The sequence below is a fragment of the Equus quagga genome, chromosome 18, assembly GCF_021613505.1.
Source record: "Equus quagga isolate Etosha38 chromosome 18, UCLA_HA_Equagga_1.0, whole genome shotgun sequence".
Lineage (NCBI taxonomy): Eukaryota > Metazoa > Chordata > Mammalia > Perissodactyla > Equidae > Equus > Equus quagga.
In genome coordinates, this window is record NC_060284.1 from 29,628,706 (window position 1) to 29,700,794 (window position 72,089).

The following is a 72,089-nucleotide window of genomic DNA, read 5'->3' on the forward strand; positions in this document are numbered from 1 at the left end:
TCTTTAATTGAAACACACCCCAAAAGGAGTGCTATATATTGTTCATCCATTAAATAAAAACCTCTCTAAGTTTTTAAAGGGAGCACTTGGGGAAAGTTTCAGAAAGATCAGTGCTATTCAAGAGTAATTCTCCATAAAGGAAATCCTTATAAAAGAGGAGGGAATAACGATCGAATACTGTTTAAGATAATGTCAATTTCATTTTACACGTTCTGTTGAGTTCGTAAGGATTTTTAAAAGCTTTATGGTGATAAGATCTAGAGAAATACTAACATAGGTGGGTTTGATTTTATTCATTGATATAATTGTGCAGTTGAAAGAAGCCCTCGGAATGAATTAGGTACATGATTGATTAACGATTAGTTTCATTCATTGTTGGTGTATCTTTCTTGGGGATAAAGCTTTCCATACTATGTTTGTTTGCAGAACTCCATTTAGCAAACCTTTCGTCTTGGTGACTATATAAATTGGCAGTTACATGCTCTTTAAACAGAGGAGTCTTGTGTTGAATTAAATTGTCCAGTGGTTTGGCATGAACTTAGTTCTTGCTAGCAAGTCTTTTGCTTATTAAATCTGTGCAATAGCTATAAAATCTTCATATTGTCTGAAGAGTTTTAGTCTTTTACAAAACAATCACATTATCAGATGGTTTCTCAGAGTGTGAAAAGAATAAGATATTAAAATATATTTGAATCGTGAATCACATTTGAGAGCACATGCTCTTTCCTCCTTGCTTTGTTTGTGCTCTGGGCTCAATACTGGGCAGTGCCTCTTGGTCGGAGCTTCCATCAACGTGTCCCTCATGTCAGAGGAAGGAGAAAGATGCTCGGGGGCTCAGGCCTTTGTCAAAGCTGCCTCCTGCAGGCAGAAAATATTTCTCTGAATGTTCATGTTTTTCTTTAAATTTCACAAGTATTTGCATTGTATTCTGAAATATTTTCATTAAAAATATGTATATTTAAAATGACTAGTTAAGTTAGTTCACTTTTTTATCCCAAAATTTTGAAGCAAAAGTGATACTCCAGGGAACATGAACCCTGTTTATTCTGGCATTTTGTTATGTTTCTGTGGGTTGATGGGAACACTAGAGTGATAAACCTTACTATAAAGTATTATGTTAAATTTTCAGAAAAGCTATATTTCATTGCTTATAATTTTCATCGCCTTAATCTATCTATCTATCTATCTATCTATCTATCTATCTATCTATCTATCTATCTAGTGTGTGTGTGTGTGTGTGTGTGTGTGTGTGAGGACGATTGGCCCCGAGCTAACATCTGTGCCAAATCTTGCTCTATTTTGTGTGTGGGATGCCACCACAACGTGGCTTCATGAGGGGTGTGTAGGTCTGCATCTGGGATCTGGACTCATGAACCCTGGGTTCACGAACATGTGAACTTAACCACTATACCATGGGGCTGGCCCCTGATCACCTTAATATTTCTTATAGTTATCTTACAACAGATTTAGGTTTTTTTCTTTAATGAATTTTTTTTTGTCTCTGTCTTGGTTTGTTCATTTATAAAATGAGATGAGGAAAATACTATGGGTTCCTCAGATTAAGGTAATCACATACCAAATTATATGAGCAATAGCCAACATTCACTGTGTGTCGAGTATGTGTCAGGCACTGTTCAATGGGCTGCCTGTGAATTCATTTTTTTATTTCTCACAACTGTCCCATGAGGCAGCCTCTTCTATCATATCCATGCTCAGATCAAGAGTCCACAGTGCTAGGAGGTCAGGAGACCACTTTATTACAGTACAGAATTTCTCTGAAATTCTCATAAATATGATCAAATATGTTTTGGAAATCCTGCATATTAAACAATACAAGAGAGCCACAATGGCAATATAATATAGGCCTTGAAATGTGTTACAGTGAAAAAGACAACAAGATAATCCTCCCTTAATTGTGTTTGATCAAAATTTCCTAAAATAATTTAATCGCAGGGTCTCTTTCCCCTGCCGCCTCTTGCAGAACAGCTATTAGTATCCCCTGGAATTAGTGTCTCAGCACAAATTTGGAGAATCAGCTGAGACAGCCCCACGGTTCTGGGAAGGGACACAGGGCTTGTGTGGTTGGGGCAGGAATTCTCAATTCTAAAAACTGAAGAAGACATTTGCTTGATCCTTGCCATAGCTCTTTGGAGAGAACGATAGTTAATTCAACACGGATGAGAATCTATCCATAAATTAATGATAGCTGAGAATTGGTAGAGATTTTTCAATTTAATCCAATAAATGTTGAGCACTTCCTAAGCACCAGATGCTATTCTAGATGTTTGGGATAGAAAAATGAGTAAAACAGACAGGTACCCCTGCCCTTATGGAGGAGCTAAACAATAAACAAAATAATTAAGTAAATTACCTATTATATGAGAAAGAGGATTTTCCCAAACCCAGCTTTTTAGATTTCTGATAAAATGCTTCGAGAATACTCTGTTAGATGAGAGCTGAAGCGTATTAAGGATAAGACAATGGGAAGATCCACCCCAGTGCAAGCAAAAAGGGCATGCACTGCCTGGAGAGTTACAAAACAGTGATAAATCCGACAGAAAGCTGGTCTGCTTGTAATTAGCACCACGGACTGCTACTTTTAAACAACGCCAGTGGTACAATATTCTTCCCTGGAAACACCTTTTGTTGGTCTAAGTTCTAAACAATTATTATGGTTACTGTTGAGTTTTAATACACATGTAAGATTTAAATTAGCATATTCTCATTATCTATTCATTAATAAACATTATATTCTATACGTGACAATTAATTCAGGTAACTCCTGAATTACCAAGTGTCCTTCCCTGCCCCTTGGCCAAGTAAATTCAGAATTATTAGAGTTTGCCTCAGGAATAGGACATGTGTCCTATCCCCAGCTTAGTATATGTCCTTGGGTTTAAATAGTAGATTTGACATAAACAATAATAGCAGATTGATGGGAGAGACGAAAAAACAGAACTTGGGTTTCTCAGTTCTGTCATCTATATGATCACTGGAAGATTTTATTTGTGTTTGCAATTTAAAACAATGAAACAGAGAATGAATAGTGCAGTGTCATATTTTTGCTTGGTAAGTGAAAATTTTAGTCCATACATGAGATATTTTATTACATTTGAATAATGTCTTTAAAATAGAAATTTATTTTTAGAAAATTCTTATTATTTGTCATTAAACTGCAATTTACTCATTGCTAAGACAAATATTATGTAGGTTTAAGTTTTTCCCTTTTTTTCCCCCAAAATACATAAAGGTGATGAAAGTTATTAACCCATTGCTTTTATTCCTTTTTTGCACTGTAATATTTATTTTGTCTTTTCTTTGTTCATTGTTAAATTTTATTACCTACGTGCTTATATGTGTGAAGATCAACGAAAAAAAGTGTTCACAGTTTCTGATTCTTCTCGGGCCATTATTATTATTATTTTCATAATTATTCCTAAAACTAATTCTATTGTAAGGAGGAGGGAGAGAAAAATGATCTGCTGAGTGTCAAATGTGTTAGTCGTGTCACTGGATTTGCACGAGATGAAGGTCCCCTTTTGGGAAGTTAGATTTATCTTCTCAGCTAATCATCCGTCTTGTGACAGACCTCATAGCTTTTAACCAGACATCCTTTACTGTACCTAGTCTAACAATATCATCTAACCGCTTCCCCTCTTGCTAGAAACGGGTCTAAACATGAGCAAAATCTTGGAACTGGCTTTCTCATGAGCCTTTGCCCATGTGGTAAGTTTGAAATAAAACTTGGTCTCAAGTTTACAATTAATTAGTCTGAAAAGTTGCTTTAGCATATGTTCAATAAGAGCTATTACTGAAAAAAAACAAAAAACAAAACAGAGGAGGGGAAGAGCAATTAGCAGCGTTGGTGGAGTGTTGGCGGGTTGCAATTTAGAATGGAGGGGTTAGGGTAGGCCTCACTGAGCAGGTTACAATTAAGCAAAGATGTGATGGAGGTGAGAGAGTTCACCATATGGATATCTGGGGGAAGAGTATTCCAGACAGAGGGAATAGCACGTGCAAATACCCGGAGGTAGATAATTACTGGTGAGTTCAAGAAAATAGTGAAAGGCTGGTGTGGCTGGTGTGGAGGAGATGAAGGCAGAGGGGTCCTGTGGCCACTGTAAGGACTGCGGAGGTCCTGCCTCTCTCAGATGTCACTCCTTGTTTAAAGCCTTCTTCAAAACCTTGTCTTTTCCCTTCACTTCTGAGATAGTTTCCTCATTTAAGTTCTGGTAGAGTTTTGGTTACAACTTTTTATATTCTGCTTTGTCTTAAATCCCTGGTCTCTAGTTTTATTCACTACCATGGATTTTTAGCTGTTTGAGGGCATGATATATACTTCATCCTCCTTTGTAATCTCATTCCTTCACTTATTTGTTAGAAATTTATTGAACACTTACTGTGTGCCAGGAACTAGGCCTTTATTAAAGAGCATAACCCTGAAGCTTGTGCCACCCTAAAATATGCCACCCCCAAATATGCCACGTTGGCATATTGATTTTATTGAGCTATAGGCATTTGAAAAACAGCAAATGCAGAGAAAAGCTTTCTCTGAACTTCCCTTATCAGCCTGAAGAAAGATCCTCCAAAAGGAAATGCCGTGCCCCAACCCCCCCCCCCCCCCCCCCACCAGGAGTTTCATCAACCAGAGAAGATCGGCTCTTATCACAGGAGAGGAGACAGGAGACTAGAGGTCGACACCACACCCAGACAAACTTTGTCACAAACTATCACACCTCCTGTCTCTTCTAAGGGCCCATTCATCTTTCCTAAAAGCCATTTACTCTCTCCTGGGAGGCCTGCGTCTCCCTCCTCCCCTTTCCCTGTTAGGATAATATTTAAGCCTGAATTCTAAGTCACCTCTTTGAGTTACTCATTTTCCCCTGTGTGTCTCTCATATACGTGGAGTATACGTGTTAACAAACTTCTGTTTGTTTTTGGTTATTAACATGTCTTTTATTGAACAGGATCTTAGCCAAGAACTGAGAGGGGTAGAGGAAAAATTATTTTTCCTCCCCTACAACCCTCTATGCTCAAGGAACTCATCACTTACAGGAAGACACATGAGTAGGGCAATATTTACAGTTCAGTATGAAAGGTATTACCGGAGCACAGAGAGACCCATCTAATGGGGAAACAATAGAAGAGACAGATGTGATCAGGGAAGACTCCCAGGAGGAGGTGATGATATGAACACAACAAACATCTGGTGCATTGAACTGCGCCTAGCATCCACTGGAGGAACCTTCTTTTATTGAGAAGATACATGTTTTGAGGTAACTCTCTTCTGCAGAGTAAGGGTTGTGGGGGGCGGAGGGAAGGTGCAGTCCCTTCACTTTTGAATAAGGCTACTTAAAACTGTCGAAGACCCTGTGAGCAGCCCAGGTGGCAGCAGCCCGGGGTCCCATCATTGCAAGAGACATGGTCACCGGACTCAGCCCAGGCCACTTGGCTCAGTTCCTTCTTTCCTGGTTGGGAAGTCCTTTTCTATTCAACCAATATTCTTCAGCGGTCTGACTTGGGCGGGTGAGTCATCTTGGGGGAGCTGGCACCTCTATGGTTTTGGAATGTCTTTGGTTAACAGTAAGATTTTTGTTCTGAGGGTGAGGAAGAGTTTTGAGCCACATCTCATGAATATTCATGACCTTTCTGTGAAGCTAGTGGGAAACTTGAAATTATTGGATGCACTGTTTTGCTTTTATAGATGGGAAACGGAGGTACAGTTTGGGTAAATGCCTTTGTTAGTGTCACATGGTAAGTTGATGCTTGAAGTGGGAGCAGATCTGCAGATTAATAACTTGAGTGCCACTCTCTGCCAGACGGTGCTGGCTGGCATGGAGCCAAAGACTTTGACTTATTGTAACTGCAATTTTCTAGACTTTTATGTTTCAAATGCGGAAAAGTAACGATGCATTAACTTTGCATTACACAGTTAATTTTCTTGTTGCTTTTGCGTGGGTGAATGTGTGTGTGTGTGAGGGTTTTTTTTTTTTTTTTTTGAGTGAAAAAAGAGAGCTCTGCATGCATGTAATTTTCTTGACTTGGAGACCACACGCTGAACAGGTTCATTTGAATGGCTGCATAATTAAGCAGTGTATTTAGTGCTTTGAGGTTTTTATTTTGTTTTAATATTTGAACACTCGTGACACCTAACAGCCAACAATAGGAAATTATTTACTGAGTAACGCATCTTAAAGTTCTTTGAAGGTATTGACTTATTCTTCACTCTCAGCTTTTAGGAGGATGAAGGCATGTCTCCAACATGCTATTGCTTATTTTCTTATGTACAGGGGAGCAAGCCCATGTAAATGCAGCAACTTGCTCATGGGGCTCAGTGAAGGGCCTGGGCAGTGCTTTGTAAGGCCCAGGACGCAGTACTCTCTGTAATAAATCATCCCACAGTAGAGTTCTCTGGCTTGTAACTTGGAGCCAGGAGAAGACAAGGGTAGAGAATTATCCAGAGCCTCTCCCCACCTGCTGGAGTTTGGGTGGCCTCAGGCTGAACGGAAACCTCTCTATCTCCTGCATGAACAAGAGCATGTCTGGGTCACTCATTTAAAAAGAATGCAATGTTTGCAATGTTTGGGGGAGAGAAGGTTTTATCTCGGATTGCCTTCAAAGTGTTGTTGAGCATGCTAAGTCTCCCTGATGAGAAAAAGATCTCCCAGCCAAGGGGCAGCACTATTTAAATCCCACCCAGGAGCTATACTCTTTAAATTTGAATTCAACTTCTCTTGAGCTCCCGGACTTAGGTACTCAAGAAGTGTCTGTAGATTTATTCATTTCTTTGGGTTAAGTGATTGCCCTCTTGATTTGGCCTCTTTAAAAGCAGACTCCCTGGAGAGATAGCACATTAAGCTGTTAATATTTACACCTTAGAGGCAGTAGATTTATAACACTCTTTTTCTTCCTTGATGAGGGGCCATTCAAGCAGCACAGGGGGATGACTTGATGCTTGCAGTGGGACGTGTTGAAACGGGTAAAACATTTAGTCCCACCCCCAGTTTTGGGCCTGGGAGTAGTGGTGTGGGTGGAAAAGATTGATTGGCTAGGTGCACTGATGCTGAAGCTGGGTGCTGGGGTCCTGAGGTCTGGAGGTGTAAGGTGAGAGAAAGAAAGGAACTAGGTAGGAGATTCTGTTTAGTCTGGGTCCTCTGAGGAGCATATGCCCGACTGGATTAGACAAACTAGACATTTATTAAAGGCAGTGTTAGGGAAGAAGCTGGGAGAGCCATCAGACCATGATACAGTTCTTACCGGAGAGAGTGAGAGAAGGAAGTGAAGGGGAACAGAGTTTGCTACCCCAAAACATGCCTTTTTGGGATATTGATTACTTTAAGAACAGAAGACTCAGGAAGTTTTTCTTTTATCTCTCCCTTAACTGCCTAAAAGAATTTAGATAAATGGCCTGTGACAGGAACAGAGCACCACCAGAGATATCTACAAACAATATGGGCTAGGTGAGGTGGGGGAGTCTTGGCAGGGCTGAGACATCACAGTCCTCTCCATGTCCCATTGTCTCCGTACGGCATGGCAAACACTTGTCGACCAAACACTTGCTTTTCCATCTCCATGTGACGTGCCTTCCTCACCTTCAAAGTTCCAAACCACTCCCCCCCAACAGTTTTTTTTGTCTTTAGCTAAAAATGATATTTAAGGTGGTGGCTTCAGCCATTTTGATGAGTTACTCGTTTTTGCTGGGTTTCTCCCATATATACAGGTTATTGAGCTATGTTTGATTTTCTCCTGTTCATCTGTCTCCTGTCACCTTACTTCTTAGACCAGCCAGAAGAACCTAGAAAGGTAGAGGAAAATTTATTCCTCCCTTACAAATAGAAGGAAACTCGGATGGAAGAGCCTCTGGCCATAGGCGAGCCAGGGATGCCTGTCTCTTTATCTTCCAGGAATGGCCCTGCCTTAGTGTCCCTGCTGTGGTCAGTGGTTGGCTGGGAGCAGGCAGGAGGAAGCATGGCCTCTTTGTGAATGTGGAGATAGATTTCAGAGAGCAGCCACTGGGGCTGTCACTCACTTATGTACCTTCCAGCAGAGATCCAAGGGGCACACTGTCATGCCAAAGTGTTTCCTATAGATGGGGAGCCTGCTTGGAACTATTTCTGGGTGCAAGCAACATGGTGTGGAGTGGAGCTATCAGGGTCACAGCCCATGGTGGGAGTAGCCAAAAGGGAGATAAAGAGTAAACAGAGAGCTCTGAAGACAGACATGTTCTATTGTGGGATGCAGTGTGGCAAGTGGAAAGAACGTCAGTGCATTATTATTGATCCAAACTTTAGCTCTGTTGTTTACTGGCCACATGACCTTGAGAAAGATACTTTGGATCTCTGAACCTCAGTTTCTCCATTAGTAAAATGAAGATAATTATACTCATCTTGTAGGATGCTGTGAAGATAAAATGAGATGATGTCTTGTACTACGCCTGCTGCAGAGCCAACATTCCATAAGGGGGCGCTGTTTGTGATTCTATTTTAGGGTTGACCTGGATTTTCTGTTTGCTCAACACCTTGTGTTTTAAAATGTGCTTAAATATGCTTTTGAAATTTCAAAAACATGCTTTTAGATACATCAGTTGTCATATTTTAGAAGACGACCCCAAGCATAGCTGCATTTGTGTGGTCAGGCCTGGCTGAAAATTCTAATAGGTGACCAAGTTCCTTTTCTACATCAGTACACCTTAAGGCTGCTTTGGTTTGGGATCTCAGGGAAATTTAGCAGAAGCTATTTTATTTGGTGACTGCTTTTATGGACACATGTTCTTGATGTCTTTTAACACATCAGGCTGACCAAGCTATCCCTGCTAAGAGGGGTGGCATGGAGTAGCAAAAAAGAGCAGGAATCAAAAGGGAATGACAAGTCATTTGTGTAAAGAGCTTCAGAGTTTATAAGGTACTTTTGCAAAAATTAGGCTTCAGCGTATGGGAGGTAATAGCAGTCCATTCCACACATATGGAAACTGAAGTACAGGATGTCTCTATATGCATAAGCATATCTGTGTTATGCATGCCTTGAAGAGCACATGAAGAAATTAAAAACTTATTATGAACGCTCTTCCAGGAGAGAATCAGCGCACTTTACAGCACTTTAAGGGAATAAGAGGCTTGAGTCTTGAGTGTAGGGATGAAAGGCAACATTCTTTGGGGATGGTCACTAGGAGGAAGCTAAAAAAGATAACAGTGTGGAATACTACCAAACATGGTTTTAATCAAATATGAAGTTCTTTTAAAGTGCTATTTCTTGGACTATAAGGATAATGGCTATGCCAATCATTTGCCCATTTGCTCTCAATTTCATTCTCTGCCCTTCTAAACCCTGACCTATATTGGAGGGAACTACATTTCCCAGGATCCTGTGTCTCTTAGCTTGAAAAGAAGTTTGGCCAATGGGTAACACCAGCAAAAGACTGGAGGGCAGGAAGAGGCAGAAGCCAGGGTATCTCTCCCCTTCTTTCTGCTTTGGGCAGCTTCTCTGGCAGCAGCTGAGTCTCCTTCATAGCTCTGGTTACCACTCAATACACTCACCATGGTTCCAGCTTCTGCAAGGTGGTCCTGTCTCTTTCTTTTGTCCCTCCAGATTACAGGTGGTAGCAGCTTCCTGTTGTTGCTAATCTCCAAGTTGCCTCTCTGTCTCTGACTCCTCATCTCTTCCATTATCTGTGTAATCAATTCCCTGTATTAAATATCCTTTATGGGAAATACCTAGAGCACGTTGACCGCTATATCACACTGTCTCTCTATGACAACCTCGGGAAATTCCCCACCTGCCACTCAAGGCCTCTGACCTGCCCTCTAGAGGCAATGTGGGCAAACACGGAATTGTACATTTCCTCTGTAGGTTTTAACTTTGCTTTTCATTTCTGATTTAAAAAAGCAATCTGAACACATGGCAGAGATCTCAGAGACAATAGAAAATAGAAGTATAAAAATAATCACACACAATAATGCCTTCATCTAGCCATCATTATTAATATCTGGGCATTTTTTTCTTTTATTCTTTTTTCCTATGGAACAAAATACCTTTGAAATTGTTTTTGCATAATTTGATTTTAAAGGAGAAAGTTGACTATGATTAGGGGATTATGTCTTGTAAATATAGGCATTTGAAAAGAGAAACTATAATAAAAATGTTGTGCTCTATTGACTGTTGCCCTGAAAGTTGGTTCGCATGAGGCACTGTAGATATCTGGCCAGGTAGACATAAGGTTAAAGAGGAAGTGTAAAATCAGCAAAACACGGGCTCTGTGCATAACCTGGAAATGCGCCTACTAAATCTTATTCAGTGAGTGTCAGGCTCCTTACGTTTCGGTTTTCCCAGAAGATGACTTCGGGATGAAATATTGGAGCTCTTTCAAGTGGAACAAAACATTCTCTATTTGTTATACCAATAATGCTTTAACTTCTTGCATTTTACTAGTGTTCTCCACCTGAATTCTCCCAATCCACCTAAAAAAGCAAAACCCAGCAATAATTCAAACGCCTGAGGTAGATTATGAAAACATGTGCGGCAGACTGGCTGCACACGAAGGTCGGCACCAGATGAAGGCTGTTTTATTCCCTGAGCTCTCTCTGCTACTCTGTCACATGGTGGGTGGTTCACTCCACTCTTTACGGTGCTCCAGTGTTTCCAACCAGAGAGAGGCAAGTGGACAATCTATCTGGCAGGTACTTCTGTAAAGGCATTGTGGGAACGTAGAGGGTTATAGGAGGAACACTGCTTGACCCTTGTTGGGCCCCATTTCCAGGGGCTCAAGTTCTAAGAGTTCTAATAATGAACTGTGATTCAGAGGCAGGGATTTGCAACGCTTTTGTGATCTTAAAGGTTTGACTCGGGGTTCTCCCTAAATTATAAATGTTTGTACCCATTCACCAGTCTTGAAAACTTCCTTGGAGTTGTCATTGTACATAGGTCAGTTTTCTTTCTATCCTGCAGTTTTTAGCTTCCTCCATGAACACCCTGTTTGCTCACTCCCCCTCCCCAAGGACTGTCCCAACAATCACTTTGGTGTGGGGGGTAAGAGAAAAAAGGGGATATAGGCAGGCAGAGGGACATGCCTGGATGGAGTATGAAATGGATCTCACCAGTAACACAGGAAAATGGTAGAGCCAGTTGGTCTTCCAACAGGAAGAGGATTTGAAAGACAGGAGGCAGGTGAAGGCGAGCGGGGCACAAAGACACCACGGAAATCTGCAGATGGGAGTCAGAGGCAGCTTTTTGACCTGGACATAACTAAGGGAGACTGATAAAGACTGCGGTATGCTTTGTTCCAAGAGGCTGCTTAATTGAAATGAAGAGGTCAGGGCTGGAAAAATGAAAGAACCAGCTGCGGTCTGTTTGTGGCAAATAAATTTCCTATGAGGAACCGTAATTAAGCCTGGGATCAAGGAATTGGAACAAGGAAAGGTCTTGATTCCAGCTTTTACTGTGTTAGTGCATTGCAATCTCTGGCACTAATAAAGATCTCTGGAGGGGATATGTATACAAATAAAACAATTTCATCATTTTCTGGGGTAGTAGAGGAAGAAACAAAAACCTGCTACTTTGTAAGACTGTAAGATCATCAACGAGAACATTCCTCAGGATGGCCCATCTGAATGTATGAAACATTTTCTTAAGATCCCCATTTTTCCTATTTTCCTTGAGGTTTTTCATAATTTCATGTTCAATTTTATTATGTGTCTATATCTTTTTTGTTTGTAGACTTTTTTCATGGATAATTGTTCCTTGGCGATTGTGCTACAGATTGATATATTATGTCCAGCATAATGGACACCTATTGTTTGGGAGACCAAGACACCCTAGCTTCCATCTCCCTCACTAGAGAACAGTACGTCCCTGTGATAAGGACTGCATATGTCCACCGAAACCCGATTCCTCTTTCTCCTGGGCACCCTGTGGGCAAGAGTCACCTGACCAGAACTGTGTCTGAGTAAGAAATAAACATTCATCATGTTAAACCACAGAGATTTGGGGGTTTATCAATTTCCAGTAATTAGTAACTTAAATCTCTTTTATTTTGGGAACTACTTTTTTTCTCCATTCCTGTAGGCAAAGACGTACTCTTAAAGTCTACAGCTCATTCTCATCCCCAGAAACAGTTTATTGCTTCAGGGGTGGCCACCTGACCCAAACTTGTGCCCTACTCCAGGATGTGAAAACTCAAACCAGGAAAGATAGTCAGCTCTTCTCCAATGGTGAAAGATGTAAGATGTTAACTCAGGAACCATCAAGAGTAATAGTGAGAGAAAATGGAGACAGAGAAAGAAAGAGCGTGGGGGGAGGGGGAGAGGGAGAGAAAGAGAGATGGAGAGAAAAAGAGAGAGACTTTCTTTTTGAGTCTCTGAGTCCACCTGACCTTTTGCCCATCTTATATTTCTGCCCTTTCCATGGTTTAGATGTGGTATTCTCTAATATCTTTCCAATAAATTCCCATTTGTTGCCTAAGCTAGTTTGGGTGGATTTCTACAATTTGTGACCAAAAAAGTAGTGGCTAATATAAATCATAGGAGGCTACTCACTGAATTGTAATAAAATGTTGAAGTCCATCATAACAGATGCCCAAAGAATTGATATCCAATGACTATTTAAATACCTAATATAACAGTGAAGGAAATACAGAAGCAAGAAAATAAAATCAGCAGATTTTGATGTTTAAAAGCTTGCCATCTAGATTGGGAATGAAATACACACTGTATAAACCAATGCCAGACTCCATGGTACAGAGAAGTAGAAAAAGACTTCGCAGAAATGGTTAGATATTTGGCATAGAGAACACTGACAAAAACAACTCTCGAGCAGGGAGAGAGATCCCAGCTAGAGGCATTGGGAAATGCTGGAGAAGAAAGGCTTGACTGGAGTGTTTCTTCCTTTTCTCTCATCTGAGACACCCACCACTTGATAATGTTTTTAAATAACGGGAAAAGAAAAACTAGTAAAATCTAACTTAAAAAAGGTTGAAATTATACAAAGATATATTTTTAAATGACTTAACCAATAGATAATTTATAGAGGTATCTAGGAATACTCGTCAGCCAGCAAAAAACCAGACTTCATTTGCACCATTCTCTGCCTTGTTCTTTAAGTTTCAGGAATACTGAGCTACTGAGAGTTCCCCTGTCCTAGATGCAATGAATTTGCCTACTTCTCTGTCCAGCTGTCTTCCTCCCTCAGGAGTTCCTGAAAAAATAGACCGAAGTGCCCCTGCTCACAGTGGAACACATCAGTCACAGCTGATTGGACTAGGGCTAATCACCTGACCCAAGCTGAACCAATCAGATTATTTTCTAGGCTACATAGTTTGCGAGATGTTGAAGCTTTAAGGCCTGTGGAATTAAGGCTAACGTTTCCAGGTAGCCCAACCCGTATGGCTATCAAAATTGTGAGAATAGTCGTAAAACAGCAGGCAGAGGAAGCTGATTACCAGAGAGGAGAATGGGGCAGATGATCAGGTTGAAGCGGAGATGAGAGGTCGTGTGACACTAGTTTTGGCATACTGCCTGAAATTGGTTTAATTACTATTCCCTTAAATGCTAATAATAACCTTCCTTTTTATTTGAGCTTCTTAGAGTTGGTGTCTGCTTCTTATAGACAAATAATCTCTGATCAGGATGTCCCCAAACGCATGTTTCACGCCTGCGTACATGTTCCTCCGCTTGCAGTGCTCTGCATGTTCCGGTTCTTGGAAAACCCAGCTCAGCAGCCAGTTCCCTTCCAGGGAGGGTTTTAAGCTGTTATTGAAGAGTGGATAGGTGACAGTGAGGAAGCACAGGGACGTTCAGGAGCCCAGCGACAGACAAGGGGTAGGCAAAGGAACAGGGCAATGAGGACAAGGATCAAAACAGAGGTTTTGCTATGTTGGAGAATGGGGGCAAGAACAGCCTTAACGTGTTTCTGCAGGGCAGATGATGTTTGTGGTTTGGCGCCATTTTGTTTGAAGGCAGAGGCTCACCACGTGCTGGATGCCATGGAAAGGTCACGCTGTACTTTGTCCCAGCCAAGAGAGAGGCTGTAGCTATTCCTAGGTATCAGTAATAACCTATTTCTGCAGCATGGCAAGGTTCGGCTCGGGACAGGGGACCACCCAGATGTACCTCAAATGTTTCGGCTAGAATTCAAATAATCACATTTGAAGACGCTAGACTGCTTCACATCAGGGGTGAGAAGTGTATGTGCAAAATAGTGGAAACTCTGAGGGGCTGGGAGGAGCAGTTCCCGGAAGGAGGAGTGTCTTCCTGCTGAGAAGCCCGAGAACGTATTTATTGATTGGAGCAGAACGCCGTGAATGTAAAGTTGGGGAGTTTTGCAGTTTAATCTGACATCTGTCATTCCTGGAAGAATGAACAGTTCAAAGTAAAACCTCGTCCATATTGATGTGTAAGAACAACTCTGGGTTAGTAAAAATGGGGCCCATGAGATCAGGACCGGGAGAGCTAAGACAGAGCAAAGGTCTTCCCCGCACCTGCTCCTAACACGTGGACCAAGCGAATTGCCTTGTTGGCAGGATTAAGACAATGACCTACTGAAAGCAGCTAATATATTGTCTGGCTCAAAATGGAGACTCAAAAACATTAGTCTCTTCTCCTTTCAGAGAGTAGGGGAAGATTTGAAAGCAGATTCCTGACTCCTAGAGAGGAAAAATGGGTTGGAAAAACACGGATGTGTCGTTCTGGTGTGCAGAGAAGTTGAATTTTCTGTTTTGGGGAGAGGGTTTTTTTTTTTTTTTTTTTTAGGGAGAGAGCAAAGCCAGCGTGGCTGCACTGTTTTTCATCCCTTCAGCTGTGCAGAGACCCAGCTCTCTGATCTCCCTAGGCCCCCGTGGTTTTAGCGGTGTCACTAGTCAGCCTGGCAGCCGGATGCGCATGCGCGGTGTCCGGCTCTGTAGAGTGCCGCGGGTCTCGGGCCCTGTCTCAGGTAAGTAATGGGCACTTTGGGCTGCAATTTCTATTCCTGAATAGGCCTCCTATCTCAGAGTCATGCTTCAACAAACACTCAATTAAAAGGAAAAAACCTCTGGGTGATGGAAGGCACCCTATTACAGAGAAGCCGGGGATGTTTACTGAAGAAAGTGACTTCTCCCTAGTTACTAGTAGCCTACCGAAGATTTATGAGCCAGTTTGTCCAACGGCGATCAAACCTGAAATGTGCATTTTTTTAATCAACAAAACAAACTAGGTCATGAGAGTTGCTTAGAATTAGGAATTAGGCAAAGCAATGAAGTGTTAAGACCATGGCTAAGAAGGAGCGAGGCCTGCGATGAGTCTGTTGGCAAAATGCACTAATTTTAGCATCAGACACCTAGAAATGAGGAGTCAATACTGTTTTTTATTAAATGCCCACTCATGGCTCATGACCATCCCAAAAAATACATTTTCTCTTTGGAATACGGAAGTAATCAGAATTTATTCATGTGGGCTGACTCTGAGAGTTTTGACATTAAAGGGCAATTGTGTCTGATTGATACCAGTCAAATGGCAATATTGTTTGAAGAAATGTAGTTAAAGACATGGCCATTTAAAGGCTGGAAAAAGTTACAGGCAAAGTGAGTGTACCATTCTATACTGATTTCTGACACGCGATACCACACAGTACTGAATTGCCAGTAACTTGTCAATTAGCTTTTCCAGAAATTGAATATCTAAAAGCAAAGGGAGGAGGGAATGTGGTTGTCAGGTGCGGCACACCACAGTTAACTATTCATTTTTTCCCCAAAGTACTCGTTGTGGTAAATGAGAGCTTTGGGATCTAAGACTCTGGAATGTTAACAAACTGTGGTTGTTTCTCTCATGTGCTTTACTTTGAAAAACTTTTTTTCCTTCAAACAAGGTTTTGTGAATGGAGCCTTTAAAGCAGTCCTCTCTCCTTAGCCCCAAAGAGGGCTCTGCAGATGGAAAGTTGCCTGCATGTCACTGTGCATGTTTCTGAGGAAGATGTTACTCGTCACTGCTCTGTCACCAAGAATCTAGTGGTGCCTGCGGCTGCCCTCTGAGGAAAGCCTTAGGTGTTAAGAAATTCCAAAATGGAGGGTGGAATTAAAATTTGTTCAATCACTTTAAATTTCTCAACATGTTTTCTCATTGGCCAAAACCAAAACAAGATAGTGCCTGGTAAGAGTGACCCACCTGTGGCTGTGCTAAAAATAAGGGGCCCAGACGCCATGCCCTTAAAGCATGCAGGTCACACAGTGGGGACATTCCTGTGGGTACAGCCTGGGAGACTAAGGGGAAGAGCCGTGGAGGAGTGGAAAGCAGCACAAGCTTCCTGAGCAAGAGGCCTGAAAATCCAAGATGAAACTGTCAATTGAAAATGGTCTTCTCAGAAGGCCCGGATTTGCGGGGTGCGGCTGGGAAGTTCCTGCAGGAATGTGGAATCCGTCAGCCCCCTCGTTATCTCTCTCTTCTCTTCCACGCATCTGCTCAGATCACCATCAGTCCCACACTGGTGCTGGGTTCTAGGGATAAAATGGGGAACGACATCCACCCAGTTCCTCTTCTTAGGGGGCTTATAGTCTAATGGGGAAGAGAGATAAACCCAAGTAAATTGCACAAAAATAAACTAATTCCAAATGCTGATAAAGTGCTATGAAGAAAACAATGAAACTTCTGAGTTAGGGGGTTACAGGAGAGTAAACTGCCTTCACAGGGTGGGCAGGATATGCATTCCGAGAGACTGGCACGCAAACAGAGGTGGGAGGCTGACAAAGCTTGCAGGGGGGAAAGAGTCTGGTGAGGTATTGAAAGAAGGCAGTGTAGTGGAGACCAGTACACCTCTGAAATGAGAAAAGAAAATGGAAGAAAAAGAAAAGAAAACCCAGACGTGGTGACAAGTTCTGTTTTGGTCACTCACCCTCTGTTATCATGGTATCTTTGGGCCTCCTAGGCTTCCACTGGAAAGCCCTTTTAAAGAGTCTGGCTTCTTTAAATTACAAGGGACAGAAACCCAGCTCAAACTAACTTGAGCAGTAAAGGGAAGTTGCTGAACTGTTAGCAAGTCAGGATGCGGCTGACCTGATTGATGGCTGGGCTCTGGGATAAGGGTCATTGAGGGCTTGGCTTAGGTCACATTCCTCCAAGAGTTCAGAGTGCCATGAGAGGCAGAGTGGGAGAAAGAGCAGCTCCCTATAGATGTGGGAGGTGTGTGTGCTTACATGTGAGTGTGTGAGTATGTATGCATGTGTAAGTGCATTTTGAGAATATGTGAGTGCATGTATGAATGTGTGGGAGAGTTTGTGTGTGTATAACATGGATATGTGTGGGAGTACGTGTATGAATGTGAGTGTGTCTGTGTGGTTACGTATGTGCATGAGAGTCCATATATGTGTGAATTTATGAGTGTATATGTATATGTGAGTGCTATGGGTTGCATTGTGCCCCCCACCCCTCAAATTCACATGTTGAAGTCCTAACCCCTAGTACTTTAGAATGTGACCTTGTTTGGAGATATGGGCTTTACAGAGGTAATCAAGTTCACATGAGGTCATTAGCATGGGCCCTAATCCAGTATGACTGGTGTCCTTATAAAAGGGGGAAATTTTGACACAGAAACACTCATAGAGAGAGGACAATGCAAAGAAACAGGGAGAAGATGGCCATCTACAGGTGAGGAACAGCTCTTTCCCTCATAGTCCTCAGAAGGAACCAACCCTGCCAACACCTTGCGTTCTGACTTCTAGCTTCCAGAACCAAGAGACAACACATTTCTGTAGTTTACGCAACCCAGTCTGTGGTACTTTGTCATGGCAGCCCTAGCAAACTAATGCAATGAGTGTGCGTGTCACTGTGGGCACCTGAGTGGCAGTGTGTGTGCGTGTGTGTGTAGACTGGGAGGTGGCTCTAGTCCCAAATCAAAAGGCGTCCATAATGCCTCTTCCTTTTCTTCGCTTATCTAATCCTACTCACATTTTAAGGCCCATCACAATTCGCCCTCCTCCTTGACATCTTTCCCAGGTTCTCAGTTGTCCAGGAGCAGTTCATGGTGCCACCAATTCTTTATGAGATTCACAGTAACCTTGAGGGAGTCTTCATTCATCTTTGAATCCCTAGTATTTGTCATATGTCCCAGCACATAGTCGTTACTCAAATAATATTTGTTTTGTTTCCTTGACCTTCTATTTGAAATTTTAATGTGGAAAAAGGTCAAGTATAGAAAAGTGTACAAAATGAGACTTTATAGTCCAATGTGTTATCACAAAGTGAACACTGTGTAACTTGCACAGAATAAGAAATGCAGTGTTGCCAGCATTCAGAAGGCCCCTCAGGGGCTGGCCCGGTGGTGCAGTGGTTAAGTTTGCATGTTCCGCTTCTCGGTGGCCCAGGGTCCTCCAGTTCAGATCCCTGGGGCAGACATGGCCTCGCTTGGCAAGCCATACTGTGGTAGGCATCACATGTATAAAGTAGAGGAAGATGGGCACGGATGTTAGCTCAGGGCCAGTCTTCCTCAGCAAAAAGTGGAGGATTGGCAGTAGTTAGCTCAGGGCTTATCTTCCTCAAAAAAAAATGTAAAAGAAAATAAGGCCCCTCACCCTCTGCACGTCCTCTTCTAGTCTTTTATCTTACAGTCTCCTCAAGGGTGACCATTCCCCTGTTTTTTTATGGTAGTCCCGTCACTGATTTTCTTTATAGTTTAACCACCTGAGCTTGCATGCTTAACTATCATAGTTTGGATTTCTGTGCCAGTAATGAAGTGGTGTTCAACCTCAACAGTAATGAAGAAAATGCAAATTAAAAACATGATGTCATAACACTACACACATAGCAGAATGATGAAAATTATCATGACTGGCAGTGGTGACAAGGATGTTAAAAACAGGAAATTGTAAACACGGCTGGGAACATATAAACACTTTGGAAAAATTTGGCTTTATCTCAAGTTGAACTTCTGCAGGCCCTATGACCCCACAATTCCCAGCAGAAATGGGTGCTCATGTGCACCAAAGACATGAACAGGAGTACATATGGCAGCATAATTGGTGAGAATAATGATGAGATGGGAAAAAATGCTTTTTGTTTGCCACACCTAATTACTAGTGAAGTTAAAGACCTTCTTATGGCTGTTGGCCACTGGTGGCATGGATTCTTTGATTGGTTTGAAGTACGACTGCAGAGATTCCTGTTAGATACCCAAGTGAAGATGTCATGAAGGGAGTGGAATATATGTGGAGTCTATGGGAGAAGTCGGAGGATGCATATGAATTAGGGGCCATAACACATAGATAATATTGAAAGCAATGAAGGGATAAGATCACTTAAGGGAAATGGGTGTTGACAGAGAAGAGGTCTGAGGACTGAGCCTTGGGTGGGAGCGAGGAATCCAGTAAATGAGATTGGGAAGTAACAGACAGTGAGGTAAGAAGAAAACCAGAAATATAGGATGTCCCAGGTCCAAAAAAAAAAGTCTTCCAAGAAAGAGGCCTTGGTAAATTATCAGATGACCCTGGAAAGCCGAATTAGATGAAGTCTAAGAAAAGACTATTAAATTTGGCAATACAGAGGGCATTGGAGACATTGAAAGGAGCAGTTTTAGTGAAATGGAGGGGATATTAACCTGAATAGAAGGGATTCAAGAAAGAATGGAAAGTGAGAAATTGGATACAGAAAGCATGGACACTCTTTTGAATAGTACTGCTGTGAATGGGAGCCAAGAAATGGAAAGCGGAGTTAACAGGACGAGGAGGAAGATGTCGGGTCAAGGGAGGGCTTCTTTTTTCCAAAAGGAGAGTGTTGCAGTGTGTTTGCTGTTGTGTGTGATCTGGTAGCAAGCCCAAAATGCTTATTCAGGAGAGACTGCAGATAACTGCTGTGCCAAAGTCCTTGAGCAGGCAAGTGAGGATGTATCCACTGCATGAGTAGGGGGGATGGCCTTAGAAAGGACAGGGTATTCAGTCACCAGTATAGGGGGGCAGGCAAAGTGTGGGCCCAGCAGGAGAGAGGATGTAAGATTTGGTTGCAGGATGAGAAAGTTCTCTTCTGAGTGTTCCTTTTTTCCTAGTAAAATAAATGATATTATCACTCAAGAGAGGAATGTATAGGAAATGTTGGAGCTCTGAGTGAAGAAGAACGTGTGGGATATGCTAGTCTCAGAGGGCAGAAGAGTGAATTGGCTAGGACAATATGCTGGAATTCCTAGTTGATATTGACGACATAGTCGAGGTTTGTGGTCGTGATTCTAAAGTGAGATTAGTTAGAAGGATTACAGGTTTTTCTTCAACCTTTAGTGTTGGTTTGAGTGTAAGCACAGAGTAGGCAGAAAGCTGAATATAACCAGGATTGCAGTTTTGTTGACTGAGTATGTGGTTGGAGAGATGAGCAGGAGAGTTGAGAGTGTGTATGAAGGAGTGATTTTAGAGATAGACCATGGAATTTAAGCTGGGGAAGGGGGTAAGTCAGAACGTGATGGACAAAACAAGAGTGGTAAGGCCAATGATTTGTATATTCTGGGGGAGCCAAAGCATTGTTGGAGTTGAGGTAAGAGAAGAATTAAGCTGAAGAGATCATGGGTTGTAATTAGGGAGAAGCTTACTTGAAACTGAAAATTTGAAGGAGTGAAATGAGTGGTGATGAAAAGGGAGGAGGTATGATTGTGAAAGGGAGTGGCTGAAGTGGGATACAGGATAGTTTCAGTGGCAAGTGAAAAGGTCAGTGATCTGACACATCTATGTGGCTATTGAACCCACCAAAAATTATTGCACAAACAGAAGTGGAGAGAAAGACAGTGAGCAAGGGACAAATTCTTTCATTTAGTGAGAGCAATTGTCAGAGAGGAAAGTAGATTATTGCAATGAGAAGTACAGGGTGGTGGAGCTGAAGTTTGCAGGGCAGAACCAAGAGTATTAGTCTGGCAGTGGCAATGAAAAATGAGACCTACTCTCTCCTTCAGGACAAATGGTCTCAGGGAACAAAGAACCACCACTTGAAACAGCTGCGGAAGAAGCAGTGCCTTTAGGATGCACTGGAGATTTCAGCTGCAGCGAGAAAGTAATGTATTCAGAGAAGTTGAGTATATAGATGCTTTTACTCCTGATGGACCATGAGTTGCAGAGGACCCAGGGGAAGGGTTTGGAGGGTGGTAAAGGGAAAGAAGATTGGGGGATAGAGAAAAGTATATGGGGCTGAGAAGGTGACAAGGATGAAAGGCACTGAAATTCGTTCCTAAGTCTTCTAAGGAAGGAGCAGATAATTAATTTTAAGCAGAGTCTCCTTGAACTGGTCTCTGTCAGCGAGCAGTGGTCTGAGAGCAGAGGTTGAGTGAATGTGAGCATGGATGTCACACTAAGAACGTGAGTGTCATACCAGGACTTCCTTCAATTCTGCTGTCAGTCGGTCCAGGCCAGGGAAGGGGGATTTTTACCAGGGGCCCATCTATCCTACCAGTGAGATAAGGCTGGGGGAGGGGACAATCTCACCAGTATGAAGTAATCTCTTATGGGCACAATAAAAGAGAAATAAGACCATTTAGGTAAAGAAGTCTTTGGGTCAGTACACTTACAGATTTTTGTTTCCTGATCTCAGAAGAAAATACTGGGACAGGATCTTCTGCTGAAAAAAAATTTGTTTAAATCACAAGCAGATGAAAATGCTTTGATACCCAAAGAATATTTTCATCCTAGATGTTTTTAGCAGCTTATATTTAACGAGCTATAATTCTTCTTGAGCACCATTTTGTTCAGTCTTTTGAAACTGAAGATTAGTCTTTCAATGAGAAATCTGCATTTCATTGTAAAGATGAAACACAATGCCTTTGGCTCACTTAGTCTGTGGCGGAGCAAGCTTATTTTGGTAATATATCTTTAGCATATTGTAAAAACAGTGATCATAGCAAATATATTTCAGGCAAGACATACTGAGACATGCACATGTATAGCTCAAGGGGCATGAAAGATGTATCCCCCATTTTCCATACTTCGAGTAATGAAAATTTCAGAGGTGATGTCATTTATCTTTGATCTCAAGTTGGGTGTCTGTGATGAAAGAACCAGTGAGGGGAAAAAAGTAATTTCAGAATGAGAGATTATTGTAATTAGAGTCAGCAATAGATATCTGTGCTATGAAGATGTTTCTTTACTTCCTACTTCCTTTGGGAAAATACAAAATCTTAAAATTTTTCCCATTAGATAAGACCAGTGGTCTCTTTCTCTCTCTTTTTTTGGTGAGGAAGATTGGCCCTGAGCTAATATCTGTTGCCAATCTTCCTCTTTATTTTTTCTCCCAAAAGCCCCGGTACATATTTGTATATCCTAGTTGTAATTCACTCCAGGTCTTCTATGTGGAATGACACCACAGCATGGCTTCATGAGTAGTGTTGTAGGTCTGTGCCCAGGATCTGAACTGGTGATCCCTGGGCTGCTGAAGTGGAGCACATGAATTTAAGCACTTGGTCACTAGACCAGCCCCAGACCAGTGGTCATTTTTGTCTCAGATTCTAAATACTGTACCTAGAAGAAATCATATGGGAGAAGGTTGATATTCTTTCCGTAATCTCAGCCTCAGTCTCAAGCAGTTTTCTGGCAAATAGCTTCCATAATTATGTCTACCATCAGCCATCCAGCCCTGACCGTTTGACCACCATTATGGATTTTGAATCTATCCTCTTTTGTGCAGTTTACTGCCATTGTCTTAATTTAGACCCTCAATGTCTTTCAGCTGTGTAATTACTGTTTAATTACTGCATAATTTGTGAAAAGGTGAGTTTGATAACTTCAGTCTGGATCAGTTAAGGGGAGGCTTTTTTGGAAGAGTGAGGTTTGAGTTAGGCATTAAGGATAGTCAGACTTTTGAAGGATATTCTAGGTGGAGAGGATGTTTTGAGTGAAGGAATCATGATGAGAAAGGATAGGACCCATTTGGAAGGTACTGAGCTGCATAGTTGACCAGAAATCCCCCCTGAGGAAGATGAGAAGGGAAAGTTGGGTCAGGACGTGGTTCAGCTGCGCCCTGATTACCCTGTGAAAGAGACTGGGTTGTGATTGGAGGGTTGAGAACCACTCCTCTCCTTTATTTTTGGTAAAAAAGAGCTAATTTTAAGTTCCATGATGTCTTAGGTGACCCTTGAGGAAGAAATTGGGACAGAGGTTATAGGGGATGGTAGTTATGGTAAAAATCTCTCCTGGAAGAGGACTCTGCAAATTGTGATGGTGGGGAGAGGGGACAACAGCAACCAAATCTGCCATGGAGATCCACCAGCTAATGTGGCTCCCAGTCAGCGCCAGTGGGAAGGTATTTCGAAGTCAACTGAACACTGCCTCTGTACGCCATCAGCAGGATTTGGAATATTTTTGTCATAATAAACTTTTTGTTGTAATTGTAATTGCTGTAGATGGATCTAGCCTGAGGACTCAATTTTGCTGCAATAAAATGTCATAATTTTTAAAAACGCCAAGTCTGATAGAAGCCTAAGTGGAAATGCAGGCTCTAACAGAAGTTCTAATTTTGCCTAGAAATAGGACAGCAAAACAGTCTATACAAAGAAGACTTTATGCTAATGAAGGAGATTGTTTCACAAGGCCAAGATGGCCAGTGGCACATTCAAAATGCTAAAATTTAAAAATCCTTCATATGCCCATTTTACTGTTTCCTGTATTGTGCCTACTACCAGGCCTGATAGGAAGTACGTGCCCAAGGAATGTCCCTGGAATGAATGAATATGAAATATTATGGCCTTGGGAAGTGGTGCATATAAAATTTATGTGGCTTAAAATTAGGTTTTTATTGTCATGTTCAAAGATTATACCATAGAAACAAAGCAAAAATACTCCACCATCTCCTCCAGCTTCTAAGCTTCTTCAGAACAGGATGAAGAATAATTTGACTGAAGAATTCATAAAACGAATAGATTCTGGACTCTCGATTCTGGCAAAACTATCACAAACTTATTGAAAGCATCATAGCAAGAAGCAAAAAGGAGGAGATCAACTAATAATTTAGTGTTTTGAGTTCATGGCAGAGTGTGGATTCTGTTTGTCCAAAAGCTTGATTTGATTTTAAAAATGCAAATATTACAGCAGAGTGATTTGCACGTCCTGTTGGCCTGCCCTAAAACCTATACCTTTGGAATTTCGAAGCCTTTTTGTCGTTGGCAATGTCAGTAGGGAATATAATGCTCTGTATTAAACCAGTTTGACTGTGGGTCGGGACTAAATCAGGGGAGAATTATATATATTAGCAGCTACAGAAGTTTGAGGTCTAAGGGTCTCCCTCTAAAGTCCCAGTCCACACAGGCAGAATCAGAGTTTTGGATAGGGAATCGAATTGTGGCTGTAAATACTGTGTCGCCTGCAGGGACCACAGTATTATGACAACATCCAGCAAAGCCAAAGCGTTGTGCACAAAGGCTTGGTTTGCCAGGGGAGTGAACAGAGGCTCCTCTTTAGCAGCCTCAACTTGAACCTGCTCGAGTCTGAGAGAAAGAGAAAAGACGAAAGGGCTATGGTGGGAGAATTTTCTCCCTTCAGTGATTGGGAGAGAAAACTACCAGTGCCTTCCAGCATCCTGGAGAAGGGAATTGTTTTTTTAAAAACCAAATTTGTAGTTGTTATAAAAAGATTGAAAATACTTTGCCCTAAAAAGTGCATTGGGATTCTTCTCCTGGGAGAGAATGCTCCTGCTTAGGTGAGGGGTGTACCTCGGATTATAGGTTGAAGGTGCAAAATGAGAATAAGCCTTTATCTGTGGTTTCTTTATGTTTCCTCCAGTGAATTCTGACTTTCGATCAGAAAGAGAGGATGGATTTTCTTGCCTTACAGCTTCCGGGGAGACATGCTGTGGGAGTCTCGCTGCTTCGAAATAATTCGTGGATGTTTTGTGAAACCTTTTGACCTGGCTGGGAGCCTGGGGCTTTTGAGCATTCAAGAATAATAGGCAGCATTGAAAAGGAGTGGATAGAATGTTTTATTAACTGTAGCTATTTTTATTAACTGGAGTCAGGGGAATATCAGAAAGGATCAAAATTTAGGAATTCTTTGAAAAGCCTTTATTTTACATTGGCTTTATTTTACATTGCCTCGATGCTTTACTCCGTGGTATAGCAGACACTGCATTTTCTGCCCTAACAAATGAGAAGGCCAGGATGGGGCTTTGAAATTTTTATTTGTTGTTGAAAGTGGAGGGAATGTGGAGTGGGAGAGAGTTAGAGGGAGAGAGAGAGGTGAAGAGGTAACAGCAACTTTTTTGAGAAACAGTATCTGTTTCTTTCCTCAAAAATTTATACTATTCACAATAATGGTTTACCACCTTTGTCCCTCTCTCTCATTAGCCATACTCACTTTACAGTAAGTTTTATCTATTCTTCAATTCAACAGATATATTTTGAGTACCAACTATGTATAAAGCATATGCTAAGGTATGTAATGATTTAGAAGTTAGGTATAGAGGGTTTTGGCTCATAATCTCTTGGTTGGGCTTGGTTATCTGCTGATGGTAGGCTTATTACCCTCCCCAGCCTCCATCCCCCAATCCCAAGACTCCAGGCCTAATCTTTGTCCTCAGTACATGAAACTGTTAGGAATTTTTGGTTATAAGCAATAGAAACTGATGCTGGCTAATTTAAGTAAAAGAGATGTTAATAGAAAGATATGAAATTTGCTCGTGAGATAAGAGAACCAGGTTTGAAACAGACGGGAAACATGTAGCTCCAGAAGTTCTGGGTAGAAGGAACTACCCAAATGTCTTGTCAGGGTGAAGGGCTGCCCTAGTAATAAGGGAACTATATTTTACTATTATGCTCATTATTCAAATTCTAGGATGGGAGCATCTGATTGGCAATTAAGGTCACGTGCCTGCCCCCTTGGCTGGGGATGATGGGGCCTCTTGGTTAATAGACATAATGTGCCGTAAGATGTGTCAAAAATTGGGATCTATTACTAAATTAAGATGGAATAGAGTCTGGGCAGTCAGAAAACCAACAAATATACTTTACATTAGAATAAAATAGACCAGAGACTCTTTCCTAACTCCAACCTGTGTTAGATTCTGGCCTGGGTCACAGAAGGTATAGGACCTTGGGAAAAGCTGATGCTTAACCAAGAGATGGGAGGAGAGCTGAACTCACCTCTTCTACTCCCCAACCCCCACATATGAGGGGAGGGACCCATATCCACCCAGGGGAAGAAGCATTGTCTCCAGAAATTGGAAGAGGGGAATCCTGGGTGGAGAATCACACGGCCTCTGAGAGTGGAACACACACTCTCAGTTTGAGGCACCCTTTATGGAGTGGGTTGTACATTGGAGAGGTAGCAGGCCAAATAAGCTAGAACTGACCCCAGATCAAAAGGATTCCTGCTATTCCAAAGTCAGATAGGTGTACTTTAGAATAGTCCATGGTGCTGACCAACAGACAGCACACTCTGTACCTGTTTTTCTGGAGCATTGTCTGGCCTCAATACCCAGGATCCAGACAGATCATTTTGTGGTGATAGGTATCCATATGGCACATGCCCAGATATGGTCCTTGAGGTGACTGCAACCTGTGCTACCAACACTGTTTCACTTGGGTGAACATCCCAGACCCTCCTCCACCACAGTCAATGGGCCTGACTACCTTGGAGAGCTCAAGATAGAGCCAGAAAGAAAATTATGGATGTTGACACTGTCTTAGAATAAAAAAATCCACTGATGGTATGATTATAGACTTGAAAAGCCAAATTTTCCAGAAGCAGAGCTAGTGCCTGCTTTATTCCCCTCTAACTGAGTCTACTCCTTAGGGACTGAATTTCCTGTTTGTAATCTCCAGACTTTTAGGGTGGATCACTGATGCTTGCAATGAAAACTCTCCAGTGGATATAGTATTCTTGATTGGATGATTTAATTGAATTGGTTTACATACATGTAATGTGCATGTATAATGGACAAGCCCTGAGATGAGTGCCACAGGGATGCAGAGTGAGTTCAGGTCAGAGGAAACAGGGAGCAAGGACAGTCAAGCTTGTGGTCCAGCTTCTATGCTCTGTTGTAAGGAAAAGCCATGGGACAAAATGAGCAAGGACACACATATATGTGATGTGTAGAGCTTAAGTGACAAAGCATGTCATGCTTGGATGAGCTGTAACTGGGAGAGAAATTGTGTAAGCAGTATGAATATTGGGGTTCACCTATGGTTTTGATGTCTCCTTACATCAGAAGATGTCTGGCTAGATATATGATGAATGGGCTATTTGTGAGACAATATAGCAAAACCCACAGTGTTTTAAAAAAACATTTTTGATTATAACTCACAGTAAGAAATACAAGAAATACATTTTACATTGGGGTACATCTACCCCTCCAAACCTCCCCACTATAACTCGCAGTAAGAAATACATTTTACATTGGGATACATATACCCCTCCAAACCTCCCCACACACTCCTGGAATAAAAGTTTTGTTAAAAATTACTATCCTTTCTACATGACATACACTCCAATATTTTCTATTCTATTCTATATTTGTCAATTTAATTTCCTAAAAAAATGCTGATTGTGATCTATTAGATTTAATTCAGGGCCCACTGAAGGATTACAATAGATAGTTTGATAAGTACTGTAAAGCAGCTGAGTAAAATTTCTGGGATCTGTTAATCTAGGTTCAAATCTTGATTCTTCCATTTCCTAATTGCCCTAGGTAACTTGATGTATTAGTCAATTTGGGCTGCCATAACAAATACCATAGGCTGGGTGGCTTAGACAACAAAAATTTATTTGCTTACCATTCTGGAGTCTGGAAATCTGAGATCAGGGGGCCAGCACGGTTGGGTTCTGGTGAGAGCTCTCTTCCTGGCTTGCAGATGGCTGCCTTCTTGCTGTGCCCTCGCATAGCCTTGCTGTGTGCATGTGCGTGGAAAGAGAAAGCTCTCTCTCTCTCTTCCTCTACTTATAAGGCCACCAATCCTGTTGGGACTCTTATGACCTCATTTAACCTTAATTACCTCCTAAAAGCCCTGTCTCCAGATTTAGTCATATTAGAGTTAGCGCTTCAATAAATGAATTTTAGTAGGACATTATTCAGTCTATAACATTTGTAAGTTATTTAACTTCTTTACATTTCAGTTTATCAGTAAAATGAAGGTAATAATATAGTGCATATAGTATCCATTGTTTAACGCTATTTATTGTTCACCCAACATGTGCCAAGTCCTAGACTACAGAATACGAAAGCACAGAAAAATCCTCACCCTATAGGACAGTTGTGAATAATAAATAAAACAATGATTGTGAAGCGTGCAGCAAAATGTGCCGCTCAATAAACAGTTGTTGTCATTGCTAATTGGTAATAGACACGCCTGGTTGAACTTGAGTCATCTCCTGGATGTAGAGGAGGTGTCTCCTCTTCTCGTGTTATGGGTGAGATTCTGGGTACTGTTGTGGTTAATGTGGGTTCAATAAGCCTATCCACCTGGCTTGAATATGCCCGCCTGTGTATTCTTCACTCCACCCAGAGACTCAGGCCCAACACTGCGGGGAACTCAGCTGTATCAAGATAAATGGTATGATTTTCCATAACTGAGATGGATAGAAATCACAGGGACTCATAATTGAGATGGATAGATAGATGTAAACACTGCTCTAATGCATCAGATCTGTGCTGTAATAAAGTTATAAACAAAGAGCTGTGGGAGCACAGAAAAAGGAGATGAGTTCTGCTTGAGGGTGGGAAAGGCTTTTCAGAAAAGTAAGATTTGAGCTTTTCCCTCAATTTTCAGGTAAAACTTTGGGGAGGTGGTGAGGGTGTTTTAAGCAGATGGAATAGCGTAGACAAAGATGCATGCACATGCCTGGGGAAGGATAAGGAACCCCAGGTGACTGGAGCGAAGTTTGAATTCTGTCTTTGGAGATACAGAAAAGAAACTAGGGGAGGGGTTTAAGTAGGAAAAAGTCCAGCAGTGCAGAGGAAAGAGGCAGGCATTCCAGCTCGGAGGCTATTGTAATTCTGGTGAGAGATGATGAGGGCTTAGGAGTTGACGTGGGAGGGAAGTGGACACATGTGAGAGACATTTATTAAGTTGAATTTATGGGACTCAGTGGCTCATTGGATGTGGGAGATGGGAAAGTTGTAAGCGTTAAGATGACTTTGAGATTTTTCACTTTGGTCATCAGAGGGGGCCATTGTCTGAACAGGAAGTACAGACAGAAGAGTGAGTTTGGGGAAGATAATGAGTTCATGTTGGATATCTTGAATTTGACTTTTCTACATGGTTTGAGTAAGCAATAACTTCGTGACAGAGAGAGAAGTAACCACACACTGATTAATGATAGTGTTCAGCCTCAGTTAGCTCCTGATAAACCTGTTAACCCCACTTCCAAAAAAAGAAATCATGTTTGAAAAAGTTGCCTTTGAAAACTAATATGAATTGCCAAGAAACTGGGAGGACAGAGTCCGACGTGTTGCCTGTCTCTGATAGTGCGCACACTATTTCTTTATTTAGAACGTCTCACCAGTATCAATTAAACCCCAGTAAAATTTGACATCTCTTAACCCTGCATTGGATCAAATTCATTGCTACAGCAGAACCCATATGGCGCGGAGACAGTCGTAGGCATCAGTTCATTGCTTATGTGGAGTTACTGGCCCAGTGCCAACCAGTAATCACTACTTTTTGTTAATAGACATGTTTGCTTTGCAGTCATTTCTATACACAGGGCTCTAGATTAATTAGATCGAAATCTGCCATCCATCTAAGAAACCACAAGAACTTACTCTCTGTGCTTCTGGGGGAAAGGGAAGAGCAGATTTTGGTAAATCCTAAAAAATGTATTTGCTTGTTTCCATAAGAACTTAGCAGACTATCTAAATAACCAGTGTATAAGTAATTTTTGATAATTAATAAGGAGCAGAGAGTGGGTTGGGGAGTAGAATAGATGAGTCCTCAAAGGAATCAAGGTGAGATTTTTCTCAGGATATGAATTAGTTGATTTTCAAAAAAAAAACAACAACATTTTGCTTTTGTATTTGTTTCCCCGAAGGTTGACAGACAGATTTTGTTTGGGCGTGAAGATTTACAAAGAGAGCCCCCTAGCCATCAGGTCAAAGGTTTGTTCAAGTTGAAGAAATAGCCATCAGGTTTCTTTGCACTTAGATTTGAGTGGGAAGAGAGGTGACCTTCCAGGCCGTTCTGGCGGAGTCCTGCTGTAACTCTGCCTTTGGGGTCTACAGCGCTGAGCTGCCTCAAGCTGAGACCCCTTCACCTTGAACACCTCCCGCTACATCACTAATGAAGCCCCCTTAGACATGCCTATGCTAAATCTTTCTCTGAAGTCAATATATCCAGGCCAAGTTTCGCTTACAAGAATACAGATATTGTTTGTTGTTTCTCATTTGGAAGCACGCAAAGATCCAAACAGTATCTCAGAGTTTCCACTCTATGTATGTGGGTCATGTAGCCTAGTGCCTGACACATATTTGTTGAATGAATGGAAAAGGGGTAGAAAGCAGAGAAACTAAACTCACATCTGTGTAGTGGTCTCTGATTTTCGATATATCCGCATTAGAAAAGCCCCCAATTTCCTATATACATTTGACCTCTTAATTGAAAAACAAACCTGTGCCATCCAGGGTTAAAAAAAAGAATTGATCAGCCTGTTATTTAAATCATCCAGGTTAGGGCAGCCGTGAATCTGGCATTTCTAACAATTTCACCTTTCATGTTTTTCAATACCACTTTATATTTATCAATCACTCATTAATTGGTTCACTATCTAGTTGTAGTGGGTACTTAGAGACTGGCAGGTTGAAGTTAACAGATCTTTTCGTGCTTTCCATGATGGTTTCCTTAAACAGCTGTGTAGTGGTAACACAGTGAACAATGCAAGGTCAACAGTGTTAGGAAGTCCTTCTAGTGCACAAGTCTCGTTACCCACCCTGATCACTGCTCCCCAACCTCTCCAACAAGAGAGGAGGATCTCAGTTTCTTTACTCAGTACTAAATGAGACCTTAGTTGAAGTGTAAAGTTACCAGTGAAACTGACCAGGGAAAGGAAGCAGTGGATGTAGGACAGACTAGGTAGTGACAGGATGATGGGAGAAAAATGAGCAAAGATGCTTAAGATAGGGTAGAACAAAGAAGATATCGGGGCTGATCCCTGAAGCCATCTCAAGGGCTCCGATGCCCGCAGTGTGTCAGGGAAGGTAAATTACAGCCTGTAGAGAAGGATCCATATACTTTCGATATCTGTTGCTGTGTCTCATGTCTAAATAGCTGATTGTCATGTAGACAAGGGCAAATGGCCAAGCAGTATTCATGCAAAGGCTGTTGGAGGCGTGTTCATTGGGGTAAACTTTCTGAGCTGCAGCAGCAGCAGGGTGCAGGTCCACCCCTGTCCATTGCATTGCAGGGTAGCACAGAGAGATGGAGCAGCACCAGGTGAGACTGTGGGCTGTGAGGCTGAAGAACTGCTGGATCGGGAAGCACTGGGCCCTCCTGTGACAAAGTCAGTGGTGTGGATGCAATAGTAAGATGACATGGCAGAACCTTGGCTCCAGCCCCATCTTGCCAGCTCAGTGTTAGTGAAATATGTGGAGGGAGATCCGGGCTCTGCCCTGTGGGGTCAGGAAGCTGAGTTCCAAGCCTCGCAGTTGAATCTGTATCTCAGGGCAGTCTAGGGGAAGGATTGGCCAAATCTGCTTCTCTGATGCCAGCCTCTTCCTTGGTGTATTGTATGTGAGAGCCAAGCTTGAGGTTGACCAGGAATGACTGTCTTAAGCACTAGGCTGTAGCTATCATCCGTGGAATTGTAGGAGCTAGCTTCTTTTGTAGAAGGCCAGAATGAAGGGTGTCAGTCTTGGGCAAGCTACCATTTATCTCTCACCAGCTGATCAAGGCCTTGTTTTCCTAAGTGACCAACATGTTCTGAGAAAGACCATGTGATGCAGAAACAGTAGAAACTATTATTTATTGAATGTTTACTATCTCCCAGATACCTTATTAAGGACTTCATCTACGAATTATATCAGTAATTGACTGTGACCCTTAAAGTACAATAACGTTAGAGGTAAGGCAACTGAGACAATCTGAGAGTAAGTAACTGGCTCAAGAACATTCAGCTAATCAGTGACAGAGCTGGAATTTATATTCAGGAGGTCCACCTCCTAGTCCTGCGCTTATGTGCACTGTGCCATACTGCCTCATTGCCTTTAGTGGATTCAGTCTCAAGACTATGGAACCCAATGGCATGTTCTAGTTGTTCTGTTCTGGGGAGAATCTTTGTAGTTATGAAGATTAATAATAGATATAACATCACAGTAAGAGCATACAGGTATGCTATGTGAAATATAGAGAATAACAAGCAATTTATTTATTTAAACTTTTTATCAAACACTTTCTGTGCGTTGGCTCTGTGCTAAAGAGACTGCTCCTGCTGCTTATTCCTTTGGTAGTTATCTCTACATTTTGATATGAATGCTTAACCTAACAAGGTACAATTAATCAACATCTTGTGACCTCCTGAATAGCGTGTGGAATTTATGGTAGTATACTGGTGGCCTTTGCCCTCCTGGTTTGCATGTTATTGTTACTTAGCATTTTAATTCTATCATGTTTTTGACCATTCCATATCAGTCACTGTTTTGGCTTTTTTATTCTATTTCAATCAATGCTAATTTAGAATTACCAACACATTTGCCAATTTCTTTGTTCATCATTGTTTCTTGCAACACACTCATTTCTTCAGTGTTTGATTTCTTTCTTATTGAAGGATACCCTTTAGCAGTTCTTTCACCAAAAACTTTTCTTAATCTTGATCTGTAATGCTTTCTTTGATCTTAATTTTTTTTGCTTGAGGAAGATTAGCCCTGAGCTAACATCTGTGCCAATCTTCCTCTATTTTATGTGTGGGTTGCTACCACAGCATGGCTCGTGAGTGGTGTAGGTCCATGCCTGGGATCTGAACCCAGGAACCCATGCTGCCGAAGCAGAGCATGCCAGCTTAACCACTAGGCCACAGGGCCAGCCCCTGATTTTAATAATTTAGCTGGATATAAATTTTCTGAATTGATGATTATTTCCCTCATTACTTTTTATTTTTTGGCTGAGGAAGATTAGCCCTGAGCTAACATCTGTGCCAATCTTCCTCTATGTTATATGTGGGTTGCCACCAAAGCATGGCTGATGAGTGGTTTAGGTTTGTGCCCAAGATCTGAACCTGAGAACCTGGGCTGCCAAAGTGGAGTGTGCCAAAATTAACCACTAGGCCATGGGACTGGCCCCTCCATACTATTTTTTTTCCAGTTTTATTGAGATATAACTGACATATAACATTGTATAAATTTAAGGTGTACAATGTGATGCTTTGATACACATATATTGTGAAATGATTACCACAATAAAGTTAGTTAACACATCCATCACTCATAGTTACAATTTTTCTTTGGGGTGAGAACTTTTAAAATCTACTGTTTTAGCAACTTTCAAATATACAATACAGTATTGCTAACTATAGTCACCATGCTGTACATCACATCCTCAGAACTTATTCATCTCTCCCCACCCACTTCCACCATCCCTAGCCAACTATTGCTCTGTTCTCTGTCACTATAGAATACTTTGCATTTTCTACAGTTTTATATAAATGGAATTATATAATACATACTCTTTTTGTCTTGTTTCTTTCATTCAGCAAAATAATTTTTGAGATCCATCCATATTTTTGAGTGTATCAATAGCTTATTATTTTTTCTTTTTGCTGAGGAAGATTCGCCCTGAGCTAACATCTCTGTTGCCAATCTTTTTTTTTTCTTTTTTGCTTGAGGAAGACTTTCCCTGAGCTAATATCTGTGCCTATCTTCCTCTATTGTGTATGTGGGTTGCTGCCACAGCATAGCTACCGATGAGTGGTGTAGGTCTGTGCTTAGGAACCAAACCTGGGCTGCCGAAGTGGAGTGTGCCAAACTCAGCCACTAGGCCATGGGGTCAGCCTGAATAGCTTATTACTTTTTGCTGCTGAGTAATATTCCATTGTATGATGTGATAGCTAATTTTATGTGTTCACTTGACTGGATCAGGGGATGTCCAGAGATCTGGTGGGACGTTGTTTTTGGGTGTGTCTGTATGGGTGGGCCAGATGAGATTTAGCATTTGGGTTGGTGGACTCAGTAAAGTAGGCTGATCTCTCCAGTGTGAGTGGAGAGGGCCTGAATAGAACAAAAATGTGGAGGAAGGAAGTATTCTCCCCTTTTTTTCTTCCTCATTGCTTGAGCTGGGACATCTCATCTAATCTTATCCTCAGACTGAGATTTATGTCATGGGCTCCTTTGGTTCTGAGGCCTTTGGACTCAGACTGAATTACTCCCCTGGCTTTCCTGGGTCTTCAGCTTGCAGATTGTGGGGCTTCTCAGCCTCCACAATCGTGTGAGCCATTTCTTCACAATAAATTTCCTTCTATATTCTATTGGTTCTGTTTCTCTGGAAAACTATAATACATATGTCGGTACCACAATTATTTATCCATTCACTTGTTGAACATCTACGTTGTTTCCAGTTTTGGGCTGTTACAAATGACACCTCTATGAACATTCATGCACTAGTCTTTCTATGGAAATATGGTTGAATTTCTCTTGGGTAAATACCTAGGAGTGGAATCTCTGAGTCATATGGTAGGTATGTTTAATATTTTAAGAAAATGCTTAATAGTTTTGCAAAGTGGTAGTACCACTTTTCTTACCCACCACAAGTGTGTGAGAGTTACAGTTCTGAATACTCACCAACACTTGGTATGTCGATCATTTTAATATGTACCTCATAGGGTTTTAATTTGCATTTTCCTGATGAGTAATGATGGTCAGCATTTTTTTATGTGCTCATTTGCCATTGCTATATCTTTGGTGAGAAGTTTGTTCAAATCTTTTGTCCATTTTTAAAATTAGATTGTTTGTTTTCTTATTATTTCTTTAAAGAGTTCGTTATGTACAATCATGTACTCTGAGACGAGACAAATTTCCTTTTTCCCTTCCAATCTCGATGTCTTTTTTTTCCTTGCCTTACTGAACTGGTTATAACTTTCAGTACTGTCTTGAACAGAAGTGGTGAGAAAGGACGTCCTTGCTTTGCTCCTGACCTTACGAGGAAAGCATTTAGTCTTTCACTATTAAGTATGTTGTTAGCATTACTTTTTTCGTAGATAACCTAAATGAGCTTGAGGAAATCCCTTCTCTTCCTAATTTATTGGGAGTTTTAAAAAAAATCAGGAATGGATGTTCGATTTTGTCAAATGCTTTTTCTGTATCTTTTTAGATGATCATATGGTTTTTCTTCTTAGCTGTTGACATGGTGAATTACATTGATAGATTTTCCCATGTTAAGCCAACCTTACACGCCTGGGATAAATCCCATTGGTCACAATATATTATCCTTTTAATATATTGTTAGATTTGATTTTATAAAATTTTGTTAAGAATTTCATCTATATTCATGAGTAGGAGAGTAGGTTTTTTTGCTTTTTTATTCTCATAATGTCTTTGTTTGATTTTGTTGCTAGTATAATGCTGATAAAATGAGATAAGGAAGTATACCCTTCTCTTCAATTTTCCGGATGAAGATGTGTAGAATTGGTGTTATTTCCTCCTTAAATGCTTGGTGTAATTTACCAACGAAGCCTTGTGGGTCTGGAGTTTTCATTGTGGGAAGGTTTTTAACTACAAGTTCAATTTCTTTAACAGAGGTAGGACTACTCAGGTTATTTATTTTTTCCTTGAATGAACTTTGGTAGTTTGTATCTCTTAGGAAATATGTCCATTTTATCTAAGCTGTTAAATATATTGGCATAAAGAAAAGCATGCTAGAAGTTGCAACTCTTTATTTTTTTAAGTAGTTGATTTAGGATTTAGAATGTACATCTTTATCTTAAGTGATATTATACTAATTCATGTATAATAGAAGAACCATACAGCAGTATACTTCCATTTCTTCCTCCCAGGCATTGTGCTTTTGTTGTCATAATTTTACTTCTTCATGGAGGAGTTAACTCTTGCTTAATGCTCTGACCTTTTTTATTCTTTAACAGCTCATTTTTACTTATGCTCAAGGATGTCCCTTTTTCTTTTTTGAGTTGAAATAGATATTTAATCCAGCAGTTCTGTAGTTTATAGTAAGTGGGGACTGTCCATATAAACACAGACAACAATGTCGTTGGAAGTTCTTCAAAGAGCTAATAGACTAATGAGAGAAACCAATAATAAATATAGTTATAATTATTCAAGTACAATTATGATAAGTACTGTGGAGGCATTATGGCAGTAGGAGCTCCTAACCTAGTCTTGGAAGTCTCTAAAGAAAGACTTTTAAGCTGAGAACAGAAGGGTGATTGGACGGAAGAAATGAACCTTGGAGTGGAGAAATTGTGTTTCAGGTATAGAAGGCAATCTGTGCAAAGCTGCATTCAGGGAGTTGAAAGTAAGTCAGCATGACTAAAACATGTTGATCAAGAGATAGACAAGTGAAAAAGGACATTTTAAGGATTTTGAAAATTTCAATTTCAACTTAAATATTAGCAAAGAGAGGGTAGGGATTTGCAAAGAAAAAGATGAGGAAAGAGGAATGAGATGTGAAGTAGAAAAAGAAATGTGCTGACCAGGAGTGGAAGCTGTCAAGACTGACAGATGTGCTATGACTAACATAGCCAGCTATTCATTTACTTTATGCATTCTTTCACCTAATGCTTATTATATGTCTACAAAACAGGAACTATGTTTTAATATAATCTAAGAACAGGTATATAATTAAAATACATTTGATAAGATGAGAGAGAGCACTTATTAATTTATGTGTTAAAACTGGCATTTTTTGGATTCTTTTCCTTTTGATTTCTAGATTTTGGGCTAAAAGGTAGAGGAACATGGGAGCTTACAGTGTTGGAAGTACATTTGAGAGAGCCCAGCTGTCAGCCCCGCGAAGGGAAGGTTGGAAGGAGACAGTGAAAACAATCATGCCCATATTTAAGAGATGTAAAGCCTGGGGCAAAGCAAAATGTATTCCCATAACCCTCACATTTTCTTATGCAGGTGAGATTTGGTTAAAATGAACACAGAGGTCACTCTTGAGCAACAGGTATAAGAGGATCAAGGAGAGCCTTTGGTAGGCGCCAGAGGGGCCAGGAATAGCTCTTCTTAAGGATGAAGGCCAGTGAGTGTTAGGTTATTTTTGCATGCTGAGATCTTAGCTGCCAGACACTAGTTCTTCATCTCTACTTCTTTCTACTGTGGCTATGAATCTCTCCAGAATGTAGGACCTGAGGAAGCACGACAATGTGACAGCTCTGCAGATAGGTGGTGAATGTGAGAAGGTAAAATGGGTTGTATGAGAAGAACAGGAGTAAGGATGGCCTTGGTGGTGGGATATGGTCTTGGAGAGGAGTGTGGTTCAGGAATACATACTCGGGACAGATAGTCACTTTTTCTTTAAATTTGTCCAAATGACTCCTCCATGTGACATGATGATATAGACTCACTGAGATGGCCAAAACATAGGATGCACTGGTGTTCATAAAGAGAATAATAGTTTTTCTCTATTCTTTTGAATTTGTGCTTTATCTACTATTTTCTTAGGGGTTGATTGTCATAAAACTGGACATGAGTCCTCAGTAGACTTTACTGATGTGGAAAAAATACATCTCCCTCCCTCCTTCCAAGGAAGTGTGTGGGGGGTGTGTGTGTTTGTGTGTGTGTGTATGAGAGTCAGGGGGATGCATATGTGTGGTGTGTTTGTGTGTGTATGTGCCTGATTGCCTCCTCTTATCATCATAGAAGGACATAGCATTGCATTTTGCAGAACCGGATGGGGGAAACTGGGCTGGTTGTATGTTTGGATACTTGCATGTGGAAGCTACAAACCAGAACTAATTGGTGACAGCTGTGGTTCGCTGTGACAGAAACAAGTTTTATGGCCAATGGATTTTAGTTCTAAGAGTGCTGCATAGCTTTAAGAAAACTTGAAGACACAAGCCCTGCTAGCTAGGAAATTGTGAACACCTTTGCACATGGCATTTCTGTGGGATACTCACTATATAGAACATCTCCTATCATTTTAAAACAGAATATTTATCACATATAACTTGACTTGCTGCTTGTCTTATTAAAGGCTGGAGGCCTGAACGTTCCCATCGATTATGTTCATGCCCTGCCCTAGTGACATATGTGTAAATTACTATGTTCCAAAGCTCATTTTCTGGCCTGTTGTTGTCCTATAGAGGTTTTTAGTTTCTGCCACAAATAAAGGATCTATGGCTCACACAGAGTGCAGTGCTGCTGAGAGTGATAGCCATGTTCCAGAATCTGTGTTTGGCCAACAGTGTCCAATATGCAAATATGTTCCAAGAGGTTCCCACCGTGATACTGGATATACAAATTTTCTGTAAGGACAAGGTTTAATAAGCATTTTCAGACACCAGTTAAAGGCCACAAGGGAATCTGGCCTTAATGGGGCTGAATGTGTGTAACTAATGTGTTCAGACACTGTGACAAAGAACTCAGGTGTTTAGAGCACAGGAGTAACTAGCTTAAGCCTATATATCTTTAATCATCAATTGCACTAGTTAATCCTACTCTAATTCCTGGTTAGTTACTGCTTACAAATATACAAGGCTGGTAATCAAATTGTTCAGTATGACAGAAACAGCACAAATCCATAAGCAGGCTTGGGAAAAATGATGCAACACACACACACAGTGTATGTATATAAGTATATATGGAAGTAGGTGTGGGAGGAAGAAATGCTAGTGGATTTAAAAATTGGGAGGATTTTTTCTGGCTACCAACAGCATAGCCTTTCATTATATGAACATAGGATTACGATTCAAACAAAACAAAGAGATAGTTAAAGTTTGAATACAGGAGATTCTGTAGAGTTTCCAGGGGCAAAACGCCTGGAAGTTATTCCTTCTTGCACAGAACCACGGGACATGATAAGCAGCTGAGATAACAGAGCCCAGAGATCTGCACCGTGTGGAAGACCTTGAAGAGAGTGCAGACGCCTGGTTCAGCAATTGAGCTGAGGCCAGCTCTGCCCTGAGGAGAGTCTGGGCAGCGACAAAGGGGCCAGAGTAATCAGAGAAGTCAGAATGGCCTAAAAGGCATAGGTGACCAGTGGAGATGTGGCTAAACGTGGTGGTCCTTAAGAATCAGAGGGCCAATTTAAAAAAATCACCTCCTTATCTGATTCTCCCCCCACCATCTTCCCGGTAACTGTGGTTGCAACTCCTTTCTCTCCTCCACCTCCTCATCTAGAATGCTGAAAATTCAGCCATCAGCAGTAAAATTCCATTTGGGAAGCATTGCTTAGAGGGCTTGGAGACCTAAGCAAATGACCAAAGAGAAATGTTCTCTTTACAGCAGATGTGCAGCATAGTTTCCTAGGAAGCTTTCTCTATCTACTTCCATGGTTGGATGTTGTCACCTTGACTATCCTTCCCAAACTCTACCTCATCCTCGCGCCATTTCCATCAACAGATGACACATCTTCATGGAGAAATAGAAGCCATAAGACATAAGCTCCCATAATTTCTTTGTGCTTTGCTCTAACTCCATCCATCCTCATCTTCCCTCTTGACTCGAGTTAGGGAGACTCAGGTCACCCTACCCCATGTCCTCTTGATCTGCTCCCTTTCACTCCTCGGACTACTACATCCACTGTACTGAAACTGGCTGGCCATTGTCACCACTCACCTTATAACTGCAAAATCCAATGGCTGTGCTTTACATCTTTTATTTTGTAGCATTCCACATGATTGAGTGTATTCTTGTTTTCAAAATTTCTCTTTTGCATTGGATTTCATGGCACTATTTTCTTCTAATTCACCTATCTATTAGTTTTGATTAATCTTTTTTTCATTTTTTTCTTCCTTTGACTGCTTTTAAATATCCGTATATTCAGCCATCTGTTGATTACAAAGGGAGAAAGAGTAGCTTCAGTGGAGAAGCCTAGCAGATACCAGCTTAACCAAGTGATCAAAGCTGGATCATTCATGAGACAAATCAAAATTGTGTGCCACCTGATAGGTTGCAATGTGAGGAATACAGCATCACTTCCATGATATTCCTGTCAAAGATGCATAACTTGTTTCAGGAGAAAAATTAGAAAAATCCAAATTCAGGGACATTTCTGAATAACTGGCCAGTAATCTTCACAAATGTCGAAGTATTAAGAGTCAAGGAAAGACTGAGTAGCTTTTCCAGATTGAAGGAGGTAAGCAAGACATGACAAATAAATGCCATGTGTTATTCTGAACTACATCCTTCTGATCTAAAGGACATTATTGGGACAATTAGTGGATCTTGAATGGAGTTCTGAGGATTAGATGGTGGTGATGTATCAATGCTAATGTCCTGATTTTGTGGAGAATATGTTTGTAGGACACAGACACTAAAGTTTTCTGAGGTGATGGAGCATCAGGTCAGCAACTTACTCTAAAATCATTCAAGGAAAAAGTTATTTGTATTTGTAACTTCTCTATGAGTTTCAGGATTTTTCTCGAAATGAAAAATAATTATATAAAAAAATTATATCCTGTGGTTTGGATCAGAGCATCTAGGTCTGAAAACAGAGTAGAAGAGGTTGATGTGTAGTATGGGGCACATAGGGTGAGACAAGCCTGCTTGGATGGATTGGAATCTTGGACAGAATCCAAGTTCTTGAGTTGTAATAATTCCACACTGAGAAAAATGCAGAAGGAATCTTAGGGACCCTACATCCAACCATTGAGAGTCAATAGAAAATCAAAGAGAAAGAAAAAGGTATAAATCAGTACAAAGCATGATCACATGAGAATGCCAGAAATGAGATTACTTTTCAGTGGCAATGATTAGAAATGGACATCTCTATCTCTGTCTCCTTTCTTCTCTATTCCTATCTCTCTATGTCTATGTCTATCTCCATACACCCTCTCCCTACCTTTTGATTGTTTTCTAAAATTTTTATCTTAAGAAAACCTCTTTAGTATGCATGTAAAACCACATTCTTGAACTGGGAAGATTTGGCTGGTCACCCAATTAAAATTTAGGTGTTCTAAGTGGATACTCTTCGTTTTGGATTCCAGCAGCTCCTGAGTTACTTAAACATGTTACCTATGGGGACCCGAATAGGGACAGTCTGCTCTTTGATTCTTTCCAGTGTAGAAAGTCTATAAATGGCATCCGTCAGGGACTGTTCCTGTTTTCGTCAGTCAGGCAGGACGTACCCTTGTCTTACAGAGAGCGGGCCTATAGTCTCCTTGCCTTATGAAGGGCAACTTTTTACTAAAAAAGAGAGGATAGTCTTCTTTTATCAGGTATGGCCCTTAGGTCACATTGACTCATTTCTGCTGAATGGATGTCTGCACACACACATTTGTATGTATCTAGCTATCATGTATCTGTGTATCTATTTAAATTTCACGACTGACTAAAAATATAAAAAGTAATAGAAATAAAACAACCAAATCATCTGAAATCTCATCCAAAGAAAAGCACTGTGGCACTTTGTTGTGTGTACCTGGAGACCTTTTCCTGGGCAAATGTATACATGCATATATACATATATATTTGTGGATATATGTATTATTTATGTGTTAACAAAATAAGATCTGTAACTTGCTTTATTTCACTTAATAATATTTTGTGGTTATCCTCCCTTGTCAATAATTATAGATCTGCATCTACTTTTTTGATGTCTGCCTATTATTTCATTGTGCATCATTCCACGCTGTTAAATGCTTGTATTATTTTCAGTTTTTGCTATTATAAACATTAGGTTGACAGATATTCTTATACATATATCTTTGTGTATTTGTTTAATTATTTTCTTTGGATAAATTCCTAGAAGTGGGATTTCTGAGTCAATAGTTTTGGGATGCTTTTGATATGTATTGCCAGACGGCATTCCAGAAAGCTTGTACCAATTTATATGTCTGCCAACAATTTTACTACAATTTTTTTTTGAGGAATAATTTATGCAGAGTAAAGTGCACAAATCTGAAGTGTATTGCTCAATGAATTTTTACAAGTGTATATACCTATGTAACCATCAGTCAGATCAAGATATAGAACATTTTTTGTGACCCAAGAAAGTTCCCCCTTGAGGTAACCACTATTCTGACTTTTGCTGTCACAGATTAGCTTTGTTCTTGAATTTCATATAAATGAAATCATATAATACATCATTTCGTATGTCTGGCTTCTTTTGCTCAACATAATATTTTGGGAATTCATTCCTATTGCTGCCTAGATCAGTATTTTTTTTTTTTTAATTTGAGGGTAGTATTTCATTGTATAAATGTGCCACAAACATTTTTAGTCCATTCTCCTGTTGATGGGTATTTATATTGTTTCAAACTTGAGACTATTATGAATTGAGTTGCTGTGAACATTTTTCTACATGTCTTTTTGTGAATATATCCATTCATTTTGTAACTCTGGGCCCTCCAGGACCAGTTCAGCTGACCCCATCTCTTATCAACAGAATGGTTAAGAATTTCCTTTCAGAACATCTGCAAAGTCAGATAGCCAAAGCATGCGCAAAAGAAGAAATCATGACCTGAAGTGACCTCGAGACCAAAGATCCTCCTTCCCAGGGAACCCAAGGACCAAGATATGACCAGAACTTGAAAGTCGGACTCATCAGAAGTGAGAGGTCCCTCGTTCAGGAAGATCCAGTGTTAAAAATTCCTTCCTTACCTCATCAAAGATCTAAACATCTATGATGGGATTTAGATCTCTGTCACAAGTGTTTAAAACCTTACCATAAAGGCTTGAAGCCCACCAATCAAAACCGGTCTCACCAGTGTTTCCGTGTGCCAGCCTGTTCTCCATAACCTCTTAAATTTCATCCCAAATCCTTAATCAGGGAGATAGATCTGAAGGCACATGCCCCCTGTCTCCCTGTAGATGGATCTCCCAAAATCAAAGCTGATTTCTCCCCCAAGGCTGACGCCATCATTAATAGGCTTATTTTTGCACATCAGGCAGAGAGCCCCAATTTTGTGTGGAACAATTCCCACTGGATGTATATTATATAGTGGAATTGCTGGGCCGTAAGGTAGGTATGTATTTAGTTTTATTAGATAGTGCTAAATAGTTTTCTATAGTTATTGAAGCAATTTACACTCTCACCAGTGTTAAAAAAGAGAAAACAGGCCCAAAATGGAGTCACTTGTACTAAGCCCTGTAGTACCAACCAAAACTTCATATCTAACCTAACTGCAGCTTCAGCCTCTCCCGGAAATGTAGTCTTAACCCAGTCACACTGGAATTACCTGAGCAGCACTAGGGACGCATTCTGCCTGGTACACACACCCCTGCTATCTCCTAAAGGAAAGTGGTCTTGCCACCAGCTGTTTGCTCTTTCCTTGTCTCACAGCCTTCTGCCTATAAAAATCTCTCATTTTGTACAGCTCTCCAGAGCTCCTTTCTGTCTGCCAAGTGGGATGCTGCCCAATTCATGAATTGTTGAATAAAGCCAATAAGATCTTTAAAAATTACTCAGATGAATTTTGTTTTTTAATGTCAACCATGTATTAAAAGTTTCAGTTGCTCCAAATCTTCCTCGACACCTGAAAGTCCTTTTTCACCCATCTGTAGTCATCTTGCTATACAGTCGTGCGCTGTGTAGTGATGTTGCAGACAATGACAGACTGCATATATGATGGTGGTCCCATAAGATGAGTACCATATGGCCTAGGTGTGTAGTAGGCTATACCATCTACATTTGTGTAAGTACACTCTGTGATGTTTGCACAATGACCAAATCACCTAACGACGCATTTCTCAGAATGTATCCCATCATTAAGTGACGCATGACTGTATTTATGGTGGGAAACATTTATTTCCTCCCTGTATTGTATTATGTGCTTAACGCAGCTCTTACTAAACCCATTCATTCATTAATTCTTGTATTTGGTTAATAAATATTTATTAAGCAATTATTGTGTGCCTGGTACTGTATTAAGCCTTGTGGAGACAAAGATGAGTAAGAATAAGCTCTTAAGAAACATATAGTCAAGTGGAAAAGACTGATAGAAGCACCTAATTAAAATATGTGATGAATGCAACAGCATAAGCATGTACTTGTGCAGAAGCACATGGTCATATGGAGAAAGAATAATTAATATTAGAGAGTGAGAGAGAGGAGATGGAAAATAAGAGTCTTGAGGTTCCACCAAAGAGATGATAATCATAGCTGACATTTATTGAACATGCGTTATCCTAGATACTTTGCTAAGTGCTTTACATGTCTCATCTTAGTTGATCTTTGGTGTAGGTTATATTATTACTATGCTCATTTTTCAGTTGAGTCAACTGAAGCGTGGAGAACTTAAGCAACTTGTCCACAGCCACGAGTAAGGGAGGAAGCTGGGATCTGAACCAGGAAGTCTGACTCTAGACTTCTGACTCTGACATTAGACTTCTAGAATATGCTCTGCTCAGATGATGTAGGAGCACAGGGTTTGGGGAAGGCATTCTAGGCCATGAAAGCAGCTCCACCTGGGCGGGAAGATCAGACACAGATCTGGCAAGTTTGAGGAACCTCCAGCCAGAGGCCTGAGGGAGCATGGTAATCAGAGCAAGAAGGGATTCGAGATGAAGAGCTGGCAGGGCCAGACTGGGGTTGAAGTGAAGTTGGAACTCCTATGATGGCTTTTTACTGGAGGTCGCCTCTCTGCCCCATCACCAAACACCAAACAATATTTAAAATTTTTCATCGTGGTTTTGAATGAGCCATTTGGGCACACTTGCCAAATAACTGAGCATGCCGGTTTGCTCGAATGGAGCGGGAAGAATTACTTGAAAGTATGCGAGCAGACCCTAGTTTCAGATGTGCTGGCTCCCCGCAGTGCCTGCTTGCCCGGTGCACTCGATTTAATACACCCATCTGCTGGAGAGACGGCGGCTTTCAGATGAGCTGAGGATGGTGCTCCCAAGCCCTCTGAAAGGGTCCAGTCATGAAAGGGATAAAACCCATGCAATGTTCCCATGTGTAGTGCAATAGGCGACACCAGTTTTTGCTAAAATAGGATTAAGTTAAAAGATGCACACTGTGAAGCATTTGTCTGGTTAAATAATTTAACAGGTCTTGCGTTCCTGCTCCAGTCAGTTTCAACAGAAACGCTTCTCTGGGGGGTTCGCCTTGTGAACATCATCAGACTAATCATGTGGAAGTGGGTCTGGTGCCAGTTGGATAGAGAGTGGGTGGGTGCCTGGTGGTCCCAGTGATGAAAGGAAAGGAGGCAATGCAAAGTATACCTTTGGGGAAGATGCAAACTTTTCTTGCCTGCGGAGTGTGTGTGTTAGTATTCAGAGACTGTTGGCCCATTGTTTGCGACTCCAGCTTTCTCAGCAGAATGCGTGGCAGATGGCTTACATTTGCATTAGCCTTCTGGAGAAGGAATTCGCTACCAACAACATAAGCTGCAGCTTTTCTTTTCAGAATTTACAACAAATTGGCCAGAATGGCAATTTAAAAAAAAACATTAGCATCACTATTTCCACATTCCCTTTCTGAATAGGGTAAATGATTCCCTCTCCAACTGTGTCATTTGCACTTTTTTCCCCCCAAATGTTTATTAAAATGATTTAGGTATTTCATTATGCAAAATGACTTTTATAAAAAGACCTTTCTTTTTGCCCCACAGTCACACATAATTTCTTTTGTCACTTGTTATAGAGTGGAGTTATGTGAAGCTAGGACATATTATTTGTTCTAGCCTGTATTGGATAATTTATTACATTAAGAAACCAATAATTTTCAAATATAATCAGATTTAAGTTTTTAATAAGATTCATCTTCCCATTCACACTTGCTTAATTTTAGGATATTAAATCTGCTCAGGAATGAGCTGCCTCTCAAAGCTTGGTGTGCCCATTAAAGGGCTTTATTCCTGATGTGTTAATAGGATTTAATTACATTACCGTCTTCATGCAGAGTCACAGGGCAATAGTTAACTGTGATAAGCCGAGCAAACAACAGCCTGGAAAGGAAGTGGTGTACAGTAGTTGGTTTATCAGCTGAGAAAATCAAGATGGTTATTATTTTAAAATTGATGGTTGCATGCATTTGCATCATGTTTAGTTCAAATGCTGAAGAGAACAAACTTTCTCTTTTCCTTTAAAAAGAAAATCACTTAAAAGGCCACCCGCACAAAAGGTGAACAACAAACACTTAACAGAAACTACTTAATTGCCATTTATCTTTTGAATTGCAATGAGATTTTTACTATCGACTACAAAGAGATTTGTTTCAACAATTTACCCCGCTATTCTTTTGTCTTTTTGACTATCACAGCCATGATTTTGGGTTCAGAATAATAGCAGTGTTCGTTGTTAAAAAGTAATGATTTTAAAATTGCTCTTTTATCCTGTCTTACGCTTTTTTCTTTTTTTTACTTCTGCTTCTGCCCTTGCTCCCTGTACCCCTTCCCAAGTCCCCCAATTAGTTTAATGACAGACAACAGAGCTTCGGCCTTCTGTGGCCTGACAAGAGGAGTCAGGATGCAACCCTCAGTAAGTCTTGTCAATTTCTCCATCAGGATCATTTGCATCGATTGGAAGTGTTGACTTCTGTGAATTTCCATTTCATGTGAACTTGACAGAACTCAGTACTTTCGCTCCATCACAGATGCCTGTGAAATAGAAGAATGAGTTTTTACAGCATTCCAATGAATTAAAAAAAAAGAAAAAGAAAAAGAAAAGGAATCCAGCATTATGCTATCTGGTTGAACTTTTCACTTCCAAAGTGATTGACAACTTCTGACACATTTTCATGAGAGATCACAGACCTGGCAAACAAAATTTGAGATAATATACAGTCTTGCTTTACTTTGTTAAAAGTTGTTATGGAGGTAGGAAAAAAGTATGAAAAGGCTTCAGAGCTAATTTTTTTTATCAGTCACTTTCTACCTTGGTCTGTCAGAAAGATGTTTCTGATGCAATCTTTTTGCAGAGCCAAGTTGGTGGGAGGTGGAGAGAATGGGAAGAGATCTATGCCCACATCATTGTTCTGCTTCTCTCAGAACCACTCCGCTTTCATCTCTTCTTTGTGTTGGGACTTTGTATACATTTTTAAAGCAGTTCCACTTTTCAGAAAAAGTTTGAAAATCAAAGAATACCATTTACAGTCCATTCCTCAGCCTGTTGTCTGTGGTTACCATCAAGACACCAGTGTAGATTTATAACTGCAGGACTGGCTCAAACCATTCCTAGTCGAGCATAACAGAATGTCTGGTTGTTTTGCAGATACAACAGAGCCAAAGTTGCAAGTCATGTAACTGGAGTGTGTGCAAAGGAGAAAATTTTGACCTGAAATAACACCCGAAACCAATGATTCTCCCCTAAACAGAACCAAAGAACCAGGACACGACTGGAACTTGAAAGCCAAACTCTCCTTGGAAGTGAGAGGTCCATTGTCCAGGAAGATCTGTCGTTAATGCCCATTTCCATAACTTGCCATAAATGGCCAAGTTTAAAGCCATCCTACTGAAACCTGCCTGACCTGTTCTTCTGCATACCAGCCTGTTTCCCCTAACCCCAAACTTAAATTTTTGCCCCAAACTGTGAATAGAGGGACAGATTTGAGAGCCTTGCCTCCTGTCTCCTTGCCACTTGACCTCCCAATAAAGCCTTTTCTTTTCTCGAAAGCTGGTGCCAGAGTGTTGCCTTCTATGCACATCAAGTAGTGAGCCCTTGCTCAGTGTGGCAGATTCTTCCAGAATTGGCTCTGAGCACAGTAGAACTGAGAAGGCAGCTGAGGCCCATCCTCTGCCGAGGATCTGTGCACTTCTCCTGGCCTTGATGTTAACTCACATCTGTGTTGCCGGCTCTTTGTTTGGGCAGATGGTCATGACCCTTGTTCTATCTTCAATTTCTACTCAAATGTACTCTCTTCTATGAAGTCTTTTTTTTACCTTTCAAGCTGAAATTGATTCCTTTTCTTTGCTGCGCCCATTCTCCCTATTCTACACTTAACTCTTCCTGCCTTCTACCTGGATCAGGTCTATTTCCCCTGCTGACTGTTGAGTTCTTAAATCCAGAGACTGGGCCTCGTTTATTTTAAATGAACTATCAGATAAGGAATAACCCAGATAAATTCTAGCACATGAGTACTCAACAATGCCAATTCTTCTTTCACTATTTTCACCCCTTCAGCATCCAGCAAAGTTCTTTTAGGATATATGATGTGCTTAACATTTAGAAAATCAAACGTTCTGTTTTCCTTCTAGGTATCTGGACTTTGATTAGGGAATTTCCTTGCATTCTTTGGTGCTTATATATACTTGTGTGCTGCATAACATTCCTTGTCAATTGCAGACCTCATATACGATGGTGGTCCCATGAGATTAATACCATATAGCTTAGGTGTGTAGTGGGCTATACCATCTAGGTTTGTGTAAGTATGCTCTATGATGTTCACACCATGACAAAATTGCCTAATGATGCATTTCTCAGAACATAGCCGTTGTTGAGTGACACATGACTGTATTCATGATTTTTGGTTTTGTCAGGTCTCACCCATCACATTGTGACATCATGTGTATTCTGTACTATACTGACTTGTACTCACGTAATTTTTCCTTTTCCTTTTCCAGCTTTGTTTATTCTTCTTTTATCCTCTTCTCTTCCTCATCTATAGTGTAGGGGAGGAAAAACCTTTTTTCTCTCTACCCTCCTAGGCTCAATGGCTGGGGCCCACCAATCAAATTTATAAAAGGCAGATTAACAAGAGAAAAACCAATTTTAGTTGAATACATATGCATGGGAGTTCACAGAGAAAAATGTAACTCCGGGAGGTGGCCAGATGATTGAGGTTTATATACCATCTTAAGCTAAACAAAGACAAAGCGGATTTTGGGCTTCTGGGCAGGAGAGGTAAGTTGTGGAAAGGTGAGTGGAGAGAGTTTATGGCAAATAAGGGTTATCTTGTTACGCAGATCAGAGTCCTCAGGAGATAAGAGTTGTGTCCAGGAGTAGCTCTCTTTCTTGGACATCTTTACAAATGGAAGTTTCCTTTATAAATGTAAATTTCCTTTACCAAAGGAGAAATTTATGCTTTATTTTTAGGGAGTTAGGGGAAGGCAAAGAGCTTTCCTGCATTTGCTTGTTTTCAATTGCCTTGAACGCAAAACAGTCCAAATGCCAAAGTGGCGTATTTTGGAGTAGCATATTCTGGTGCCCTTCATTAGCATGTTCCTGCCAATATTTATACTGACTCAAAGTCATCATCATCATCATCATCATAATTTATAGGTGTGACTCTCCTAGAATATCCTACTTAGCCTGTTTATTCCTTCAACTGTCGGTTACTGTTTGCTCCTACTGTGTTCTCAGACATTGAAGTCCTCGGTGGGAATACAAAAGTGAATAAGGAATCTCCTTATCCTCAAACTTATGTAACTAGATTATAACCAAGTGGGAGAGACAGCAAACAGGAATGCAGAAAACTGTAATATTCCTAGGTAAACCAAGTACAGTTTCTGCCATTCTAGCAGATCTAAGTAGTCCTTAATAAAATATTAATGCACTTATTTATTTACTTAGTTAATTGTCGACACAGTTAATGTTATTTTCTGAGTTCATGCTTAACGAATCTAATTTTAATGAATCCATAAGAGAGCAATGAATAGTTGTCCGCACTGATACAGTTTTCAGAAGCTATCAGCAAATACTGTCAAAAGGCTATCCCTGTGACTTGGTTGTTACTGAAAAGGGAGGCAAATAGAAGACTATTTTATCATAATTATGAAAGTTGCAGAGAGATGGCATAGAACAAAGAGTATGTAGAGTATGAGGCCAGTATACAAGTTCCTGCTGAGCAATGCCCTTTTCCTACCTTGTGTTCCTCCATGTTGATTACAGCCTGATGATTATTCACATTCTATATGTCTATTTGAATTATTACCCTCCAGTATTTTGCCCTCTTCCCCTCATTTCAATCATTCTTTTAATTCTTCTGTCCATCTTAATCTCCCTGGAGTTTCAGTTTAGTCTTGTAGTCTAATTGATCACACCTCTAATGTTCAGGTAGCAATTCTTCTAGAGATTCTCATAGCCAGAGCACACACACACACTAACTTGCACAAAAGTAAAGAGGTAAAGAGAGGCCACGTCATGTGTGGACAGTGAGGTCGTGTGGTGTGGTTGATGTGCGGGGGCAGTGAGGAAGAAAAGCGGAGGAGGTAGACAGGGGCTCATGCTGGTGACGGAGACCCAAGGAAATGGACTTAAGGCTGAGGAGAATTCAGGATTCACAGTGTGGGAGCAGGAACTACAGATGCCCCCTAACTTTCAGAATAGGCATAGTTCTGGAAAGGTAAAGTGAATTTCTAAAATTCTTTCAATTGTTTTTCATGAAAAATATTATTCATTTTTTTTTTGGAGAAAAATTGGGTCTTAATGTACTAGAAAATAATACTTAAATTCTGCTGATGTCTGCTTGTCCTTTTCTTCTTTCAAGGCCCAGTTCAATGTGAATCTTCAAATTTCCCCAGTGACCTATATTGATTTTGGAGTTTTGTGGTACTAATCAGATGCTAACTTTGTAGTTTATTTTTTTAAATATTATTAAGAAAAATTATCCAAATTCTGTAAATTAGACTAAGAAGATAACCACATATCCATTCCAGATTTACTCACTTTTCTGGGAGAACGTACCATTCACTGACTTTGTTATCCACAATTAATTAAGGGCTCAGACTATGTGGAGTTATGTGTTGACTCATAGATTTGTATCTAGTTTTGATAGAAATTATTTTTGTTCAGCAAATAAGATAACTATAAAGGCTTTGGTTTAGTGCCTTATAGGACACTAACCAGTTTTGTGTCCAATTTAACAATCTTACTTTCACATTCCTTTTTAATAAAGGAATTTCCTATGAACACTCAGCTTCACAAGTGCCCTTTAAATCAGTTTACCATCTTATTGTTTTCCTCTTTAATTTATGAGCTCAATAAATTCTTTCACATAGGATCATTCCATTTTGTTTGAGAGTCATGTTTTTGGCTTTTATTTTTTGGAATAGTATTTTTTGATAATATAATCATGAATTCTTTATAGGCTTTAAAAAACTAAAATACCGGAACTTGTATGCTTACAGTGTCATCAGAGCTAGTTTATGAGCCATACACATTTGATAGTTCTGATTAATTTTGATCTAAAATAATACATTATAGCTTGATCATCCTCCTTGGTTAGTAGGTACCTTTTTATAGTATTTGTTTGCTTTTTACCTCCCAAATCCAAACCTTTCAAAAGGATAGGAATTTGTTACTGCTGAGAATAGGTGGGAAAATAGCAGTGATGTAGGATCTGGGGGAAGTTATAAAATAGAACTTTCTTAAGTGCTTTCTTTAAAGGTAGCATTTGGGAATGCATCTATAACTTTCCAGGCAGCTACTCTGGGTTTAGTTTAATTCAGCTAACATTTATTGAGCATCTGCCCTGAACCAGGCATTGTGAACAGGCCTGGGGATATAAAGATGAATGAGTTATAGTTGTTGGATTCAGCTGTTTATGGCAGAATGTGATGAGAACAACATGATTATATCTTTTTTCAAATTTCATTATAGAAAAGGGAGTGATTAGTTCCATCTCTGGGTATTAAGGAGTGACATCTTAGTTTCTGTCCAGGATAAACTGGTGTTCTTCAAGCTGACAAGTTTGGGGAAGAAAATGTCCAAGTGCTGTATTAAGGAGCTTGACATATTTGGGGAATTGGATGTGGTTCAGCATTACTGGAGCATAAAGTTCAAGGTGGAGAGATGAGAGGGATGAGGGGGTGAGCTAAGGAGGAGTTGGCTCATGGAGGACTTTGAACAATGCATTCCTTCTTATTGTTGCTGAAACAAATTACCACAGATTTAATGGCTTAACGCAAGAGGTCTAGTCTCTTACAGTCTGGAGGTAAGAAGTCTAAAATGGGTTGGCAGGTCTGTGTTCCTTCCGGAGGCTCTATGGAAGAATCCGTCTCCTCGCCTTTTTCTGCTTCTAGAGGCTGCCTGCCTTCCTCAGCTTGCGCCCTGCCCGCATCATTCCAAGGCCTGGTTCCATTGCCACATTACCTTCTCTGACTCTGACCCTCCTGCTTCCCTCTTATAACGACCCTTGTGATTGCATTAGGGCCCACCTGGATAATTCAGGATAATAATCTCCCCATCTCAAGATCCTTAACTTAATCAAGTCTGCAGAGTCTCTTTTGCCCTGTAAAGTCACATATTCACAGATTTCAGAGATTAGGATGTAGACATCTTTGGGAGGCCGTTATTCAGCCTACCACAAATAGTATGTCATAGTTTTTGGGAAACCATGTAACGATGGCGAACAGATGATATACTGAGATAGTGGTTCTCAAATTTTAGTATGCAGGAAAATCAGCTGGGGTGTTTATTAAAAATGCAGGTGATTCTGATTCAGTATTTCCAGGGTGGGTCTGGGAGCTGCCTTCTTAACAGGCTTCCAGGTGGTTCTGATGCAGGTGGCTTCAGAATCACTCCTTTGGAGATGCTACTGTAATGGCTGGATGGATAATGGACTAGAGAGGGAAGAGCTCAGAGGCTGCAAGACCTGTTGGTAGGCTGACGCAGCAGCACATGCAGTTGAAGGTAAACACATCTGTTGATGATTAACAGCAACGTTTCAAAGCTCCCGGGAGAGAGGATGGTTATGATGGAGTCAGACACATCTAGTTTTAATTCTATCGCTTATACCTGTCACTTTGGTAAGTTATTTCAGTTTTTAAGTCTCAATTTCCTTATCTGAAAATGGGAATAATAACATCTATCTTGTATGGTAGTTTTGAGGATTAAATATGATGTGTCAGAAAAGCACTTGGCACAGTGCCTGGCAAATAGTAAGCACTCACAAATAACGGCTATTGTTTGAAGTATCATTATAGCCAAAGGATCCAGCCCTGGTGCTCTATTGGTTAGGATTGAGTACCCTCACTGCCGTGGCATGGGTTTGTTTCCCATATGTCAGTTGTCACACTGTGGTGACTGTGTGTTGCTTAAAGCTATGCCACCAGTATTTCAAATAGCAGCAGGGTCACTCATAGTGGGCAGGTTTCAGCAGAGCTCCCAGACTAAGACAGACTAGGAAGAAGGACCTGGCCACCCACTTCCAAAAAATTAGCCATGAAAACCTTACGAATAGCATCAAGCACTGTCTGATACAGCTCCAGAAAGTGAGAGGATGGCGCAAAAAGACCAGGCAGCGTTCCTCTCTGCCCTACGCAAGGTCGGTAGGAGTCGGAATTGACTAAGGACAGATGTTATTTTCTACCAAAATGCTCAATTTAATTCTAAAATGAATGCAGAATATCTGTGAGCTATTCATTTGCTTGTCACACATTTACCTAAAGCTCTATAGACAACAGAACTATAATAAAAGTCTCAGGAAGAGCCCCTTTTAACGCAGCGTCAGCTCCTCTTCTTAAATTTATAAGGCAATCCTCACGAAATGTTCCCTTTGGTTCTTCAGATCCTGTTTTCTAGCACTTTCTGGGCCTGAAGGTGATGAAAGGCAGAGGAAGTAGCAACAGGAGAGGCAGAGCATCAAATGCGGCAGAGAATGAGGAGCCCTCAGGAGAGATGGCTCGGTAGGACACACAGGTGGAAATAATGGGAAACTCCATCAGCCAAAATATCAGAACCAAGAATATTTGGTAAGACAGGACTTTGAATTCAGAAACTCCTCTACTTACAAACTTATGGAGAATTTTAGGGACTTTCAGAGAAATGAGAACAAAACTTGTCCTAGAGGAACGATGGCCCAGCTTCGCCAGCCTGATGATTTCACTGGTCACATGTTGCGTGGACTTTCTAGAAGCGGGGAGTAGAGTGTTGCTTTGTGTTTATGAATAAACGGATTTAGGAATAGCCGTTCAGCGTTAGCCTGTGATCGAGGAGCTTCTGTTTTGTGATTCATATGGAGTCCCTGTTTTATTAGTAGTGATGAGACATTGTCCTGAAGAGAGTTTCTGTGTGACGAGGTAAACACATTTGCCTGCTGAAGAAGGTAGCTGGGGGCTCAGATTGTGTCAGGAATGGGAGGCAAGATGGGAGCAAAGAGAAGCCCCTGGTGGCAGGTGATACCAGCTCTGTCCCTCATTCCTGCAGACACCCTACAGATCATGAATATTGGGCATCACTGGGCAGAATGGGAGCGTGTGCAGGAACACCCTGTAGATGCGCACTTAGACGGGCTGATGTTGGCAGCCCAGTTGGTAGAACATTATTTGTTGGAAGAACAAAGGGATCACCTAAACCAAAGTCCAAGGGGAGGTTCCACCTACTTAAAATAAGACATTGCTTTCAGGTATGAACTACCTGATAACATTCACATCATTCCTATATGCTGCTTATTGACAACCATGCTTCACTGTTCCTTAAAATTTGTCCTTAAAGAGTCTGTACTTGCCACTTTTTTGTTAATCTAGTTTACGAGACTGCATTTTAAACCATATTAAAACTTATTTGAGGGAAAATATTTCACAGTTCCACTTGGAATAATGTGGTTATACTGAGTATCCCATTTTACAGATGAAGAAATTGAGGAACAGATAAACTAACTTGTTCGAGACTCCATTTTAAGTTTGAGACTGGTAGTACCCTACTAGACCTGGAAAGGGAGACAATCCATGTAACACGTGGCACCTGGCATGTCACAAGTTCGGCCGTGAGCAGCCATGAGTTAACATCACTAAACCATAGCAGAAAAGTGGCTAACCTATCTATCTTTAATTAACCAGTAAATACTCTTCAAGGGCTTTAAGATATATTTATAGTACTGAGCTTAGGCAAGAAATCCAGAAAGAGGACATTCAGCAAGATGTGTCCTCAGTGAGAGGAGGCTACATTTAATTTGGCAAATTTGACCAACTGGCTCATCAGATTTCTGTTTCTGATGAATGGATTATCTCAGCCTTTAACTGACCTCACCTTTCTACTGCTGATGTTGCTTTTTGATACTTCTCTGTTCATTTATACCTCACCACAGGGCAGAGAAGGAAGATAAGGTGGAAATCAGTATTGGTCACAGGTTAAACCTCTAATTGCAGCTCTTAGGGAGAAGGGGGAGGGAGGTTAAAAGGAGGTCTGGGTGTTGTTTGTCGTTTTGTGTCCCTGCTTCAGTCCCCAGCGTGATCCATTAAACATCCCTGGGTTGGCCCCAAGGCCCCTTAAAGTGTAGCTGGGCTAATCTGAAAAGCAAGTCATACAAAGATGAGATATCTCTTTCTGCTTAAAAATATTTTCCACCAAAAGATTGAATTCACATTACAAAGAAAAAAGTATAGTGTTTTCAACAGACATGGTGATACTGTTTTATCTTGGTAAAAGTTCTTGTGTTGTCTTTGTATGTATGTACACACTTGTAATGTAGTCTCTAAGTATATTTTTAGTAATTTATGGGAACAGACGCAGAGGTGATCCATATAATTTTTTGTCTGGGTAAATTGGTGCTAAGAATTCGGTTTTGACCATCACTGCCCAATGCTAATTTCTCCTTAATTAGCATTAATGTGGGAGCTAGAAGTTAGATGAATACTATTCTTAGTCATAGAAATGGGACATGACTGCTGATCTTGATCTCAGTAAAGTCTTGCTTGTTTGTATCATTACACGTGGACAGATGATGCCAAATACAGTTAGTTAATAGTGGAAGTTGTCTGAAAGTATTGTTTCAAGAAATTTGATGAGGAAAACAACTAATTGCCTAAAATGCCTGGAAAATGGCCTTATCTTCTTTCCTCCCCCTGTCCCTCCCTCCTTCCCTTCCTTCTTCCCACAAACATTTGTTATGTACCCACTAAATGCCAAACATATGTACTATGCACTGGTGATGCAGTAATACATAAGATAAAAATGATTTGTATACCCTGGTACTTGCAGAAAGTAATTATTTTAAGTACATAAGTAATTAGTTAAATACAATTGTGATACATGTTATTAGGAGAGTTTGGGGCACTGTGAGGAATATAAAAGGGCAGAACAGGGCCTCCAGTCTAATGTTGGGGAGACCTGAGAAAGCGACATTTTAACCGAGTCTTAGAGAAGGAAGTTGGGTAACGGGCTGGGGGTGGCGTGGGTGGACAGGAAGAAGAGATGTCCAGGCTAAGGAATGGCATATGCATTTGGAGGTGGGAGAAAGCTTGGTGTGTCCGACGAATAGAAAGAGGGTAAAGACAGCAAGGGAGAGAGGAGTGACTGTTTGGATTGGGTATCAAGCGGTGATGGATCACGCGGGCTCGCTTTCCTAAGATCCTGTGTGGAGGTGTATAGTATCTCAGGAGCACCGGGGACTCAGGAAGGCTTTACATAGGACAGTGACAGGACCAGACTGGTCCTCTTCAGAGGTGGACCCTCTACAGTGTGGAGAATGAGTCAGGGGAAGGCCAGGAATAAATTTGGGAGGGCCAGACAGGAGGCTCTTTAATTGGCTGGGGTGAGAGAGAACCTGGCCCGGGAGGGCTGCCATGAAGATGCAAAAGAAGTGGATGAATATATACAAAATCCAAGTGGAGCCTGAGATTGATCAGATAGGTGGGCGGGGCAGAGCGGGGTATCCAGGATAACTCCCAGCTTTCATCAAGTGTACCTGAATCATTGTGGTGAACATCTTTCCCACTTTGCGCCATATAAGGAGTGGGACATGTTGGAGTTCTCTGGACAGTCTCCTGTCCTGGCCACCTTCCTTGCTTTGACCACTAGGAGAGAGATGCCATCCCTGGCTTCTTCATCGGGGGTTTCAAGCCGTCACTGGCCAGCTTTCTTGGCATTGGATCACCAGTCAATTTCTTTCTTCTCCACCGGCCTTTTCTCCTGGAGTCCCTTTCTTGGGTCCAGGAGACGTCTGCACTCATCTCTTCAATTTGGATCTTTTAAGTTGTGAATCTTCCAGGTGTCACGTGTGCATCTTTGAGTCCTTGCCTTGGGTCAGCCCTGAGATATTTTTCCTCCCCTTTCTCTCTGATCTCCCACAGAGACACATCTTGTCTCCAAAAAAGTGTATGTGTGTATCACACTTCAGGCCACAGCCATATCTTTGGAAAGTTGTATGGAAAATACTCTTGTCAATCAAATCATTTTAGAAATTTAGAAATATATTTTTTTGAGGCATCCTTGTGAGGAATCATTTTGTAGAATGAATCATCCTTCTGCCCTAATTGTTGGATCGCCCACCTTGCCCTGCCTCTTTTGCTGTTTTGGGGGTAAAGGCTCTGTGCTACATGCTGTGCTGTGTGGATGAATCGTTCCTGGGCTGTGTCCACAGGAGCTGAGGGTCAAGAGCTGCCTTTGGTGGAGAGCTGGCCGTGTCCGGCACCTTCGCATTGGCAGGCCTGGTCCAGCATCAGTGGCTAGGACAGGCACTGCCCTCAGCAGTTTTAGGTGGCATAGTTGCCAGCTTTGTTGTTGGCTGAGAAAGGTTATGACTTCAGAATGAAGGAGGAGGAAAACAGTGGATACCAGACTCTAGAAAACATGCGAGATGCATTCAGGGAAATCCCAGAACCATCTGGGAGGAATTTGAGGGGTAAAGAGGAGCGAGTGAGAGGCTCAGTCAGAGAGAGATTGTTTACTGACTGATACTGCCCGATCATACGCATATTGTATCAGCTGATGAGTCCAGGAAACTCACGGTTTGTGGAAGACAAAATTACCAAGGAGGAATAGTAAGAGAAGAGGCTGAAGGCATGTTTTGGGTTAAATCATGCTCCAATCAAAGATCAAAGCTTGAATGCTTTAAGTGCAGTGGTTCTCAAACTGGGGATTCTGCGTTATTTAAATGAGGATTCTGACTCAATAGGGCTGGTGGTGGTGGTGTTGGGGCCTCAGAGAGTCTGCATTTCCAGCAAGCTGCCAGATGATACACTGATGCTGGTCCTTGGGCCTCGTTCTGAGCGGCAAGACTCTCTAAGTTAAGGAATATAAATGGTATATAGGGAGACTTGGTGGAAATCTTTGATCAGAAGCCTGAGATAATACAAACTTTAAGATTTAAGAGAGTGTTTCTCAATTTGTAGCTCTGCAGGATATAAAAATGTTTAGCTTTGGAGTCAGTCTCCCTGGTTTGAATCTCAGCTCTACCATACGACCTTCCTGAGTATCTAACCTTGTATGGCCTCAGTTTCCTTGTCTATAAAATCACAATAATAATAGTACTTGCCTGATAGAGGCTGCTAGCTATAATCACTCAGTTTGAAGAACTAGAGTTTAAAAAAGTTAAGCAGGTATCTTTACTGCAGAACTTCTCAGGACCTTTAATTTGCTAAAGTGATGTTCCAAGAAGGAGATATGGTAAGTTTCCCAAACGGATGTGATCACTGAACTTGTGATTTTCCTGGAGTGTTTGGTGGACCTATTACTTTTTGGGACCCCCATTTTAGGAGGGTTGATGTGGCGGCAGAGAGGAAGAGGAGTTGATTTGGGAAAAGACTGCAGCTTGGAAATTCTCCAGGACCTGAGTCCGGAAGGAAGGAGTGCCGTGAAATGTCTGGGTGTTGAGTGTTGAGGCAGTGGGGTGGGGCGGAGAGGAAGGAGTGGTCAGAGAAACCCTCCGAGGTTAAATCAGGCTGGAGATGAGTTAGATGTGAGGGTCAGGGAGAAGGAGGAGTCAGAGTCTTTCCCACCCAGAGAGAAACAGAAGGCCACTGGAGAGTGCCATGTGTTTAATTTTCCATTCTGATTTAAATTCTGCTGCTTGTTGCCCATGAACTAACAGCATGGCTCTTGAGTCTCTAGGGCATTTTACAGTAAAGCCACATATTTTCTGAAGTTGGGTCAAGATTGAACATATGAAATTCCTCAAGTGTGAAATTCCACTTAACCCCATTAATGCTCAGAACTCTGAGCAGCTATTGTTTATAATTCTCTTCTAGTTACCAGTGGGTATTTGCATTTGCCAAATCTTTTCAGTTCTATCTCAAACTAAGTTTATTTTAGGGAAGAAAATTTGCCTTCCTGTCAAAAAGCTGAGAAGAACCAGCCTCCCCCTCCCACTCCTGTGGTTTGCACATTTGGCTGTAACTCTGTGTGTGTGAGTGTGTGTGTGTTTGTGTGTGTGTGTGATGGTTTTCTGCATTTCATAATACTTATGATAGCAAAACTTTCATTTATAAGGGCCTTTGCAGTTTACCAAAGGTTTTGACATAATGATCTCATTTTATTCTGGCAAAGCATGAAATAGGCATTATTTAGCATATTTATTTTTTCCCTTATATATGAAGAAAGCGGGGAAGGTATATAGTTTCATGTGTCAATCTATAGACACTTTTCTCCCCCTGGGAATTTTCTACAGCTTTTATACAGAGCTTTCATACATGGTTGGTGCTGAAAATATTAAAGCAATTATTCGAATTACAAGGATAAACTCATTTATGTGTAAGTGTGGTTACTGAACCATGCTCACAGTGTAAAGAGCCTGGTTGAGATGCAGCTGGAATAATTTTAGCCCCCTCATTCCTGCTCCCAAATTAAATTATATATTGTAGCTTTATTTAGACGCACACTCCCACATATAAGCTCGTGTTAATAAAGTCACATGGTTCAGCATTTGCTTTAGGTTTAAAATTTTGTCAATGGCCTTTGACTGTAACATAATTACTCTAGCTAATATTTAAGAATCATTTGATAAAAGTCCAAGATAGGAATCTTTTTGGGTTGTCATTCAAGTCTACTCTAGGATGAATAAGCATTTCTACAATTTCTGCAGATGGGGACCTCTCTTCTGGTCACTACCTAGATTTTAATTAGTGAGAATCTCTCTTTGCACAATGCTGATTGGTTTAGCAATCAAGCTTTCAGGTTATGTCCAACAGTTTTCAGTAAAATCTACCCCTCGTAGAACATTTAGTTTGTGCTGGCTACCTTACACACATTATTATGTTTAATCCTCCCAGCTTTTCTGTGAGGCCAGGATTTGTGCCCCATTTTCAGAAGAAGAAATCGTGGCTTGGAAAGACTGAGCAACAGAGTAGGGGTCCATCTCCATTGACCCCAAAACCTGTGTTTCCCACTCACAAAAAGGCCACTGCTTGTGGGACTGACAAGGGTTGGTTGAGATTTTGTTTAGAGAGTTTAGGCTAACTGGAAACTCGGAAATATGGCACAATAGCAAATTTGACTTTTACTCTTTATGATCCCTCTTCTGTTTGTCTGTTACGAAGGGCATGAAAACAGGTAATAAGGAAAAACAATTAAGTGATGAGTTATTGATGATGATTTAATCATTTAGTTTAATGAGGAAATTGGAAGTGCCTTGTTTTCTTTTTTCAGTGAGGAAGATTGTTGCTCAGCTAACATCTGTGTCAATCTTCCTCTATTCTGTATGTGGATGCCACCATAGCGGGGCTTGATGAGAGGTGTGTAGATCTGTGCCTGGATCTGAACCCATGAACCCTGGGCTGCTGAAGCTGAGTGCATGAACTTAACCACAATGCCACCAGTCTGGCCCCTGGCTGTAGCTTTGGAGTTGTAAACGTAATGGATTCACATATAACAGCTTGGATGCGGAATTGAAGGAAACCCTATCAATTGGAGTCTATAGCAGGTGCTGAGGTGTCCTGCTGAGATCCCCCTCCCTGCCTGGTGAGCCCATCCTTGGCTTCAGAGAATGTTGGTTCCTAATGTTTACAGCTTTCCCTTCTCAGGAGAAGCACTCTGCCTCACCCCAGGTTGGGCCAATACTGATTGTCTTATAAGTGACCAAACATCCTGGTTTGCTTAGGACTATTCTAGTTTTAGTGTTGAACGTCCCACATTCTTGGAAACCTTTCAGTCCCATGCAAATAAGGTGATTGATCACCCCCTTGCCTCAAGGGGGCTCCAACTCTGTGGTGCAATGAGTGGGCCAGAGTTCCCTGAGGGACCAGGCCAAAGTGGGTTTCTAGGCAAGACTCATGCTTGCTCAGCTTCCTTCCCTGCCCTATGCTATTTCTCTCAGTCTGCTTCTCCTGAGAGCATCCCTTAATCCATCACTTTTGCAAGAATGTTTCAGGTTCTGCTTAGAGGACAGGATCATAAGACCTAAGACAGGGTCCAACCAGGAAAATCCAAATACTCTGAAAATTCAAACCAGTGCGAATTTAATGCAGGGGTCTAGTTACACAGGTGATGGAAGAGGCTGAGAGATCATCTAGGGGACAGTAAAACAACCCAGAGATTAGTGACGACAAGAAGCTGCTTCCACTCCAGGCTGAAGGGCAAAGGAAAGGAGAGTAGAGCTGTGGTTGGCCAGAGGAAGCTGAAATCATGTGGACTGGGATGGGAGCTGACATGTGGAAAAGACACAGCAGTCAAAACATCTTGGCTTTTCTCTTGCCCCAGAACACTGCCACTAGCCTCCTGGTGGCCAAACTCAGGTGAAAGCCAGTTAGCAAAGCTTGGGCAAAGCTTCTTGCCTGTTCCAACCCTCCTGATATGCAGAGCCAAGCCCAGACAGGGCGAGGAAGGGAGGGTGGGACCTGAGTCACGGCATGGGAGCAACGCAGTCAGTGGGACTGTTTTCTCAGCAGTGAGCCCTGGTGTCTGTCTCTGATTCCTTTGAAGGATCTGTTAATTATTTTTGGCTTAAATAAATTATACTTTGTTTATCCATCACTTGTTTCCTCTACTGGTGATTTTGAGCTTCTTTTTTGTAGGCTTATGTGGTGGATGATCTTGCATAGTGTACATTTTATCTACCCAAATAAGCTGTAAGCTCCTTTAAGACAGTGATGGGGTTCTCTACCCCCAAATATGACACATTGGCATATTAAATATCTTAAGCTCAAGGAGTTTGAGAAAGCAACAGAAGCAGGAGGTTCCCTCTGACCTCCTCCCCATGCCCCTAGCCCTTCTTCCCTGAAAGCAGGAGAAAAATGTCCCATGTGAAAGGTACCTTCCTGTACCAGGAGGGCAGAAGGCATCCTAAGCTCCAGAGACAGGGAATTTGGGGCCAAGAAGGCTGTATAAACAAACACGGTAAAACTAACCCATCTCTTCCTATTCCTTCTTCACCATTTACTAACCCATCCCAAATCCCTCTGGCTTGTCAATTCTTCACAACTTTATTGTTTCTTTGTCTAAAAGATATAAAAGCTTCCCACTCTGATTACTTCTTCAAGTTTCGTATCTTGGTGGGTCTCCTATTTACACATAGTTACATTTTTTTGGTGTTAATCTGTCTTTTTATTGCAGGGGCCTCTCAGCCAAGAACCTGGAAGGGTAGAGGGAAATTATTTTTCCTCTCCTATAGTAGGGTGGTATCTTCCAACTTTTTGTAGTATCTTCAGTGTGTTGCACATAATAAGTGCACAATAATGTGTTTCTGATTTTAGAATAAGGGGTTTATTTTAAGCAGTCAAATAGTTCACTCTTTCATTAAAAAAAAACCCCAAAGCTTCCTGTCCTTAAGAAAACCTTAACGAAAACTTGTGTCATTTTGCATCTGTTGAAAGCTCTCTTCTACAGGGAGTTCCATTTTTCCTCTTGCACATGGTTGTGAAATCTGTGGTATTTTTTCACGTCCACTTAGTATATTGCAATAGTCTGAATAGTCTGAATGTTTTGTCTCTCCCAAATTCTGTGTTGAAATTCTAACCCCCAAGGTGTTGGTATTAGGAGTTGGCATCTTTGGGAGGTGATCAGGTCATGAGGGTGGAGCTCTTATGAATGGGATTAGTGTGCTTATAAAAGGGACCCCAGAGCCCCTTCACCCTTTCTGCAATGTGCGGATGCAGTGGGAAGACAGCTGTCTGTCTATGTGGGGTCTTACCAGATATTTAATCTGCTGGTGACTTGATCTTGGATTTTCCAGCCTCCAGAACTGTGAGAAATAAGCCACCTACTTTATGGCATTTTTGTTACAGCAGTCAGAACTGACTAAGACACATGTCACACCAGTAACATTCTTATTTGATTTTTTCTCTACTAATGCTCAACTGTGATGTGAAAAATGGATGTATGCCACCATATATTTTGAAACCTGATATTTTCAGCTTTATAATAATGTAATTAAACCACATTTTGTGTTGAGAAGTATTTCTCACTTGCAGAACGTAATGTGAAATGTCTGCACATATGTGAGAGTGTGGCGTGTATGTTGGTGTATGTGCCATCACGATGAGGCTTCTTTTGTGCTCCATGCTCTGAAGATGAGCAGGCTAACTCTTAGCTCTGAGAACAAATGTAGAATGATGGAGGCAGCGTGGTGCAGGCCAACACCACATGTGGGAGCCAGACAGGTTTGTGTTCAAACTCATGCTGGCTCTATAGAGCTGTATGGTCTTGGGGAAGTTGCTTAACTCTTTGGAACCTATTGGCTTATCTGTAAAGTGGAACTAAATGTCATGTTCGAGTTTGTTGCGAGGCTTAAATATACTAATGCACGGTGCCTTGCTGATAGTAAGTACTCCAAAATATTTGCTATTGTGATTTTTCTTGCATTATAGTGGTTTGGCTGAATTAGTCATAAGCCCAATTTTGAAGTATTTTATGTAGAAGTCTTTAAATGAACACACTCCCACTTTCCCACCTTCCACTTGTACAGGGCTTTTTGTTTCTCATCAGGCTTTAAATGCCTTATCTCATCTGAAGTCTATAGCCACTCTCTAAGGTCACCAGGAAGGCATTTTCATCCCCTTTGTCAAGGCTGCAGAGGCGGGTTTGAAGTCCGCATCTCCTTCTCCTCATCCATGCTGCTTCCCAAAGTACGATGGGCTCACCTGAAAAAAGGGCTATTTCCTCCTCATCTGGAGACTGGGGATAGCAATTTCTCAGGTTTTCTTTTCAGAACCTTCTGAACCAAAATTAATCCACACTATTCTTCTGAAAGGAACAAAGGGGAAAGAATACATGCTCTCTTGTTCATAAGAATTGCCAGTGCTTTTTTTTTTTTAATTAAATGAGGATGGATACCTTCACTCATCCATCCTCTTTTTAATTTCCTATGTTCAATTTGATTAAGATGTGTTTCTTGAAGATATGTGCTATCTGGTTCTTCTTGTAGAAAAAGTTTAATATCTTTCCCCCTTTTATTGGACTACTAAGGCATTTGACATTAAAAATAATAGCTTTGAATTTTCCTGTTGCTGTCTGCATTCAGGAGGGGGAATATTAAGAATAGACGGGAAAATTCATTTAGTTCTTTCTCTGAAGGGTCCTTTCGAAGCATTATACTTAACATGATCTACTCTATAATCCACAGATGCATAGAATAAATAAAATAGAATGATAACATATGTTCCTTAGTGTCTAATCCAGGAAATGAATGTCTGTTAAAGAAATATGGCTACTAATCTTTTAAAAAGTCACTGAAAAGTTATTTTTTCCCTTTATGTTTAGCTAAAGTGAGCATGTGAATTTATTCTCAAGGAGGGGAATTGTAAGAGACCTTAATAAAAGAATATCCTGTTTAAACCTGCCAAGTTGATACAACCTCTGAGTTGAGTCCTATGCCCAATCCAGGTTTTTGTTTTTGGACAAAGACATGGATTTGGATGGATTTTAACATCTTGACACTTGTGGAAGGAAGAAGAATAAGCAAACAGGCTGAGGTCCTGCACTGAAAGACACCAGTATCCTGAATAGACCCCCAGTGATGCTGGAGTCAAATGGAGTGGAAACTTGCAGGTTGAAGCCATTATGGGGTGGGCTTTCAAACAAGAAGGGTGGTCCACTAAATCTGCATGTTTTACTTTATCCCCAGTTTCCTCCATATTGGCTCCATAATAACTGAGTGGTTCTAAGGGACTAGAGCTCCAAATAGAATCACGACCCCTGGGTTTAAATCTTGAGTTCTCCAGTACCAAATTTACTCTTTGTGCATCAATTTTTCTGGTAGCCACATTCCAAGATAGCTCCCAAACATCCTCTTTCTGGTATTGATACTCTTACATAACCACCTTTCATATTTACCACTTGGTGTGTGTGACCAATAAAATATGCAGAAATGATGGACCATCACTTCTGAGATTAGGTTATAGAAGACTGACACTTCCACATTTCTACCTTAGCGGCTCTCGCATTTTTAGACCACTTGTTCCCGGGGAGGCCAGCAGCTGTGTTGTGAGTAGCCCTGCAGAGGGACACACGTGGCAAAGACCTGAGGTCTCCTGCCAAAAGCCATGAGAGTGAGCTTAGAAGTGGATCCCCCAGCCCCAGTAAAATCCTCACGTGACTGCAGCCCCAGCCAACATCTTGACTGTACCCTTGTGTGATTCTTGGTCAGAACTACCTAGCTAAGCCGCTCTTGGATTTCTGACCCTCAGAAACTATGTGAAATAATACGTTTGTTGTTTTAAGCTGCAAAGTTTTAGGGACAATTTGTTATGAGTGATAGATTACTAATACAATTTTCTCATTAGCAAAATGGGAATAATAGTAGTACTAGTACCTACGTAGGTGCTGTGTGAGATAGTGTATGTAAATGGCACAGAGTTAAATGTTCAATAAGCAGCGGTCACTATTGTTAGTAGCACTCTTGAGTTGGCCAGTTGACTCTTCTCTCAGATCTAGAAATAGCATATATAACTGTTTAATGCTAGGACTATTGCAATGGCATTGTATAGATCTCCATTTAGCAAACACTATTCTTCTCCCTCTTTCTGCCAGTCCTGCCCTGCCTCTATCACTGTTTCTGGTAGGGGGACAGGATTCAGCTAACTTATCAAATAGTGTCTGTGGAGTTCTTGCTTGGTGTGTCCTAGATGCTGGATCAAATCAGGCTGAGAATAGGAAGGATACTTTGGAATGAAACTTTTGCAATTAATTTTTTTTTGGCAAATTTTTCCATTTTGAGAGAATATGGAGAGTAAGTTGGACAATGGAAAGGGTAAGAGTCTTGAATGGAGTCAAAGGAGTGAATCTAAATTTAGTTTTTAGCAAAAATGGAAGCTCTTTGACCCTTTTCTACTTTATTTTAATTCACTTTAGTGTGAGTTATCAGCATATTTTGTAACACAGTGGTTACATAGTATTGATTTTCTTCTCTTAGAGAAGGAAAACGCAGCTACTTTCAAATATTTATCAGAAAGGCACTCCTGCTTTTTTGGGAAATTTTTCTTGGTTCTAGCCTGTAGCTTCAGGAATTGTAGGAGGAGAGGAGCACCTACCTAGCTGGCCAGTGTGAGAGAATCGACCTTGGCAATCAGTGGGAGAAACAGCTGTCACATGAGGATGTCACAGATTGTTCTCACAGCCTGGTTCTTTTAGCATTCACAGCTGTATATGCTATGGATGGGTCAATACCCTTTGATAAATGTGTTATTTTTCTTCATAAAGGTTTTGGTCAACAATGGTCTTTGCTATGAGGGATATGAATGATAAACAAAATAACTTCTTTCACAGTGGGTTAAACTGAAGCACTGAACAATTATGTTATTTATCTCCAGGTAGATAAAACTAAAAGCCAGGTACTTAACTTTCACAGTAATCTACAAGTTAATACTGCTTCATGGTTATCAGTACTATTATTTTTAAATCAAAGCAGCAAGCACACGACAAATGCCATGAATTGTGGAGTTAGATTTGTTTTTTTGAAAGTGGTACCATTTTTAATTTATTTACTTCAATTAAATATATTCAGATGAATCACTTAGATGCCTATAAATCCTACAGTTCCCTTCAGTCTTCAAATCTTTGGATACAAAAATGCTCTGGAATATTCTATAGGTAGAAGAAGGCAGCTGATTTATCAAGGATAGACCTAGAGGGAAGAGATGTAAAATGGTGACCCAAGGAGGCAGGGTGGTTCCCTAACCTTTGTGTGGAGTTGTTAATGGACTTGGAGCTTGATTGTTTCTTCTTGGAAGAGTCTCAGCTGTGTTTCAGTACAGCCTGAAGGCTCCTATTTCCTTTCTCTTTCTCTGAGTCACTGCCCAGTCATTAGTGGGAGGATGTTTGCCCTGGGGCCCAGGGCAGACAGGATGAGTAGTATGAATCTTTTACTTGTATTAAGCAGAGTACTATCTATATATTTAATCATTCCTAAATCACACTGTGCTATAGCATATTGATTTGCTAACTATAAGTTGAATGTTATTTTAGAAATAATGTACAATAAATTTCCAGGTTATTTTAATTAACAAATTCTTTCATTTAATGCAGTGGGCTACACTTTTCAAAACATATTTGCATATACCAACTCACTGAATCTCATGTAAATCTCTGTCCATATAGCTGTGTATGTACCTTAGGGTATTCCTGCAAGGCCCTTTGTCATTGTGATGACACGTTTAGATTTCTTGTTCAGGGACTTTTGCGTGAGATGATCTGGGAAACAGGCTTGTACTCCTGAATAAGTTACGAAGACTACTACTTCAAGTGTTTCCTAGACAGATAACTATAGGATAGTTGTGTTTTATAGAATAAATAGCAACTTCCAGAAATGACTGATGAAATAACTCAAAACCAGAAATGAAAGAGGAGACATTACAACTGATACCACAGAAATATAAAGGATTGTAAGAGACTGCTATGAACAAATATATACCAACAATTGAACAATGTAGAAGAAATGGATAAATTCCTGGAAACATGCAACCTAGCAAGACTGAATTGTGAAGAAATAGAAAATCTGAACCAATTAATAGTAAGGACATTGAATCAATAATCAAAAATTCCCAACAAACAAAAGTCCAGGACCGGATGGTTTCACTGAAGAATTTTACGAAACAGTTAAAGAAGAATGAATACCAACGCTTCTCAAACTCTTCCAAAAAATAGAAGAGGAGGGAACACTCCCAAACTCTTTTAAGAGGCCAGCATTAGCATGATGTCAAAACCAGATGAGCATACCACAAGAAAAGAAAATTACAGGGCAATGTAATTTTCCTGATGAATATAGATGCAAAAATCCTCAACAAAATATTAGCAAACTGATTCAACAATGCATTAAAAGATATACATTATAATCAAGTGAGATTTATTCTATGGAATGTAAGGATGCCTCAGCATCCACAAATCAATCATTGTAATATGTCACATTAACAAAATGAAGAATAAAAATATATGACCATCTCAATAGATACAGAAAAAGCACTGGACAAAATGCAATATCCTTTTATGATAAAAACTCTCAACAAAGTGGGTATAGAGGGAACACATCTCAACATAATAAAGGCCATATATGACAAGCACACAGCTAACATCATACTCAAAGGTGACAAATTTAAAGCTTTTCCTGTAAAATCAGGAGCAAGACAAGGATGCCCACTTTCATCACTTTTACTCGACATGGTACTGGAAGTCCTAGCCAGAGCTATTAAGCAAGAAAAATAAATAGAGGGCATCCAGATTGGAAAGAAAGAAGTAGAACAGTCTCTATTTGCAGATGACATAATTTTGTATACAGAAAACCCTAAAGACTCCACTAAGACTTTTAGAACTAATAAACAAAGTCTGTGAAGTTGCAGGCTTCAAAATCAATACACAAAAATCACTTGCATTTCTTTTCCTTTTTTTTTTTGCAAGGAAGATTTGTCCTGAGCTAACATCCACTGCCAATCCTCCTCTTTTTCCCTTGAGGAAGATTAGCCCTGAGCTAGCATCTGTGCCAATCTTCCTCTATTTGGATGTGGGATGTCTCCACAGCATAGCTGATAAGTCAAGTAGGTCTGTGCCCAAGATCCGACCCTGTGAACCCAGGCTGCCAAAGCGGATGGAGTGTGTGGAATTTTAGCCACCAGGCCATGGGGCTGGCCCCTTAGTTGCATTTCTATACACTAATAACAAACTATCAGAAAGAGAAATTGAGAAAACAATCTCGTTTACAATTGTAACAAAAAGAGTAAAATACTTAGGAATAAACTTAACCAAGGAGGTAAAAGACCTGTACACTGAAAAATATATGAAAGAAGTTGAAGAAGACACAAATAAATAGAAAGATATTCCTTGCTGATGGATTGGAAGAATTAACATTGTTGAAACATTCATGCTTCTCACAGCAATCTATAGATTCATCTCAATTCCTATCAAAATTCCAATGGCATTTTCCACAGAATTAGAACAAGCAGTCCTAAAATCTGTATGGAACCACAAAGGCCCTAGATAGCCAAAGAAATCTTGAGAAAGAAGAACAAAGTTGGAGGCATCACATTTCCTGATTTCAAACTATATTACAAAGCTATAGTAATCAAAACAATATGGTAATGACATAAAAACTGACACATAGGTCAAGGGAATATAATAGAGAGCCCAGAAATAAACCCAATCATGTATGGTCAATTAATTTATGACTAAAGAGCCGACAGTATACAACAGGGAAAGGAGAGTCTCTTCAATAAATGGTGTTGGGAAGATTGAACAGCCACATGCAAAAGAATGAAACTGGACCACTGTCTTACAACATACACAAAAATAAACTAAAAAAATATTAAAGACTTGAATGTAAGATCTGAAACCATAGAATCCTAGGATAAAACATATAGGGGTTAAGCTCCTTGACATTTTTGACATTGTCTGTCTTACTTTAAAAAATTGATTTGTAGAGTCTCTTTAATTACTGTGGATGTGAACATTTTACTGGTTACATATGTTGCAAAAACTTTTTTTCTGACCCATCTTCCTGATCAGTGTTCTTCTTTTTAGCTGTTTTTGGCTCATTTATTGAATTCCTACTTTTGGTTATTACATTTTTTAGTTATAGAATTTCCATTTTGTTCTTTTTTTATTGGTCCCAATTCTCTGCTGAAATTCTCAAAGTTGTCTTTTATCTCCTGGAACATGCTAAGCACAACTAAAGTCTATGACTGATAACTCTATATCAGATAGCTCCTGTATTCTCTTCCTCTTGATTATCATTCTTGGTTTTTATTAATTTTTCTGATCTTCTATATCTCTCTATTTTTGATTGAGTGCTGGACATTGTTTAGAATAAATATAAAACAGGTGAGGCTCAGGCTGATGTTATCCTCCTCCAGTGAGCATTTGTATTTATTTCTTACAGGGCCTGGGGCAGTAGTAAACCTGAATCACTGACATCCAGTTTCAAGAACTAAGATGATTGACAGTTGACTTCAGTTCACAAAAGGTCCTATTTATTTTTGATACATGTCGTAAAAGGAAGAGAGAGATGGGATGGTATTCTAATAAGGCTGAAGAATTATTTATTGTTTTTTATTTTTATTTAAGGGTTTCATGTGTCTTAGTCTTATATTCTTCATGTTACTAATTGTTTTAAGGCACAGATCATACAGTTTTTTATGTCGTCATATTTTCTTCTTCCCCTTACTCTCTCTCTAGTTCTTTTTCCTATACCTTTTACCTAGAGATCAAAGGATCAAAGAATGGGAGGTTCATAGAAATAGTTGCAGATGTGAAATGTAAAAATTGTAGCTTTGGTTAATAACTTTGGCCTCTATTCTTAGCATCCCTGGACTCCGACTGCTACAATTTGGGCCTTAGGTAGCTCCTCTGTAAGGTAAACTCAGAAAGAGCCGCAAAGGAGTCAACCAGGCTCTTTAAGCTATTTGTACCTTTAATAATCTGTGACTATTTAAATATTAGTTTAGGGTTCATCAAACTCTATGAGCTAAGGGTACATTGTGTGATTTATGTCTACCATTAGATATTTCAGATCTTGCACCTCATCCTCTTGTGTCATTCTTCTCTGTGTTTAAAACTCCAAAATGTTTTCATTGAAATGGTAAAAAAGAATGCTGACTTTGATAGCACAGTAAAAATCTAAACAGGGCATGTAGCTCCTGAGACATAGTTCTGCCTCCTCTGTGCATGCCAGGATGTCAGCGTGTACCTCCTAACTGTTGACCAGCAGGGGACATAATATGGAGGCCAGTGTACTCTGAAGGGGATGGGTCAGCGTGAATAACTGCCCGTTGCCACCTGCTGGGCTCATCCTCCCTAAGAGTGAGCTTAGCCATTGCAAACCATCAACATAACCACCCTGCTGGGGTCCTCTTCTAAATTATGACACCTGGTCTTCCTTGTCTCTGCTCTCCTGTCCCATCCTTCTCTGTTGAGGTAAAATTTCTAATAAAGGCAAATTGAATTATCATTGTTATTTTTCTTTACAACTTCTGACAAAGATTTCACTCTTCTGACTTATCCGCACAATATTTTCCTTGGTAAAGCTCTGCATCTTTGCCTTTCACTTTTGAAAATGGTAATTTTTATTATTTTAAATGTTTCCCAAAGGTATAAAATGCCCTCAGGTGTTTTGAACTTTCAGAAGAAGAGTCGAAACAGTCTTAGGCAGTTCAATCACACGTATTTCATTCGGCCCACAGAGTATTTTGAAACATTATTTGAATTTTCACATCTTTAAGAGAACCACACAATCTCCGTCTTCCCTGTTGTCTTAAGCCAGCCTCTCTCCCTAGTGCTATCCCTATCTGGCCCCTAACATTTGGCAAGGTGTCCTCTCAGAAATTGGCCCTGCTTTTGCAGTGAGAGATTTGTCTTTTCAGCAGGACTAGAACTAACTTAAAACGCTCTGAAAGGGAGAATTTGATTCTCTGTGATATATTCTTACAAAGAACCTGGAGATATGTTATTGAAACACTACATCTCTCTCTCTCTTCCCACTTGGGTGATGTTCATGAACATATATCTATATATCTATGTATCTATATCTATATCTATATCTATGTATAAAGAGTCCACAGAGAGTGGGGACATTAATAGAGCTAACGTCACTTCCTTAAAGAGGCTTTTTCTAATCATGTCCTGCAAAATAGTTTTCCTTAATATTCTGTTTCTCACCTCCCAATTTCTTTTCTTCATGCCACTTATGACAGTTAGTTATTTTATTTGATTATTTGCTTACTTTCTTATCTGTCTTTCCTGGATGCATCACTTGCTGAAGGTGTAAACAGTTGTATTCCTGGCATGTAACATGGTGCTTTGCAGGAGGAGATGCTCCATAATTTTTGGTTTAATTAATGCATAAAAGAGGAGAGGAGTTGTGGACATGCAAACACTGCGTACTTCTTTCTGTTTATGACTGCTCTCTTGCCTTGTGGTCATTGTGTTTAGCAGATGCTGGGAAGTCACTCACAGTGCCCGGCTCTCGCTCCTGCCTTAGAGCCAACACTTGGGTGCTGTTGGACAGTAATTTCTCCATGGGGGGCATGAGAAAAAGAGTGAGAAATCTCTTAGAAAGGAATCTTGATAGCTTTCCTCCAGAAGATATGCCTGTATATTTAATGTTGTCCAAAAAATAAGAAAATTTATTGGGTCACA